The 60,948-nt window shown below is 37.9% G+C and overlaps 1 protein-coding gene across 4 annotated transcripts; it reads right to left on the bottom strand.

Annotated features, from left to right (window-relative positions):
• Positions 1-241: 241 nt before the first annotated feature.
• On the bottom strand, positions 242-54,715 carry PPP2R3B (protein phosphatase 2 regulatory subunit B''beta). 4 transcript variants are annotated; one of them, XM_074155912.1, is made up of 14 exons: positions 54,661-54,715; positions 52,621-53,072; positions 22,298-22,483; positions 20,440-20,543; positions 19,781-19,883; positions 18,978-19,052; positions 15,423-15,509; positions 14,850-15,006; positions 12,857-12,905; positions 11,459-11,548; positions 10,573-10,748; positions 7,062-7,180; positions 6,871-6,977; positions 242-1,478 (listed from the first exon to the last, which is right to left on the bottom strand). In XM_074155912.1, exons 2-14 carry the CDS (start codon positions 52,966-52,968, stop codon positions 1,334-1,336), a joined length of 1,746 nt encoding a protein of 581 aa, XP_074012013.1. In that variant the 5' UTR covers positions 52,969-53,072; positions 54,661-54,715; the 3' UTR covers positions 242-1,333. The 4 variants fall into 4 exon arrangements, with proteins under 4 accessions (XP_074012013.1, XP_074012022.1, XP_074012040.1 ...); XM_074155921.1 differs by lacking the exon at positions 54,661-54,715 and having other exon boundaries at positions 52,621-52,751; positions 52,806-52,968; XM_074155939.1 differs by lacking the exons at positions 52,621-53,072; positions 54,661-54,715 and adding exons at positions 1,733-1,856; positions 37,549-37,704.
• Between the last annotated feature and the right edge of the window lie 6,233 nt (positions 54,716-60,948).

The following is a 60,948-nucleotide window of genomic DNA, read 5'->3' as shown; positions in this document are numbered from 1 at the left end:
AACCTGCTTGAGCTCAGTTGCTTTCAATGTGCAGCTTGGTGTAATTGTCCAACCGGACTGCGCGCACGTGTAACCCATCATATCTTACATGATGGCTTTTGTCAGTGTTAGGTTAATGGTTGGACTAGATGATCTGCAAGGTCCCTTCCAGCCTAGACAGTTCTATGATTCTAAATGGTTCTTTAATAGCAGGAAGTTAATTGTATGCTGTACATAACATAATAATTAGAACTGTCAAATTACATGTATGAAAGTCTTTATTTGAAAATACAAACATGATTTTAAAACTTTTTAACAGATCTACACTGCAACCAAAAATAACTTACACCTTTTTGTACATCTTTTTTTTTTTTTCCCCAACAAAATCTGTTTAACAGTGAGGCAACAATTTCAAGCTGCTGTGACACTGATGAATATCCATGGAATGTGTCAATAGCAAACAACTGAAGGGGGGGAACACACAAAAGCACTGAATGCCCACAACAAGTTAGTGCACATCACTGATCAAGTAACATTTATACAAAGGATTTAAAAAAAATTGGTTCCTTCTACATGAATTAACACACTCATTTTGGATCAAGTATGAACAACTCAACCAGACTTCATTATTAAATAATCTTTTTGTAATGAACATGAATGAAAAGGCTGAAGTTTAAAAGGGCAAGCAAAATTAAAGTTGGGGCAAACGAGGACTACACAGAGAAGAGAAGCAACTTGTCTCAGGCGTTTGCTTTTCCTCGTGCACTAACACGCTCAGCTTGGCAAATGAAACTCTACTTCTAAATCGGAGCTGAATCACGCACTCGGTGCCATGTCTCTTCCTTGCCAAGGCATAAAAACCCCAGGGCTGTCTATGAGCATATAAGCATCGCGGACCAGCTATAAATTGTCTCCGTACCTCCCATACCAGGCTGGGAACACCTGGTCATGTATGGGATGGAGATGGTCAGTGCACCACACGTCAACTTAGAGAGAATGATACAGTTCTCTTAAAAAACAAAACAAACAAACAAAAAAAACACCACAACCCACCAGTATATTACTTTTCTCTAAAGTCAAATATGGTTATTCTTCCAAAAAGGAATTATGCAACATCTGTAAATAAATATTTTAATCTATTTTACAAACTATAGGCTATTGAATAAATACAAAAAGTTTCATCATTCCATACAAATGCGCTTCTTTTACTTAAAAGGTAGTGTAGTGATTAAATATTTTTAGCACAATACTAAGCTGACTTCCTGGAAACAAACCCCGCTGAAACGTATAGGTGTGTAGCAGACCTGCTGCAGACTGTCCCTTCTCTTCCGCAAGTGGTGACCAGAAGTCGCCACTACTCAAAGTCCTCTTCGTAGTCGTATTCATCCAAGTCTACGTCAGCCAGATGGGAAGGCATTTCAAAAAATGGTCTTTTTTCCATTTGATACTTTAGGACGTTGGCCTTCTGATGGTCTATGGGATTCAGTTCTGCTTCATACCTAGGAGCAGGCAAAAAGAGAAAATAGAGAGTCTTGCTCTGTTGGGAAGTGCCCAAATGTTAGAAAACTAACAAGGCACCTGCAGGAAGAGCATAATTTCCAGTATTTTCTATTTACAGTAAAGAAACCCGTAAGCAGAAGCAGCACTAGGTTTCTGTCACAATTACTTAAATTTAAGCCGGCTTCCTCTCCCGTCACGCGCACAAGTTGTTAGTGAGATACGCAGCTTTACTGAAAGGACTGAAAGCACGTACTGCTCTAGCGGGCTACTCCTAAGTTAGACACGGTCAAATGCAAGACTTCAGCGCTTGACAGAAACCCTTCCAGTTCTTTTCAAGAAAGCCGAAATTATGCTGAATTAGGTAGAACAAACTACACCTGTGGTAGATACAACAAAGGAGAAAGAACACTGAAAGTGTTATTCAAATGCACATGAGCGCAAGGAAGTGGTAGCAACCACCTGTGTATTTAAAGCAGATGTAGAAAGCAAAAGCCAATATTTTGATGAGAAATTACCGATAACCTCCTGCTGCCGATGAAAATGAACAGATGGATAACGAAATGTAATGTTTAACTAACTCAAGGCAGTGAAGGCTGATATTTAAAAAGGATGTGCTTCAGTCTGTTTAGGTGGGATCAATGTGTAATCGATAGCCATTTAAAAAAGAAATCAAACATCAAAAATCTCTGTAGAGATTTCTCTGTAGCACCTCTGGCATCATAAATCTCTACAGAGATTTCTGATGTCAGATTAAAGAACTGACCATTTCCTGGGCTGGGCTGGCTCAGGTTCATGCACATCTTCCCAAGTGCTACTGAATCTCATCTCAGCACGGGATCGTTTCCATCTACTTAACAAGACTTGGATTAGAATTATTCTTTCAGAGAAAGACGGGGGGCAAAGAAGAGTTAAATACTAAGAAACCACCATGACCACTAAAATAGAGTAGCATTAAGAGCAGAGGTAGGAGGAAGGGCATTTTCAATTGCAAATGCAATTCTTTTGAAACACTTCACAGATAAACTGTTAAGCATATTAAGCCAGCTTCACCACCATTTTGAGTAAAAAAAAAAAAAAAATCTAGCAAAATAAATATGCTTTGGTAACATCAGGCAAAGATTAAATGGTGATTTTCTTTTCTTCTTTTTGTTATTTCATCCTTCCCAGGGGTGTTAAAGCCTCAATTATGTGAGCCTCAATCAGTGCTGAGGCAGTGAACAGAACACCTTGGGTTTCTCCCACAAGTTCACCACTGATTTGAACAGGAAACAAAAGTCATTCTCAGAGTTACTCGTTTGAAAACAAGAATTTGGAAGAAAGATGCATATTCTACTGCAACAACAGTTTTGGCTCACAAATCTGTTATTAGTAGTCTTCTGCTCCATTATTCCTATCTTTTTGAGAAGGATTTTTTTTTTCCCCCCATTTCTTAAACAGAAACATCTTGAAGGCACCTTTGGGATTTACTGATTGCATAGTGATACAGGGAGGTGACAGCAGCTTTTCCAGTCATTACAATGGCAGCACGAGGATCTCAGACACTATTTGAAGGTTCCAGCTATCCTATACTCAGAAGATTGTTATTTAAACATTATTGAACCAAACAAAAATTCCAGTCTCTTCCAAAGCGTTGATGGCCTCATGGAATATCACTTTTACTCCTTTCCAAGCTATTTAAGTTAAGGAAATTTAGAAACACTACCCCCATTTTACACCTCTGGGCACTGAAATTATTTGAGTTACCTCTCACAGTATTAGAAAGACTATCACTATTCCCAGCACAGAGATTTTTAGCTACAACATCTCTAGAGTCCCTTTTGCCCCCCCATCCTCACATTTCTAAAGCTCATGTAAATGTAAAGAAGTCAGCCTATTTTTAGATTTCTGTATGCCACTCCCAAGTTTCAGATCAACTGTTTTAATAGGAATGTCAGGAATATATTTACCATAAAGGTAATCAAATAAAAAATTCACAGGGGATTGTCAAACAGTCACTTCAGTTTCGGCAGGTGTTACAACTCTTTAAATGCAGTAAGTGATTTTAAGGTTTTTGTACAGAGTCACTTAAAATGTTCATAATAAATTTTTGTTAATGTTTTTGTTCATTAAACTGTCCTAACAGGAGCAAGGAAATTTTTACTAGTCTTGTGTTTCTCTCAGCTTCAGCAATAGAAAATAAGCTTCATTTTTCAAGACAATTGTAGGGGGGAAAAAAAATAATAAAAAAAAAAATCAGACAGTCCTACTTTGGTATTAAGTTTTGAAGACACATTTGCTGACCTTCACTTTTAGAAAGCACTAAAATTTTAACTCAGATTTGACAATGGCTCCCTGAGCCAGATCAGAATACTTTTCAGATTTTCATCTATTTGCTCACAACTTATGATTCAGTTGCTTATTTGATAAACTGTTTGGAAGGTATCCTAACCTTGCTCTTTATTAAAAAAAAAAAAAATAGTATCTCAATTCGGCAGTTCAAATGCAAGTCTTCACAAGCTTCTAATAAAAGGGTAGGCAGAAATCGGTTAGATGAAGCATAATACTTGTTTCTATTTAGTCAATCCAAATACATCTCATATATGGTTGTGCATATGATACTTGAAAGACTTTGACAAATTTTGAACCGGTAATTAATGGAGACAACGAGCATTACAATCTATATTCCAAAGAAATAGACTCCAAGGAAACAAAGCAGCAAAACTTCAGGAACACTTGATTAAAAGCTTTTATCCATCTGTGTGGAAGGCCAACACTTAAGTTACAGCTTATGCATCAAACCCAACTAGGGAAACAAAGTAATTAAATAAAAAGGCATGAGGTTTTGGGCTGTGTTTCCATAGGATACAATATTTTTCTTTAATTGTCAGGGTTTTTTTCCTGCAAGATCTGTGATAAATCTGCTAATGCCAGAAGCAGAGGCAACCTACAACCAAAGAGTCGCTTGAGTTTACAAGCGCCAGGCTCAAAAGAAATGAGAAACTGGATATTTTGGCATCATACGTATTTACCATATCCCAGCATACTCTACTACGTTATTCTTACAATAACACACTGGTATTACTTAAGGAGTGTGTTTACATAAATACATTTAAAAAACCCCAATTTAGTCTAAACAATAACCATGGAGATGGTCCTTGCTCAGAACTGCAGTCAACGAGCTCATAACTGAATCAGAATTAAAGCACCTTGAGGCTCTTACTTTATATCCTGCTTGCACTTGTGAGTGGAATTGTGCCTAAACATTGTCTTAGAACTTTAGAAAACTACACTTGTTTACAACAGCCCAGCAATTTCAAACCCTTAACCAGGGGTACAGAGTAACCTGACTACCCAACACGCAGGTCCCTTACTACTAATGTCAAAACGATATTTTGCCTCCAATGAGTTCCAGACCCCCATGGCACCTCCACACGGAACACTGGAGGACCAGCGGAAATCTTTCCTTGGCAGTCTAGCTTAAGGATTAGCTTGTACAGACCATGCAGTGTATCTCAACCCTCAGTATATCTCAACTGAGAAAAGAGCTAGTTCCTCAGGGTATACCAGCACAAAGCTCTAAGAGGCTTTACAAGCTGTAAGACACAATAATAGGATCTTAATGAAATTCAGGAAATCTGCATTTAACTATCAACTTTCAGGTGACTTTGAGACAAATTTAGTCAAAGAAATATCTGAGTTTCACAACTTTGTATCTGAAAATGGGCAAAATGGGCTTACCACTCAAACTCTAGAAAGTCACAACAGCAGCAGAATTTTAAAACAGGAAGGTGGAGACACACAACTACTGCGATAGAAGTAAACAAACGGACCAGCAGAGGAGAGAGAGAAAACAAGGCTAAAACAACAAAGGTGTAAAGCATTTGAGAGAGTGATTCTAGTTAAGATTTAACAGTACCTCAAAGCTCCTAAATGCTATTCATTTCTGTCTCAAGCCTGGGCTCTTGGGTTGACCTGCTGATACACTGATTTACTGTGTTATATTAAGGGGGGACCCTCTGACAGACACTGAGATGATGGCAGTAGGGGCCTGCCTGATCCTGTCAGGAGCAGCCTAAGTTCGCCAGGAACTTCTTAAAATTTTAACTCCTGATGGTTTAAACATGGTATTTTTAGAAGGGCTTTCTAAAACAGAGTGCCAAAAGTCTGAATACTTCACTGGTTTATAAGAATCCCACTAGTTTTTTTCAGCTGAGTTATAAATAAATAACATTTCACAGCCAGACTGTAGAAACTATTCTTTCCTCCAATCCATCAAATCAAGAGGTGTCCCTGCCCATGGCAGGGGGGTTGGAACTTGATGATCTTTAAGGTCCCTTCCAACTCTAACCATTCTATGATTCTATGAAATTTACGCTATTATACTCAGCATTGCAGTGTCTTAAATAAGTGTCAAAATGCACACACCTATTTTGTACCTTCCCCAAACTTAGCCCATGACCTTAAGAGGTTAAACGAGATAAAAAACACTGAAGGTTTAATATTGCCTAACTCACAATAATAAAGTTTCAGTTATTTTTTTGGCTTGTTAATTCTGCAATATTAATTAATTCTAGGGGAGGATTCCATGAAGAGTTGAGAGTATGATACCCCTTAATGCTTAAGAGGCTGGGGAATGATAACAATTCTTCCCCTCCCCTCTTTCTTCCCTCATAAGCTTTCTTCCATGAAGTTTCTTGAAATCAATGTGTTAAGAAGATTTTGCTTTCTTGGGTTTTAAAGCAGTCTCTTAAATATCGAGGTAGTCATCCTTGAAATGCCTGGCAAGAATTAGAGACCTTTGAAAATGGAAAGGAAATGCAGGAAAAATGTGTTTTCTGTAGACAAGTCCATCAACTTAAGGCCTAAAACAACTTAAACTTGTACTTGTTTTCCTTTTTAAATAACGAAAACAATGAATGGCAAACTTGGGACTTCAGATTCCAAGAGGTTCTGGAAGCTACAAAGCAAAAGTGAAGGAGTGATTTTGAAACAAGATTTATTATCGTATTTACTCTTAGTGAACTGTGAGAAAATACTTCTAGGCTGGTATAATTGAGTTCAGAAGTGAGAATTTTTTGCCTCCAAAGCTCTTATCTTAATAAAGCTCTTCATTCATTTAACAATGAGCTACAAAAATTAATATTGTATTTTGTTTGGAGCTGAAGCTTTTTCAAATCTTATTTCCTCCCAAAATTTGAAGTAGGACCTTGTCTTTGACAAAACCAATGTGATCACAGACTGTCAAGGAATATTTAATTCTAGATACAAGCAAGGTTCTTCCTCCCTCACTGAGCACACGGTAAAACACAACAAACAGCAGCGTTCTATAAAAATAGCATCAAGGATGACAGCAATGGTGAGGCTCTACATAAGTAGAAAGGATTTATACCAACCCTCCTGCTACATTCTTACCCATCATTCCACTGGTCACTTGCTGCCTCTTCTGCTACCAAGATATCATACTCCTCAGCAGCATACCTCTCCCAGTCAGAGATCTCTTGGCTTTCACCATCACCATCCTAAACAACCACATTGCAAGTTATACAAAAACATATTAATTGTCAAACACAGAGCTAAAAAGAATTTTAAAGCTTCATACTCACCCGCAACATAGAAAACTGATCCTTCTGCTCATGGTCAAGGTATTTCTCAATGTTGAAAAAAGTATCAAAAAACACATTTGTCAACTTACATCGCTTTAAATCATGCAGAGTAATTTTTCCTGTAAAGAAGATTAGGAGATAAGACATTTAGAGCTGAAGTTATCCTTTCTCTAAGAGGAGGATTGTTATTCAAAAGTCATTATGCTCAAGACCATTTGTCACTGGTGTTCAATGCAATGGGAGAGAAGTGAACAGATGAAATACACCCCTAGAGAAGTGACCTTCAAAGCGGACAAAACTTTTAAATGTTTCAGATTTGTTACTTGCTTTAGCTGTCATCCTGCTGTCCTTCAATATGTTGGAGTGAGATGCAGTCTACCTCACTTCACTATTAAAAATAATTTAAACTAATTGCCTAAGCTTCCTCAGGAGACAGAAGTCTCCAGTGAGCTAGCCATTCCTTCCCAAGAAGTGTTTGGGTAGCAGATAGGAATGTCCTCTGGCAGCAGCTCTTTCTCTTCCCTGGCTCGAAAAGAAAAACGTACGACAGAGATGACAGTGTGTGACTACGCTTCATACAAATGAATTTTTCGTAGAGACTACTTTGCCACATTTGTCTAGCCTGATCGATATTTACTGCTTGAGAGGAAAGCAAAATGCTCAGAGGTGGTTTGTTTGTTGTTTTTTTATAAAGTGGTACTTTAAAGACTCAAATCAATGGATCTTCTAGGTGTTAGAAGTATTTGTCAGATTGCTAAGAAACGTTACCTTATTTCAAAGTTGAATATTAAGCTTCCACAAAAAGACTGAAAAATACCAAACATAAAAGGAAAGACAGATGGCTATCCTTAAAACTCCCTTTTATTGATTCACTTTAAATATGGCCAGTCTTCTGTTGTCAAAGAGGGGCTAAATGCAGATGTTATGGAAGAGTTCAGTAAAAGCCAGGCTCAGAACAGTATTTCCCCAGCACTGTCCCAGACTCTAAAAGTGTAACTCAAGGACATCAGAGGGAAGCAAGATCTGAATCCCATTTGGAAATGGGTTGCCACGCTTGTGTTTGTCGCCATCTGAAGTGCCTTCATGTGTTCTGCTGGGCTTATAGCTGATGCTTCAGAGCGACACAAATCCCTCATGGCACCTGTGTCTTATCTGTCACACCCACACAGATGGCTGATGTATTGGGCCATCTCAAGTGGCAGCAACTCTCCACAACCAAGCAACTGGTTTGAATCCGAGTTATATAAGGTCTCAGTTTAAGTTAGACACCTATATTTGGCTGGTTGATTTGCTCTCCAGTTTCCATTTATTGCAACGGGAGCTTAGACACTTAACACTCATGCAGATGCCTACCATTGTCTCTCAAAGACCAACAGAAAAAGAATGAAATTGAGATAATTAATTCAGGTCTCCACAAATTAAAGAATTTGCTTTTTGGTACACAGAGCATCCTGTACCAAACTGTATCACAATTTAGCGATAACTGTATGAAAGTACCTTCTTTTGTTTCAAATCTATCCAGTGAAATGTCATTTTATGCCGCTAGTTTTTGTATTAGGAAAACAGAAGAATTTTTTCTTAATCCACCTTTAAATGTCACTCAGTTTTCATAAAACAACCATCAACCCTTCACAATTGACTTTCATTATTGTTGCCCTAAACAACTCTCATCTTGGTTGTGTTTCACAGCCTCCTTTTATCATCTTTATGATATAGAACAGATATATCAATCTTGTTTCATTTGAAATGCAGAACAGAAACATTGAAAATTTCTGCCCTTCAGAAACATAATGTACAAGACCGGAAGGGAACCCCTAAGCTTGGGAAGCTATTGTGGGCAACCATATAACATAAACGTGTTCCTCAGAGCTTGCTTCACTGCATTTTGGAAAAACCCCATGCCCCATGCATTATACAATGTTGGTCTGAAACTTCATTCCACTGATATCTAGGACTGAGGTTACAGCTGAAACATACTTAATACTGCTTTTCCATTTACAATTTTATCTGCTTTTAGAAATGTGTTTACACCTAGCAAATCCGTTTTAACTTGGTTTCAATAAGAATATGAAGCTTTAAATTCTAGTTTTGAGCTATTTCAATTCCCTTAGCATACAGAAAATCACGTGTCACTAAAAGACAACTGCTTTTTTAAAACAAGTTTCTTGTAATTTAAATATTCTTAATACTAGAAAGAAGGTGGGCAATAAGCAAGACTATTATTAATTGATTGTCTAACCATAATTGTATAGACAGTAAAAAGAACCACCCTCTTAAACAGTCAACGAAAGTGACACTTGAAATTCAAGTAGGAGAAAGTCAGTGCTTCATCTAGAAGTGTCTAAATGTGAAACACTAGCACAACATTACATTTGCTAAACAAAAACATTAAATAAGATGGTCAACAATTTTCTTTTACCATAAAAAAATAGCAAATATTAGTATATGCGATAGAGGCTGCTAGTCCTATCAAACACTTCAAGAGCAAATAGGCAAGCTCTAAATTCATTGCAATGCAGAGTCTGTACAATAGCAGCAACCAGACTGTACGCCAAGTCCTTTTACGCCGAAATTCACATTAAAAAGTATAGGCATAGTAAGGGTTATAAGTGCTAACTGTGGTCAAGTGTTGAGACATTAAGTTTAGATACAGGTTGACCTCAGTTGTTCCGAGTTCAACAAATCCCCAAAGACTAACCCATCATGGTTACAACAGTTTTATCAACTTGTGAGACAAGTATCAGAAACAGCACAGAGGTAGAGGCCATGAACATGCAAGGTATCACTCTTCAACACCACAGTAATATGTTTACCAGGACATGCTAAAAATATTTTTAGTATTGAGCAGCACAGAAAGGCAAAAATGAAGTGAGCATCATGCTCACTTCATAAGTTTTTTTTCAGGTGTAAAAAGTAAACTGAAGTTTCATCCGTTAAAAATTATATACATCAAATGCAGGAGGGTAGGATGTAGGTCTATGAAGGTTTAAATGAACATAGAAAATAAACAAAAACTAAGAACAGTTTAGTATTCAGTTATTTTTAAGCCCATTGACATGCATTTCCTAAGGGCACCTTAGGCTTCTAACCTAAAATAAGTTATTACTCATCTACAGAGACCAATGCTGTTCCCTCTGAAGAAACCTCAATTAAATGAGTACTAGAACAGGTAAGAGGCAAGTGAGCAGAACAGTCAAGAGCTTTTCTTGAGAGCATCACCTCAGCCAGATAGTGACAAGATTTCATTTAAGACTAAACATAGCTACAAGCCCAAAATAAAAGCCCACGAGGAATTTTAAAGCGGCTTATTAAGTTTTAGTACGAAAATGAATGCCTGCTTGCTGTTGGAAGGCCACTCAATCAATAAGCTCTAACAGACTTTAGAGAAAAGACAACTTAAAGGCATATTCTTTGTATGACCAACTGAGCGCTCTTAAGGGTGCACTAGCTCCTAATCCACTAATCCTAATCCAGAGAACCAAAAGTTAGACATGAAAAAGGATTTTATTACCTTCATATTGTGGCTTCACGAGATCCAGCATCTGGCACAAACAGTCTTCAAATGGCAAGGGTTCTATGGCCATGTTATCTAATTTTTGGCACTGTTCTTCATAAAAATACTCCAATTCATACATAGACAAAGCACCATCCCCATCAAGATCCATGCAGCGAAACCAATATTCAATACTGAAATTCAGTAATTAATAGCAAAGAACTGTTTACACAAACTTATCACAGAATTTTAAGAATTTATATTGCTTGTTTTAAAAGCTACGCTACTTACATAAGTAAAACTAGACTTAAGACTATATTCCATAATGCCATAGGAAGTCATTAAGCAGCATCTACTGTGGTAAGAGTTTCTGGTATTTGACTTGCCATATATTACAGCATTTGAAAACACACTTCTTGGTTGCGGGGGCAGGGAGGTGGGATATGAGTAAAGCATGTGGCTTTACATAAAAAAAAAAACCATAGGGAGCCAATGAAAAATTGAATTGTGCATCAAAACCCAAGTTCTTTTTTCATATTGAACAAGCCAGTGACACATCTCGCAACAGGTTTCTTATCAATATCCTACAGCTAATGTTAGCTGTTGTATAGCTTCCCAAAGTCACTGGCATCATGAAACAACGGCAATTTCCTTTATCTGTGACCCTGTCTGCAAGTAGGCCAATCAGCCTCTTAAAAGTCATTAAAATAGACTTTTACAGCAGCAACAACAGGAGACACTGATAAATAAGAATGATGCAAACTGGGCCAGTTTTCCACTCATGTTTTTATCATTTAGCTTCTTCCTTTACAATTCCAGCTGAGTATCACTGGTCCCAATTTAAAGACTGGAAAAATCAATAAAGTCAATCTTTATTTCTGTTAAAACATAACTTTGTTCTTACCTAGTTGGTGTCTTCTTGTCCTCTTCAGATATCAAAAACCAGACAAAATCAGCATAGCTAATTTTTCCATCTTTTTGTGCTTTCCTACCTCTTGAAGGTAAATGAGGGAAAACAGTGACAATTTATTTTAAAACACCTAGCTTTTACTAACCAAAATTAAGGATTATGTTCCTTGGTGCTATTAACTGCTTATTTATCTCCTACAAGATGCATTGTTCCTAAGGTGACTTGTCACAGACTACTTTGATCATTCAGGATAAGGAGCTTGTGTGCTCTGTTCTGTTTCTACTGCAGTGAGTATTTAAAGAGGAAGGTAGCAGCTGGAAGAGGAAGGTAACACTTCGTTCAGAAGGACTTACAGCTTTCCTTCCTGGGCAGCAATACTGCTGCTTCATTGTTAACAGAAGAGATACCCAAATTAATTTTGAAAAATATATTATATAAAAGGACACATGCTTTTTAGAATTTCTATTCAGGTAAAAGTGATGAAAACTTAAAGCTGTACAGAACTCCACTAGCCAAAAGTGTTGGAATGGAAATATGAAGATAAAAATTAAATAAAAACATTCAGGAAGTAAGTGTTTGTGGCAAGAAGGTAGTTTCTACTCTTGCACCACAGAACACAGCATACAAATACTTTCTGAAGACATTATGGTCAACCTTTCCAGTACGAAGTCAGGTAGGCAGCTCCTAGACATATTACAATTCATTCCTAAAATCCCTTTTTTGTGGTTTTATCCTCAATATGACTAGAAAAACATGATGTATGTTTTGTCTCACCCAAAAAGCTTGGATAAAGGAGTAAGCTCTAGACGTATGCCTGCCAAATGTCATTTCACTCATTTCAGTTTTTATGTCTTTTCTGTTTTTCAGTCACTTTTAGCTGCAGAAATTGTGCTAGCAAAATGTTTCAAAAGTGAGTTAAATGCCATAACTACACGAGAGTAAGTCAATCCAAGTGGGAACAATGAAGAATGACTGTCAAAAATGTGAATTAACTCCACTGGAGGCATTTTTGTTAAATTTGTTGATGCAATAAGCATTGATTTTACAAGCAGTACTGAAAAGCCTGGTTCCCTTTGATGATTTTACAGGTTTGAGGGATGGAAAACTAAAAATACCAGTATTTCTTTCCTTCCTCATTCCCATCCCTGCTCAACTATGCAATATCCTATGGTCAGCATTCATACAGGTAAAGAAAGAAGAGTTAAGAACTTGGACTGGGCCAAAGGTTCCAAGAGCACTCCAGTTCTACTAGAGTTTAAATTACAATACTAGATCTTGAAATTCACTGTTCCATTTCAAGGGGAAAGCATTTCCCTGACAATGTCGCACTTAATTTAACAAGCAAATATATAAATATTAAATTTGATTTAGTTCAGCATATGGAATACGTACCTTGTTACTGCTCCTGAGAAGATCCTCTCTATCATCCTATTTGATATTGCTGTGAAAAAAGGTTTAAAATAGTGTCAATTTTATGCAAGTTATTTTTGCTCTGTATTGTCTAGTTGAAGAGTTTATTGGAAACCTCTTATGTATACACATCTGTGAGAAAGATCAAGTGTAGCGCTCATTAATCCCTTTGAGTTCTCTTGGAGAAGATCACTTAACACAGTCTCCAAAACAAAGCTAGAACCAACCAGCTTTGAAATCAGGCTTGATGCAGAAATAGTAGCATAATGAAAGTAATGAAACTGTCTGATTAGTAAAGTAGCATTTACCAGTTCTTTGACAACTAAATCATGTTTTCAAGTGCCAGAATAGTTTATATGACCTTGGTTTTGGCAAAGAGCCAAAATAGAATTGGCACATTAATACATAATGATCATACCTAACTGATTCTGACATGGGTCTATTTCTGACATGGTTCTGAGCCATGCTTCTAATTTTGAAACCATTTCAGGGATTTTAGAGACATGTCTTAACTGAGCACTAGCTCTGTAAAGGATATTCAATTTATCCTGAAGAATTTGTGGATGATACCCAAAGCAGCACATGACACTATTCTCACAGAAGAATCACTTCTCATTATTCTAGCTCTGAAATATTTTGCCAGCATAGTAGAAATACTGATAATTAAAGCAGGGAGTTAACCATTGGAACAGTTCATCTGTTATGTACTTACGGGGATGCTATCACCGTAGGGACACTGATCCCTGCTTAGTATTTATCCCCAGAGCTGCAGGATAGTCAATTTGTTCCAGATATACGTGCTGCTGCTTATCTACTTTTGAAATACTGAAGCTGTTCAATTTTCTCAACAACAGCTACATACTTTAATATTTTGGTCACTACGTTAAGTGTTTGACCTAGCCTAATTTTAGACCAGTGACAGTATGGAAGGAAGGGTTTTATGAAACCCGATTATCTTATTTTGACATGCAAAAAGATAGAAGTTTAAGACTAAAGTTATCATATCCATTTTATGCTCTTATTTAGTCTAGCTCTTATTAAGCAGCAGCTGTTAAGTTCTAAGCAATATTTCACAGTTTAAAGGATGCAAAACTATATTGCAAGTGGCATGGTATCACTTCTGCTTCCTTTCTATACTGTACTAACTCAGTAGAGCAACCTCTCAAACGAAAGAAGCTTTCCTCCCTCAGAGTCCTAAATTTAGTTCCTCATTGTCCTAAAGTGTAGTCAAACTTCAGTGGGCAAGTTTTCAGAAGCAACCAGAATTGTGTTTATTCCTTTTAGTGTGGGACAATATTCCATAATCACTTTGTGCTTAAGTAAGCTTTCCAGTCCTGAAGGGAATACTTTTAAGATGACAATGGACACAAAGCATCCAAAAAACCTCAAGTTCCACACAAGCTACAAGAATATTTAAAATAGGTACAAGTGTGCAAGATTACAGATTCACAGTCATTGTATGTTGTGAATGCAGAAAATGTAAAGCTCTTAAATAGTATTAAAACAAGATGTGCTGCAGCTGAGTTAGCAAAACTTTAAAATAAGCAAAGTACCTGAATGTATGTTTATCTTTTTCTACTCTTTCCATACTTTGCCATAAGAGGCATGCTACTTGAATTATATAAGTCAAACGGACTGTTTCCAAGATAACAACCCAAACCCGCCAAATGGAGCCATTTATAATATACCAAGACATAAATGACTTTTTTTAGATCAAGCCTACACACTTAAAAATTTATTTCCTCTTCTACTACTTTGCCAAGATCAGAATTCAAATTCAGAATTTTCTGCAAATTTGGTATTGCCAGACACAAAGCAATGTCACAGATGACTTGTCCTGATTTATTTCACTAGTCAGCAGGATCAGCTATACCAACAGACTCATGAACCCTGGCCTTGGCAGTTAACCACTTCCTCAATCGAAAGTTTACAGGTCATTTAATACATGTAAACAAAGGTGCTTTATTTGTCATACCATGATCATTATGTCGAGCTAAATCCTTCCGATCAATATAGAGGTCATGGTCTGTATCCAGCTCCCAAAATTTGCAATAGATAACATAAAAATGTTCATATGAGAAGTACTCTGTCAGCTGGTTAATATCAGCTTCCTCTTCCAATAATGCCACATTCTATTATCAGAAGGATAAATAGAACACATTAAAGAATTTGTAAGACACTTGTTGTCAGAATGATCCGAGTTCTCAAAACCAGGTTAATATCTAATACTGTTTCAGTGGAACAACTTTTGTCTTCAGAGTCAGTGCATACCATGCAGCATGACACCAAAGACTGATCACATAAGGCAGAAAACCTAATGTGTCCATAGAAGAATGAGATCAGCCAGGTTACTGCTAACGACATACGCATTTAAAAAGTTCTAGATAAAACAATGACATCTTAGCATATACTGGTGTATGAGAATTAATGCAATTAAGCCTTCACCAGTTTTTGGAAAAGGAAGAAATACTACTTATGTTAGTCCCTTAAGCATTTTATTTAATGCAGTTTTTAAACTTGTAGAAACAAAATGTTAGATATTATGTACCTGCAAAAAGTTGCTTTTCCTTAGCTCGTTACAAGTTATTTTCCCAGACCAGGACCTATTTACTGTATAAAATATTCTCTGTATAACCTGCAAAAGAACCAGAAAAGGGAAAGGTGATCTTAGGTATGCTAACTAAAAACCCTCCGAAATATTTGTCAAACATAAATCTTAGCTCAGCTGTATTACAGAATCCCATCTTTCTGCTATTTCTATTCTTCTTGTTACTTAGCAGGTTGATGCTTCTCTTATGTCATATTACCAAACCATTTCTAAATCCATCTCTAAACTCATCTTGACAACTGTTATTTCAATGCCACAGAACCTGTACCTCACACAGTAAAGCTGCAGAATACTTGTATGCCATCCAGAATACGTCTATTGGCAATTTCACTACCTCCCAGTCTTCAAGGTCTACAGGGTATCATCTAATAAACCTATTAAATCTGAAGTAATGAGATACATTAATGATGTATATTTACTACAAGAATATTTTACTTCATAAATGAAGTTACAGAAACAGAATTGGTACTGTTTAAGGATCAGAGTGCAGGGGATGTTGCTTCTTCTGAAGTTTCCAAATACAACAACTCAACATCTGACAGAAATACTTCCTGCAGGTGCAGAGAGAATACGTTTTTCCCCATTTAATTTTACTCTAAAATTACTTGGAAAAAAACCCCTGTTAATAGTATTAAAAGAAGTACATAAATGTTTTCTAACTCAAGAACAAAAAAATCTATGCAAGAAAGATTACTAGCTCTTATGCCATGACTGATACCAGACCAGAAACAAATCCATTCAGTTGAGTATCCAACACTTCTGTTTAAATCAGTTTTACATGTCTATTATTTTGGTAAACTCATCCATTCAGCAGAATTTACTTAGTTTTAGTTTACAAATATAAGACTTTAAAATACGGGTTTTGTTCCTGAAATTTTGTTAGCTGAATTCCGTATTCACCGCGATTTGACTCAAGTCAACCAGATATACATTTCAAGTAAGTCATTAACCACTAACAAAAGCTGACAAAAAAATCTAAACATATTACAAGCTATAACTGTTTAACTTGGAGATTGATTATGCCTGCTAATTAGCAAGACCAAATATTGCATATGTAGCATTCCATTTGCTACACATGCAATAGTAGTTACGAGCTAAAGAACCATCTCTTTAGAAATCCTTTTCCCCCAAATAAAACCTATTCCAAACTAAAGACTTCATTATTTAAGTTTTTATCACTTCAGACTTTAATTGCAGTAAATCAATAGTTTAAACAAACCAATCATTTCTAAATTGCAAGTAGAAGAGTAATTTATTTATAAAGTTTTAAAGTAAAGCTTAAACCATAGCATGCAGCCAGCTCTGCAGCTCTTACTTTGAACAAGAACAGCTGGTTCAATAAATCCAGAAAGGAGAATAGACTAGCCTACTTCTGAAACTTAATTAGCTCAATTCTAATTGTGAGTTTAGGAAAGGCCCATTTTTGGCTTATACTACAAAGCAATTTTTTCTAAAAAGGTTTTGTCTTAGCTTCGCAACTTAATCCATCTGCATGTCATTATCTCATCTGTTATACATTTAGCTGGTCTAAAAATAAAAACAAAATTGAATGTTTGCTAAAGACAACTGGGAACAGACTTAAAAAAATGGTTTTCTAAAGCGAATCAAAGCAGAATATAAGCAAATTGTCAGAGAATAGCTTTTACTACGCTGCACAGTGTTTTTGTCAGAAGGGAGAGGAAATACAGAGATTACAATTTCAAGAATTTATAGTTCAGATATATACATAACGTACTTTCTGATTATATGTAGTATCTCCCTTGTCCAGGCAAATGTTTTTAATGCATTTTAGCTTTATCTTGAACATGTGTACCTAACCTTACCACTAGACTGACCAACCACCCTATGCCATAGCCTAACAGAGAGAACTGATTGCTTCTATGGTTGAACACCACTTACAAGACACCCGCTACTCTAAAGAGATGTGTGTAACGTATGTATGCATACTCATATATACACCTATGTATACACAAACAAATACAGCAGAAAAATGGATCATTTAACTCTTAACTGGAAGTTAGCATGAACAGACATTAAATCTTCAACTTCAATGCTTGCAAAATCCTTTAGATTAAGTAGTTTCACGTAGCAAGGTAAAGCTACTTTGAATACACGTATGAAACGCATTACTTCATCTTATAGAAAAATGATCTGTAATTCTAACTTGCAGGACAAAATTTTAGAAGACTGTATCGAGCAACAGTAACTCCATCTTAAAACTGGACAAGAAAGGGCAGATAGTCCTGCCATTTCTTGATCTGCAAAGTAGTATTCCAAATATTTTTGCTATATTCATAACAATACTAGTTTGCTTTTGGGATTTTTGATTAAACATGGATTTCTGTTGAAGACCACACTAAATGTTATTAGGAAAAGTACTGACAGCACTAATTTATTCAATATTGCTAGACTCAGGCCTACTTGAATAAGCTGCCCCTCCAAAGAAAAGTAACTGGAAATGGCAGGACCTTTTCACTCCTACGGTCCAGGAACCAAGCTTTCATAATTCTAAGCAGAGCAGGCTCTGATACAGCCCAGAATCCATTAAGAAAGCAAGCTACTCACAGGCAGAACATTTCCTTCAGTCACATATGACAAGAAAGTTCTGGGAGCTCATGTAATCATTATAACAAGAAGGAAAACCTAATGCAGCCGGGGTTTTCCCATACTTGGTGGGCCAGCAGTCTCTGTAAGAAGGATACGAGGAACCAGAACCAAAAGCTCTCAAAAAAAGCTTTTACAGTTTTAGTCTGGGTTGAACTATAAGCTGGATAAAAGATGATCAACTCTGCATGATTTTTGTTGCAGAATATTCATTAAGCTATTTTTCACATGCACAAAGAAAGTGAACTGAATGTCATTTTGAAGAATTTTAATCTTTTGAGACTTCAGTGGAATTGTCTGTCTAGTCTACAGTTGAGAAAATTTAATGTCACTGATTTTTCCCTTGGGTAGAGAAAGAATACTTCACTCACATAACCCTAAGAAGAGAGAAATGGAACTTTTCATGTACAAAACCTGCTTAGAAAGAAAAATCCCCAGAGAAGAAAGTGGCAAGCAGCTTCAATATTACCATTATTTTACTTAATACTGAACATAATCATGTCCATATAGACTTTTCATTCAAAATTCTATTTAATTAAACCCAGAGTAAGGTCAAGATTCTAATGAGTACAGTCTATAGCCACAATCAAGTGTTTAAGATAACAGTCTGCTCGTCTTTTAATGTTCATTAACTTATCCTACACTACTACAATTCAGTGTTTCTTTTACTAGTATTAAGTTCATCAATTTCTTATAAACATTAAGAAAAACTATGATGCTTAAGAAATAGAGTCTGTCTTCGTAAGATTTGTGGTCATGCAGAAGTGAAAACTGACAGCATACTCAACTCTTCTCAAGGGACAAACAGGGTTATATATGTTGACTAATCTTATTTTTTTATTTTCCTACTTGATTCACAAAAAATAGCTTTTCCAAATAAAAATCACTCACTGTGGTAATGTACCGAGAATGAAATTCAGATGCTTCTTTTAAAAATGATAGGCCAGGATGACTATTCACCACATCCTACAAAATAAAAGGAATAACAATATCCCAAACAGTATTAATTAGCGACTATATAAGACAATTAGCACAGAATAGCACATCTGCTTCCTTAACCAAAATGGTTCAAATTAACTGCAACAATCATTAATGAAAACTTAATTTAGAACATGCTTCACGTCAATAACACTGCTGACTTTTTTTTTTTTAAACTATCTTTTAAAGAAACCAGATAAACAAAAGCTTTCCTGTATTTTAGATGGGATGAAGATATTTAACACTGCTGACCATTTTGGCTTGAATTTTTGTGGCTGACTGATTCAGTAAAAGCAATTTCGGTTTTATTCACCTGTTAGTAAAGGTGTTGGTTGCCACTCTGAGAGAAACTGTATCAGGCCTTGAATTCATACACCACTTTTCCCTTGCTCACTAAAGGGCCTCCTTGACTTAAATAACTTCAACTGCTTTTCTAAACCGTAAGGATCCTGATACACGTGCTATTCCTGCAAGCAATTTTAAATCCATGCATCTTACTGTAACTTTTAAAAACACCTCACCTTATTTTACAGTTATTCATTTTATATAAGTCACTCACTATCATTGCAGTGGACCATAGGAAGTGAGTTACACTAAATATTATCAACAAACTTTAATGAAGACCATGCAAAAGTATGTTTAGCTCCAAAAATGTCAGGGCTTTGCCAGCTCAACATTTTGTTGTGTTTCCAGAATTAGTTTCAGTTGCAATTTACTTGTAAAAAAGGAATGAAGTCTTCTTGCACCAAGTAGTTGCATCCAGGGTTCATTAGAAGATGAACAAACTTTGCAGCATCATCATAGCAGGTCTGAAGTATTCTGAAATGTAAATATTTCTATTTAATACCCTACAGAGAAAATTGTTCATAATACCTTGTATGGGCATCCTAGAGCAAGGCCTATGAAACTGCAACCACAACATTTAATTCAAAAGCTAATGACAAATGTCAAAGTACACTCCAAGTGAACTTATCAAAGCAGTACTGTCTCTTACGTTAAAGGAGGTGGATACTCCATGTTATTGATTACATGGAAGGACATTTTTCAGTTAGAACTGAAGGAGAGCTAGAAAGAAGAAAAAGCATTTTGTCCAGAACTGGCATCTACAAGTTAGGGCCATGGTTTTCACTTTTCCAATGAACAGCCAGTCATTTACTAAACACTTTAAAAATCTAAGAACACTGCAAATAAAGATTTGATTGTTTGTGCTAGAGTGGTGATTTACTTACATTTTCCCAGGTACAAGTTTGCTGTCAATGTTGGATTATAGGAAACTGTTTTATTCCCCTTTACAGATTGAAACTCATTCAGAGCTTAAAATATCACATTTCAATTAAAAAAATGCAGTACTTCTAAAAGAAAGTAATCTACTTACTTCCGCCACATTGCAACAAATTTATGAACTGACACATATCCTGTTCGTTCACCTCCAGCACAATAAAACAAAGGGCCTTTCCAATAAAGAGGGCATTCACAAGCCTAGAATTAAAGTATACATCGAGTTAGTTCATTGATTGCTTATCTGAGGGTTACTCCCTCATTGAGAAGTCTTTCAAAAATCAAATTTTACAAGTGTTAGGAAAACATTAAAGCGCAGATATTTTAAACTGTTTCTGAAACCAACTGCACCTTCCAAAATAATTAATTTCAAGCAACTGCTTTAGGCTGAAATCCAAAAGTGGAAAGCAAAACACAGAACAACTTGCAGCATTCCTAACAGATGAATGCAGTCACATGTCTGCTCTGTCCAGACTCCAAGCAGCTGAACAGAATCCCTGCTAATAAGCTCCGCTAAAGGGCTGGATATCTTTAAGCTGAGCTCAAGACAGTACAGTTACACAGCTTCTGAATGCAGCAAGGTTACATATGTTTGTCTCACAGGATGGCTCAACATGTTTGTCTCACAGGATGGCTCAACTCGCCTGCACCTTGCATATGTATGCAAGTCTTCTATCCAATTTTATGCAGTAGGTCAGCCTGCCCTAAACAGCAGTATCTTGCTTCAGGATACCCAAGTTGCACCTTCACAACTTCAACGCTTCCATATACCTACAGGGCTGTTTGTGTGTCTGCTCCAAGCTTCCTCAGTTGTAACAGCTAAGTACGTAACAGTACGTAACAGCTCTTGCCTAAAGCTGACTGCAACTTGCAGTAGTCAGTCATGCTGCCATCTCTGAGAATCTCATGTGGATCTCAAATAAGGCTGTGACTACTGCAAGGCATATAAGGTCACTGAAACAAGAGGACAGTTACTTCTCATGCAGTAGCTTAACCAGTACTTTAAAAAATAAGGAAAAGTGAGTTTGATGAACACTGTCCTCAGTCTGAGAGACTTTTCCCTATGCTTCAGGAAGGTGCCTTTCATCACCGAGTTGTAGGCAACTGGACCTTTCCACCTTTCTTGCTCAGAGGGAAGGGTCTTGTCCACCTCTCCTCACTTCTGCATGGAAAGGACCCGTGGAAGGCAAGAATCCTATCATTCAGCTTTGCAGTTAAACATTTCTGGGGAGGCAAACAAGGAGTTTCTGAACCCTCAGTCCTGCTCTTGTGAAAAGTCTTCATTCCTATTTTCTAGACCTTGGACTTTAAATGCAAAGTGACAGGAACAAGGAATGAGAACCTGAGACTCATTGCCAAGACCATGACTTGCAGTGATCAATATAACAAATTGGAAATTTAAGTTAAATTAAACTAGCTTATTGTCTGCTACACAGAAGTTAAATATTTGCTGCTTTCTATTTTTCACTCTGCCATAACTCTAAATTAGCTCTTCAGTAATAACTAGAGGGCTATAATCTCAAGTTACCAAGCCATTCTGTCTTTCAAGGTCTTTATAATGGAGGTTCTTGACACAGCTGAATGAGAAAAAACAGTGTAGACGCCTGAAAACAAAACGCATATTAGCGGTGCTTTTGCCATAAGTCTGTTGGTCAATACAGAACACAGAACAACATACAGTGTGCTCTTTAATATTTCATTGTTTACGCAACTGAAAAAATAGTTCAAGTTCTGTTTCAATGTTTGTTTCTTTTTCTAAGTAAAATGTAGGGCTATTTGAGACAAAGTTAATGCAAAGATTTCCACATGCTATCAACAATGTTGAGTATGATGTCTTACTGGTACTACCTTGCAGGAGATGAAAACACATAATGCAAGAAAACAAAGCACACAGAACTCGTGTTTCCTTCCCACAGATGTACAGTACTGAAAGCAACCAGCGAGCAAGTTCTCACCTTTGCAACCTTCCCCATGTCTTCTAATGTTGCCCTCTCGTTTGGAAACTCAGAGAAAGTTCTCTCAATTTTGGCAATCACAGCATCTATATTCACTTTTTCCTTAGGACATCCTCGAGGAAAATAGAAAGTTGGAATGTTTTGACTAAGTGATGGTGGCAAAGTTTCTTCCTTCTTTGTCTGAACCTAAATAGATAAATACACATTTGACAGTCAGGTACAATGAAATCACATATAATAGTCATCCTCAGATGACTTGACTCTCTTGGTAGTATATGTTACAACACACCTTCAAAAAGATTTTTGACGATAGGCTGAACAAGCTATTTAAGAAAAAGCACACTGGAAAAAATTAATGAGTATTTCCCAAACCTGTCATTTAGAAAGATTTCTAGGATGTTAAAATTTAATAAAAACAACTTCAGTCTTCAACATATCAAGTTTCAAGACTAGTACGCTAGACAGCTTCTTGGAGACATCTGAAACAATGCAGGTATATGATCAGTTTCAGAAGGAAAGAACCTTCAATTTCTAACTTAACAGACAGGTCATGAAATAATTTGCTTTTGAAATATTTCTAGTTTTACAGCTTAAAACTTTTGAAATAAGCACAACAATTTTGTTACAAACCACCAACCTTTTTAACTTAGCTACAGTGAAGACTGTTTGGGTTTGTTTTTTTTTTTTTTTTTTTTGTCCTAAAAAATGCTTGGCTTTATAAAGATAGTAAGTGATTCCTGAAGAGGGATTTTCTTGATTAACTATAAACAATTATGGCATGAGAATCTAGAAATCTGTTTCTCAAGAACTTGTGATATACTGTACTACAAAAAAAAAAAAAAAAGACGAAAAAGACCAGTAACAAGAGAAATTATTTATTTAAATGCATTTAGCCTCAGTACAGAAGAATTTACCTTGTACTTAGTTTCCAAATCAAAGTCCAATAAGGCAGAGAAACAAAGACACCAAGCAAAGTAACAATAGTTATGTGGCAGCTCAAAATTAGCAATTAAACATGAAGTCTTTCATCCCAAGGCCACTGTTCAAATGTAAAAGCAATGGTTAATGCTATAAGGTGGCTCATCCTAGTGTTAAATATGTTCAAGATCCTGAATTCCAGCTCTTATTTCCAACCAGAACTGAGGGATGTGGGGTAGCGACAAAAATCCCCCAAGCCCCCAACCCTTGCTTTACTCCTTATCACCTTTGTCAAAATGCCTGTAAAGATACACAGCTTTCTACCACAATCAAAATCCTTCCTTAAGTCATTGAAAGAACCAAGTGCTTACAGGCAGCAGATTTTAATTTGCAGGGTTTCAACCCAGTAGCCTTCACTGGAGTGCTACACATGCTAAAAAAAAAAAATAAAAAAAAAATCCTGAATTAACCTTTCTTTCCCCTCCTCTGCATTTGAGCCAGCATTCTTGTTTACAGCTGCAGAATTACACGAGTTACAAGTTCTATTTCATAGAGGAAAAATTTAACTTGAATCTGTAATACCTAGAGTCAATGTCTTGTCATTTTCTAAGAATCCTGTAAGTTATAAGTTTTGGTACTCTGTCATTAGTATAGTGGGTCCAGTTAATGAGACATCAGCAGAAGTGCCACAGGGCACCAAAAATCCCTTCCAACCCTAGACTTCCCAACTTTTGGGAAGAATGAGGATAGCAACATTTTATTCTCTATGTAACATTACCAACAGCATTACAAATAGTGGATACAATTGGATTAACACCTTGTTTCATTTCAGAAACCCAGCATCAGCGCTTTAGTAGAGCCCTACCAGTTATCCTACGCAAAACCAGACTGAAGACCTGTTCCTTGGACTGGTACCACACTGTCAGGTAGCTTAGCATGCTTTTGAGCACTGGCAATCAAACCATCTTTTACTTAACAAAATCAAACTCTTACATTTGTTCCAAGCAGTAAGTTTATTTTATTTCCCCTTTTCCCCATTTACAAGATCTGCCTGGATAGCCGCTCCTACACAAGCTGCTCAAAATACCATCGAAGCGCAGGTTTTCCAGTTCTTCAGAGATGCCTGATGAGGTGTGCCTCACTTGAGAAAAGGGTGTCAATTACGGACTACTAGCGTCCCCTGAACACTTCACGTAACATGATGCAAATCAGTATTTCAAGAAAACCTAGTACAGGCAGACAAGGCACTTTTAAAATCCATAGGAAAATTTAGACCCTCAGATTAAAAAAAAGTTTCTTTTAAAAGGAAAGGTAGGGGCAGAGGGAAGACTACATTGGAAAAGGTCCCAAGAAAAGAAGAAAGGCTAACAACAGACTTATTTTCTCAGAAACTACTAATTTACTTCAGATACCTCAGAGTACACAACACATGATTTCCATTAGCCCAGGTTAAAAACTTCTTAAATGCATGTGGAGATCCGAGTTCAAGATTTGTAGTAAGACCTATCCTAGCACATGTAACTTTCTTGGGTGTTATTTAAGAGTTATATAATTGACGGTTTGTATTTGTTTATTTTTCACCTTTTTATCTGTTGTAAACACATTCCAGACCATGACTATGAGCAAGAAGTTAAGAAACAGATTCAGAACTGAATATAGACATAAGGTTAAAAAAAATTTGATTCTTCTAAAATAAAAACATTGTTTCATAAGCATGACTGAATTTAGCATGCTTAGTGTAAAAATATATACAATTTAATCCGTAAAACAGTATATTTATTCAACTCTAAACCCAAATACAGAACACAAACCTCTCACTGCAAGACAAAATAACTCTCCCCATATTGAGAGATGTTGCCTATTTCTACATGCTGGTTTCTCAAAGTTGGTGAAAGAAGAAACTATAAAAATGCTTCATTTGCATTAGGAAGTGTGTGATCACTTCACAATCATTTCTGATAGATTTATTTGGTGCCTACATATAGGCATCTAGTGAGAATACCATCTAGGGCACAACCCAAAATGCCCTTGAATATTCCACGTGGTATCGAGCAGCCAGCTCAGAGCACAGCTCTCACTCTGCATCTGCCATGCAATGTTCTGAGCACATTAATGCTTCTTAAATGCCACTAGCAACTTGCAATTGGACAACTGAATTGTACTGCTAATGTCAGTCAACAGAGGGATAAGAGCCTGTATCAAGAAAGAAACAGGTCATCCAAAACTATCAGCTCCAACTAATGCATTATAAAGTTAGCATTACACCTCCTCTCTCTATCCTCTCCTTCTCAAGAAAGGCCAGGGATTCTGCTCTTCTCTCAGCCTGAATCCCATCTGACAACCCAAAGGCTCCTTGTACAACTGCAGCTGCTTTGCTGTATGTACTCTAATGAAGGAACACGTAATACTAAATGGGCTCAGAAAGCTCCACTGCTTTTATCATTTCAGCTATTTGCTTCTGTAGATGCACATGTTGTATAGCTGATGAAAAGAGTCAATTCTGTTATTCCAGTGCAATTAAGATGCACTAATTGTATGAGATTAAGCTGTTCCAAAATTAATTATAATTTTAACCGGGGAATTTTTTCATTAACAAGAACTGCTAGAAGTCTGCTAGCAATGAATCTTTGAATTGAAAATCTGCATCAATAGTTAGTTTTTCTTTTTACACAACTATTTCATTTTAGTGGTCAATTTAACATTTAGAAAGTGAACTACATTTTCTTATGCCTTTAACTTAAAGACCTTTAATACTAGTACCAGTAAGCTAAACTGACAAGAGAGACTGGTTTGGCAAGTGAAGACTTTCACTGTAACTTGCCCAGAAATAGCACAAAAAATATGCTTGGAGGTAAGGATAACAGCTGTATAAGCTTGTAAATAACTCATACAAGTAGATGTGAGCTGCAGTGTTAGGACCAAATGGTGCATTAACCTTTGTAATGAGCATATGTAAAGTCCAGAATCTGTAATTAAACTGCAGTGGCAACATAACAATAGAAGTTCTATGTAAAAAAGATGCAAAGTGAGGATTCCTTGAAAGTTCCTTCTTTGTAATAACGTAAACAAACTTACATAAGATTTGTCTATAAGAGACTTCAAGAAAACCCTTAATACATAACCAGTTTTAATTCCCAACATATACAATCATACAGTTATCCAACACTTATTTGCCTTGACTTTTATAAAAGAGGAAGTGGAAGTTTATATCCCAATGGGGTTACTGTTCAAAGGGAAAATTTCCCATTTTATTTTGCATCTCCTCAGATAATACTTTTCCAGTTGTTGCTGGTGAATGGGAAATAAACCCATTATTAATACAATATAGTAATATGTTAGTAAATACCAGAGAACATGGATATGCCTCATTCCAAAGAGAAATTTGGTCTTCTTGCCAGATAGTCTTTTTATATCTACGAACAAAGGAGTCACACTTGGCAGCTAACTTGGTTCTAAGCAAAAATGAAGACAGTGGGGATTTTAAAATGAGGTGCCCTTTTCCCTCTCTCTCAGTTGAAAGCAAGAGCTGACACTATGATGAAGTTGTTCAATGACAGGATGTATTTCTGAAATAAAAATGAAGGGGGTGCTTGTTCCCAGATGTTTTAGACTGTATACTTAGTCAAGTCTAGATCTACATCTGCACATAGAGACTACCACCCAGAAGTACTGAACCCCATAAAGTGGTCGATTATGTGGAATCAAATGCAAGCAAGTGAAACCTCACTTAAAATGGACCTGCTGGAAAAGGAAACAAGGTAAATATGCTTATGAATGTAACATTTTTTTAGACAGCTTACTGATTAAGACAAACTCATTGAACTGATTTGATATTTGCATTGTTTTGACATGACTACAGGAAAAGATAACTTCATTCAGAAACACTGATGCTTTCTAATATCCGACAGACACTGACATTTGTTATGCCTGTGCCTGTTTCTGAAAAAAAACCAGTGAAAACATATTTAGAGAGTTAGCATTCAGCTGTTGCTGTATTATTTGATGTGAATTTCAACAGGGATGTCCACATTAGAAAAAAGGCAATGGAATACAAACAGCAGGGTCAAGACAATAGGCCCTTAAAAATTTTACCTTACATTTACAGCCAACATCACATTAAGTTTCATATAAGTTTGGTTCAAATCCTTAGTATTTTTAACTAGGGAATTAAGAAAAAAAAAGGAATGTTGCAATACTTTTCAAGTGTGCAATGCATAAATTAATCTAGTTCTTCAATAGACTAGGTTTTCTATTCTTATATATTACAGGTTACGCTAATGAACTGTGTTACCTGGATAAGACAAAGTGCATAATAAGCTAAGAGGATTTTCTGCAGAGGTATGCTATTCAGCCTTTTAAATCCTAATGTCCCTGCAACCACCCACATAATGCTTATAAATCACCCAACAACAAAAAAATACTGCACAAAGTTCCTTGATATACAACAGAAAACAGAAGTCAACATAGAGACTCAAAGGGCAATAGGATGGTAGTGACAAGACCCAAATGCTGCTTAGCATATCAATCTGAAAATTCTAAGCTTATGCTACATTATTTTTTAAAAAAATGAAAAGTATCTCCTTTATTAACTTAGCAATTTCTTGCAGAATACAAGGTGTCCTACAGTCTATCAAGTTAATTGCTAATTGTGAATGTAAGAACATTAGCAGTAAGTAGGCTCAAAAGGAGTACCTAACCAGCCTTCCCATCTCTCTGTTCTTTTTATAGCCATTAGTCCAAGTCTGACCAATAAAGTCTTTGGAATATTTCAGCTTTAACTATCTATTTGATTGTGCTGTGAAACACAACACTTGCCTCTAGATAAGCAAGTGAATTGATCAGTGGTTTTATGGAATTTAAGTCTAGAAAACACTAGGTAAGAGATTTATGCTACTATTGTCTAGAAAAGGGTTCAGTCTCATTTGGAAGGAAAAGACATTAATTTAGAAAAATATGTTCCAACACCTCAAATATTTTCATAGATTCATAGATTTGTCCAGGCTGGAAGGGACCTCCAAAGGTCACCTAGTCCGACCTCCCCGCAGTCAGCAGGGACACCCCCAACTAGACCAGGTTGCCCAGGGCCTCATCGAGCTTCACCTTGAATATCTCAAGGGAAGGGGCCTCAACCACCTCCCTGGGCAACCTGTTCCAGTGTTCCACCACCCTCACGGTAAAGAACTTTTTCCTAATATCCAATCTAAATCTCCCCTTCTCCAACTTAAAACCATTGCCCCTCGTCCTGTCACTGCAGGCCTTTGTAAACAGACCCTCCCCAGCCTTCCTATAGGCCCCCCTCAGGTATTTTGGCATGTTCAATGCCAAATATTGGCAATGCCAAATATTGGCACTTTCAAAAATACGCTTCAGGATAGGTAAAGTAAGCTTACTACCAGAACTTCCCTCAGGACAAGCCAAGAGAAACATCTCTTCTGTAACGCCAGCTCTCTTAACTGGAAATCTGAATGTCTACCAACAAGGTCATCTAAGTTAAAGAAGTGATGCTTTCTCCTTGTACTCTGTATGCTCTTCGTTAGCCTCTTTCAAGCCAAACTAAAGAGACAGAATTATTACTGCAAGAGTTCACTGACTGTATCACTTCCCATTCAGCCTGATAAGAGTATTTTTTCCTCTGTGAAAGACGACCCTTTGACAACTTAAAGCTTTCAAAGTTTGTTTTTTTCCAAGCTAGATTTCTCTAAAATCTAGCAATTGCCCTGAAAAATAGCTTGGAAATGGTAATTTAATCTGAAAGCTTAATAATGAAGTTTCACAGCGTGGCATAAGGCAAGTTACACCACAGTCGACCTGCATCTTCCCCCACTCCTGCGTATAGAGTTTACTCACCTGTGTGTCAGTACTAGTGATAGTGAAGTAGTATTGTGAATTGCCTCAGGCCACCAAGACAGCGAAAAAGCAAAGTTAAAAAATAACTATTTTTCCTCATCCAATCTCACATGGATTCCACTTAGAAGCAAAATGGTTCTGGTGCTAACATAAGGAAGATTAGAGGAATGCTGTGGCAGTATTGTTTGAAATAAGCTTACATCAGGCTTAAAACCATGCTAAGATTGTGATTCATCTTGCCTAATTTAGTCAGAAAGTTAAGACGTGTGAATGATCAAGCTCAGAGAGACATCTACCTAACAAAAAACAGGTGTCAGGGTATATATGCATAAGTCTTTGCTCTGGCAACAAACATTTTAGTCCCAGTTGCTTCTTCCCATCCTGGACTTCAGTTTGCTATCCTTCAGTCACTGCCTGGCAGCTGGTTTTGGCTGTACTATAGAGACTAATTTTATCATACATGCTCTTCTTTCCACAGTAAGAGATAAACATCTATTAATTTTAACTCTGATGCAGTTTTTGACTAGCTTACTGTTGTTGTTAGCCTTAACTCAGTTCTCTGATCCAGTTTGGTCTGTAGTCACTTAAAATTTGTGCTACAATGAGGGGAAGGAAATAGAAAAATTAATACACTTTTCTACAAAGTTCTAACCAAAGACCATTAGAAGAAAAAGAAGTACTTCAAACTACACTATTTCTGATTTTATACATATTGGTCAACTGAATTAACATAAGTGAGCAGGGTTCAGCAACCCTCCCAATGCAGTTTGTGTTCCAGTTAGCAATTCAGTGTTCACCTCCAAATTCTGACCAAACACGTTGGGAGTCTCCTGCCTGCACTCCAGGTTGTGCACTCATCTCAGTTTTACACAGCTTGACTGCTATCATTCTCATCTCATTTATGCACGTTCTTGGCAGTTTACTCTTAAGCCTATTTCTGTACAAAAGTCTATGGTCATTTGGTTTTGTGATTCAGTGCAAACTATAATCCTCAATGCTAAACCAACTTTACTCTAAAGACTGAGCCATACACTGCTTTGTTCCATTTCGCAGAATTAAAGTGCCCTGAGTTTATGGGATTGATATGTTCCAGCAAGTAGCAATTCCATAAGCAAATCAAAAGAGATTCAGTGAGATTTAGAGAAGTCAGGAGTCCGGGATCCTTTTTCATGTTATATCAGTAAAAATGAAGTCTAAGACCCTAAACTTGCACAAATAAGGAGGAATACAACACAGTTAGAACTAGAGTTCCACGTCCTAAAAATACATTTAATTTCTTATTTCCTATAAGCATATGAACACAGCTCTAAGGATGAAAGCCCTTTGTATATTTGGTTTAACTATATGTCAAGCTGCTTGTGTTTAGAAAGTTCATAGTGCAGACGCTGTTACTCTAAATTGAGATAAAACAAATGGTGACTCTAACTTCCCTCTTTTGTCCACTGACAACTTGAGTCAGTGCAAAACCCTTCCTGGTTTGGCAACTGGCAGACAAACTACAAATAGAAAGCTCAGAAGAGTTAGTTTATTTGTGTGAAGTTTTTTTTTTTTTTTTTAAATCAGTCAGTATCAAATTCTACTGTTCCTTTAGTGCAGTAACTCACCACTAATGTGGTCTATATTGAGAGCAAATATCAACTTCAAGAACAAAATATCAATCCCTGGCTATCAAGTAGCAGGGATAAGAATCTACATTAATTTTACAATTCAATGTTGGAAATTTCAGCTTATTAGCAAACTAGATTTCACATTTGTTTTGTCACTAAAATACTGTTTGTATGGTAAGCTCTGATTTTGAGGTAAAAATAAAGATTTTGCTAGTTGTTTGCTACCTGAGGCTAATTTCTCCCCTTATTTTAAGTCTCAAGACAGCAGAGTAAGATGTAGTTCAGCTACTTACTCTTAATTGCATGATAGCTAGGGAAAGAAACACCCCACCCAGTTTGAGTGAAATTGCTGTGGTCCATCACTAGGTAATCTTGAAAGTCTTACTAAAGTTTAAAGAATTCTTTCAAAAACTTTTGATAGTGGCACAACTACCAGTAACTCTTTACCCCTTTAATTTAACCAAGCCATATTTAAACAGCCAAAATGAGCCTCAAGAGAAGGTCACTGCATGGAATTCTATGTTCAAGCCTCAGTATTTCAGCAGGGCATGCAAACTTTGCACCATCTACATAAACCCATTTGGGATAGTGTGTTGTTTCTCATGTAGGAGACGACAGTAGGTAGTGGCATTCAGGAAGTTCCCACCCAAAACTATGAAATCCATTCCATACACACCATCTTGCACATTAAAGTTAAGAACACATTCAACTAAAAGCATGTGTAAATGGTCACCACAGAGAAGTCATATTACAAGTGCACATACAGATTAGCACGTAATAAAAAAGCAAACACAGGAAAACTCTCAAATGGTCAAAAACTTAATGTTCAGCACCATTTATCTGTACCTAAACATTATAGCACGCACTTGCCCATCTCCTCGCTTTCAGTAACATATGCTGCATTAACAGATCTCTTACCTAAGTTCCACAACTCTGATTTTGGAAATACCAGGATTCTCCTGATGTGCTGTTTGGTACAGCTGACCTACAGACAAATTATGCAGCCCTGCTAGGAACTGGAGAACGCTATTGCAAATGCATTATTGCTGTAGAAACACCTCCAAACATGGCTGCATGTTTGGTTTTTTGTACAGTCACATAGAGCTTCAGCACCAAAAAAGTTCCAGTTACGCAGTTAGAAAGAGTTTAATGATTTATTCAGAAATACCCTGGAGTGAGTGTGGAATGGAAGAAGGAAGAGGTAGTTACCCCCCCAGCGAAGCCATGAGCACAAGAGACCTTTGCATATTACATGCATGCCCATCCATAAGCTTGCTTTATTTGCCTACAAAACTTTTACCAAAGGCTTTAGAGGTAAGATCTTCTAACAGTTTCCTGTGGCTGACCAGTGAAAATACTTTTTTGCCTCCTCCACTTGTCCTGCTAATTCACAAAAGGAAAAAAGTACAGATTATAAAATGGAAAAAAAGCAAGATTCTTCAGAAGAATTTACCCCATGAGAGGCAACTTCTACGTTTTGTGGTGCAAAAATATTAGCCATTGGCTGCAAGTTGTTGTCAAACAGTCTCCATTTTATGAATTATGTCAAATCAAGTACCCCAGTCACTAATATATCCAGTTTGTCACATAGTTGCAGCTTTCTCAGAAAATACTCCAATTGTGGGTTAAATCAGTACTCCTTTACCAGTATATTCTGTTGTTCCAACTGTTTTCAGGAGACAAGCTGGTAATACCCTCCTAGTGCATAAGCATTTTGATTGTACACAGCCAATGGACCACACTTGGGACTCACTACCTGCAAAGAAGTCACAACTGCCTAAAGATCATTTTAATGGGGAAAAACTGACAGTCGGTTACACCTGAGGCAATTCTAACATTTGTCTACAGAAAAGAGCCCTTGTCAGGACAGGCCATCAGTTCAACACCAGAAGCAACAAATAGGGCTAAGACAAACATCCACTTAATTCTTAAATTCTGCAGTAGCTTCTTATCCTTCCATGTTTACAACAAAACAAGTTTCAGTCACTCAATGCAACTGAGCTTAGGAAAAATCCAAACCTGAAAAATATCAGCAAGCCTTGTTACTGAGCTGCAGAGTGGTCAGCCTTGTTACTGAGCTGCAGTTATATCAGCCTTGTTACTGAGCTGCAGAGTCAACAATTGGAGCAAGTATTCTGTCAGCTTCTTGTCTGGCAATACCCCAACAAATTGCAATTTGGACAATCGCAAAAACGATTTCATATCCCTCTGATCCTGTAAAAGTTGAAGGGTATTTTATATGAAAATGTGCCAAATTGTTTCAGGCTTTCTAGCATACAAAGTATTATCATCAACAGTCATAGAACATCTACTATTAGTAGCATTAGTGATTATAAAGCTATGGGAAGTATGTTAAAATGGAGCAAAGACTAGTGAAACTTCTATTCCAAGGGAAAAATAAATCAATCAGAACTCTTCAATGTCTGAATTGTTGGGTCAAAAAACTTAGCTGCAGAGAGAACTGGCATCTAGACTTTAAAAATCACACATGCAACTGAAGTAAGCTTTAACATAAACTTGCACCATATTGGCTTTTCTACAGAAACAGTACATATTTGCATAAATTTATTACTAGCCATGAGCAGGTAAAGAAGCTGCTACCACAGGGCAGCAAATACATTTTAAGCTTGAACCTGGAATCTCCATTGCAGAAGTGGCAAAAAGCCTACCAGTTTGTTTACAGCTTCCTTTAAAAGGCTAGAGCTTAAGACCTAGCAATCCATTAGCAGTGGACCATTTATGGAAAACCTCTCATCTTAACTAGCTGGTCTCAGCAAGTAGCTTAGATACTTTCATTCTATCTTAAACATTGGCATCTGCTCCAGAAATTGGCATTATATCAGCAAACTAGCATCAAGTGTAATTATTAGCTACAGTCAGAATGAGATTTCTATTCCCCCCTCAGGAAACACTTGGGTTTTGTTCTTTTTAAAAAAAAAAAAAAAAAAAGCAGCATTTGTGTGGCTGATATGAAACTATTACGTAAAAACAGATACCAGGTCCTCCCTCTGTGGTGTTAAAAGGCCTCCAAATGATGTTAAATTAGAAAATCAATGCTAATCGGAAAGCTGGCCTGCCAAAGACCTCTAATTGTTACACAACCTACTTCTGTGACTATAGTTATAAAACCAACTGCCTTGCTTAAACTTTTTAAAATTCATTTTACCTCGGAAATGGGAATGTTATCTTCATGACTGGAAGAATCAGTGCACTACAGCACAACCACACACCAGCCCAGCACACATGAGCACCTACAGGCTCTGTATTGATTGCTGTCTTAAACATGCCACAAGCATTTATGAAGAATTTTGGTAACAGAGGAGTGCAAAAGTGATCAAGAGGCACTAATGTCTAAGCTTACTTCACTCAGAAGGAAAGCCAAGCTTGTGAAGCACCGCAGAAGTTGAAGAAATATTTCTCATACAGCTGACATAAATAGCATGTGTAAGCAGCATTTAGTATCACTAACAGGTGGTCATGGAACTAGCAGTTCTCCATTTCCACACCGAGGTGTGACGCATGCAAGTACAGGAATCACCAACTAGTAACAGCAGATAAAGGCATGATGCATTAAAAGTACCAGAAAATATGCCAGTTCTGGCACTGACATTAGAGGATTAATTCAAGATTTCGGGCAGCCCCCTCCCCACTTTTTTTTTTTTTTTAAATCATCACATTCAGCAGAAATTTGTTTGACTTCAAAAAAGTCTAGTTCTAAAGTTAGAATTCAACTGTTCTACAAAGTGATGTGGTCTCCAAGTAGCAAAAGATAACTATTGTCCTAGTTTAGCTAACACTGAGTTACATGGGTATAAGCGTGTCACTGCACACAAATGTATTTTACTCTGTTATCATTCTGTTTCACACTTCAGACATGTTTTCCTCACTCAGCCTGGGTAACGATGCTGCTTATATTCAGCTCTGACAGGTAGGGATGTCACCAGCTGTTGGCTAAAACACTCTGCTCAGCTATCAGCAGGTAATAAGCCTTTCAGTTCACATCTTTAAGTTGCCAGTACGTTTGACACGGTGATAGTTTCTTCTCCCTCCAAAGTTTCAGAGAAATTGATGAGCAAGAGGGACATGGTGCCTCTTCAAGTGCTGCATGTTCTGTTCACTGCATTCTGTAGGTGATAAATTACCTAAGAAAGGTAGTCTTTCTTACAAGTAACATCAGGAGCAAGACTGAAGTTCTACTGAGTTTTATGCAGTTATCCATTAAAAAAATCCAGTTCCCCAAAGTAATAGAGAACATTTCAACAGTTGTATTGTTTTGTCTTCCTTTTGATTAAACCAGTATTCCCAGGAAGCCCTATTTTGCTCAGCTTCATAAATTTTCACTAATAAATGCAACCTCTGAGAAACAGCCTGCTCCACCACTTTCCAGAGCCACCCACTTCACTACTGGTTATCTATTTAAAGATTTTCATGAAACTTGATTTGCTATGCTCCAATGACCACCCCTTCCAAAATACAGGGGATTACCTACACAGATTACTTACACGGCTCTGTGCAAAACACCACTGCCTTAGAATTCGTAGAACCTGTGGAAGATCCAGTCACTCCAACCCACCTCAGAGCAGTTATTGAGCCACATTTTATCTCACCATCCACCACCATTACTCATTTTTTAAGAAGCTAGCTTTAATAGCACTAAATCTGTTAAGGAGAAATCTGACATTTGAAATTTTAAGAGTGTAGTAAACGTACAGAAAACCAGATTGGCTTCCATTTCTGCTTTATTTTAGCATTCTAATTTTACATCATTTTACATGAACTGTTCTGTCTGAAAGCCAATATTACAGCTGTATAGGAGGTTGTAAACTCCAATGGCAATGAAGCTGAGCAACTGAAATGACAAAATTTTTTCAAGTTATTCTACGAAAGCTCTAAGATGTCTAATTTCAACATGAAATTTCATCAATGATTATGCAGATAAATGGCTATTCTTCAAAATGCACCTAACCCACAAGGACAACTTGAAATTATCATTAACATGAAGCATTAGGTAAAGAATGTCAATCTTCTTCTATACCAATAGTTATCAGCACTTTTTTTTGTTTTTAAGGTATTTTCAAAAATGGTCTCCTTAAAATCATGAAGTTGAAGTACCCTTTAAAAAGGACTCTTGGATAAAATACTTTATATCAAATCGAGCAAAGACAGACATTAGATTTTATTTTTATACTCCTATTAAGTCTGTTTTGCCCACAGAATATTGTCTTTAATATAACGCATGGCTTAAGATACATTATTCTACAATTGCTATTCATTCAAGAAGCGCAAGTCTGGTTAAAAATGAAAAATTTTTGTTCATTGTCTGCATTGTAAGTTCATAGCGAGCAGCATGCTAAACCAGAAAAAAACCCTACAGAGTAGGCAAGCTGTTTTCTAAAGTACTTATTTGCTTATAAACATGCATCACCATACTACATTGAGATATTTTCTAGCTCAACATAAAAAAAGCCCTGTAAAAGTGCAAGGGATCCAACTATCATTCGATGAAAGACAGATCAAGTTAAGGGGCACCACACAAGGCAATAGTGTGTTTGTTTACAACAGGATGCCATGACTAGACTAAACTTGCCTCATGCTCTGAGGTGCCTAAATATTAACTGATACTGCTACTTTTAGGATAGTATTTTCTTTTCCTGTTGTCTCTAGTCAACAAGTTTCCTTCTGTCTCCAATTCAGCACAACAGATTCAAGTCGTAAAATCCTTTCATTCACAAGATTATGCTGAATGGCATAAAACAGCAGGGTCAGCACTTGCATTCTGCTTTGTACAAAGGAATAAACATTGCTTATATAGCTCAGCTGAAACAAAATTGAGATAATAATATAGAAGACAGAAGGCTAACACATTTTTAGGGTCGTGGGGCTCTATGGCCCTCTCTTGAAGGTCACCTGAAAGGGACACTAGTGCACTGAATTCAAAATTAAGTAGCAGGCTATATTTAGAATGACTTTAAAAGCCAGAAATCCTAAGATAATGTAATTTTTATTCAACTGCTAAACTTTACTTAAATAAAAAAGGATAAAAAAAAAAAAAGGTCACACATGCCATCACTGATATACCTTTAGTACATGCATTAGAAGTGAGGGTGAGGTAAGGACAAAGTGAATGCTTTCACATACTACCAAAAGCCTTAAACTTAAGTGTGATTGAGGAAATGCCAACTTTCAGTTTCTCCAGTAAAAGTTATACACTTTTCCCCCTTCCCAAAAGATATTATCTTTGGACATTTGGTCTATAAGTAATTTTCCTACAAATTATATGTTTCGAATGCTTCTATTCTCAATTACGAACTCACTTTAAAATGGTGGATTTAACTCCCTGCTGCAAAGCAGCAGAGGGACATGTGCGGACCATGTAGCAACAACTGATCTCATCCAAATACTAAATCCAAAATAAACATAATCTAAAGGAACTCAGGATCATCGCATACATATGAAAGCACCTTTTAACATATTAGTTGGTAAAGTTACAGCCTATTTCACTGTATTTTATATGTCCAGTTTCAGTAAAAGATAAATTAAAGCCCCTGGGGAAATGCATGCAATTATGATTATGCAGATTAAGGCAAACAATCTTTAAAAGTCTAATAGCATTAAGTGCACCAACTTTCCACTGCGTATGCCTCTGTGCAAACATTGTACTTTATCTATGCTACATTTTTCAGTAAACTCTCCTAATTTTTGGTTTGCAGAAACCTACCTGTACAGTTTTCTAAAACACAGAAAAATCATCATATATGGAACAGACTATCGAAATCCTACTAGCTGAGGAAGAACTTGCATGTATTTCCTGGAAGTTGCATGGTTCTGAAGGTACAACTGACAACAATAACTTAATTGTATAAGAACTGAAAGACAAACCTGGACCTGCTGAAAAGCTTTCAGTCTCTTCTTGAATCTAGAAGGTAAAACAAAATCACATCCTCGAGCTAGCAATGCCAACTCCTTTCTTAGATCAGGATCTTGCCGCAAAGAAATTTCCTTTATCCTCATGCTTTCGGATTTCATATAATGTCTCCGTGTGCCAGTCCAGGCACTTGAGTCCCAGTAAATAGCAGAGCTGTTGTATTATCACACAGTGCCACTTAAAGCAGCAGCTGCGCCCGAGTTCTGTGATATTATAAGAGAGTCAGCTCAACTTCGCCTGCTCCATACATTAAAGGGAACTTGGCTGGAATCACAAAAACAGATTGGAAAGTCACTTTGGGGGCCTGCCCTTTCGTACACGCATTCCAAAGTCTAAATGGGACAGTATGGAAAAAAACAAACCTGTTTGGAGGAGCATCTATAAAAGCAGCTTCCAATTTTAAAAAAGCAAGCCTTAAAGGAATGCAGAGGCCAGCCATGATCATTTTGTAGCTTCCTCCTCCTCCCATCCCCCTCAGCTTTTTCTTCTGTCACAAAACACTCACTGTCTAGCTTCAATGAAGTACCTCACCGAAGGATAAGGCTTATTACACAGCAATTAAATTCCTTTTAAACTCTTCAGTCCTTTAGAAGGAACGCTATTACACCGGGAACATGAAGGCAACAACAGAAAAAGCTGCAGACAGACTTTCAGAGTAGCTTATGTAGCTTCATGAAATAGATTCTTTTACGTTTATCTAGAATTAAATTACTGTATCGCAAGAATCTAATCATTCAAATGAAGGTGGAAAGCAGTAGCAGAAATGAGGCAAATGTTACCCCAATGAAATGCTGCTTTAAATCATGTCTTACAGAAAGCTACACTTGAAATATGAACCATGTAACAAAATCTGAAAAACTTGTCAGGATATTTTTTTTTTTTCATAAATAAGAGTTTTATAAAGTTTAACATCCACATACTAGATTGCATATCGATCACATTTCTATTTTTCTTTTTTCAGTTTATTGAATCTCAAATACATTTTTTTTTGGGGGGGGGGGGGGGGTGGGGGTGGGGGTGGAAGAGAATGGGGGGAAGGCCATGTTTAAGCCCACAGCAATCTTCCTCCCAGTAACAGAAATCTGATAAGCTTTTGGGAAAATTAAAGTGACCTTCTGTCCTTCCTCCTTTGCAGCTTTAGGTACATTAATTGATAACTGGTAAAGTGTCATGGTTTGAGCTGATTGTTTTCATCCCTCATGCTTTAAATAAGGCCACTTTCTTGATTGCACAAAGATGTACACAGTCCAAGAAATGCTAAAACAACTCTTTCACAACTAAGTTTGAGATGTCTCTTACTGGGCTGCATTATTTTACCCCCACGCTGTGTTATCTATAATCTTTAGCCCAATTCATCCATTCATAGCCATGCTGTCATGTAACAATATATTAAAACCCCACAGTAAATATCCTTGTAAGATTAAGAAGGAAACTATGAAAAAGTATGAGTGAAACATGATTTGTCTTAATTGGATCCTTTTTAGTTTATCACACACTGTTAGAAAGTAAACAATGACAAAAAGCTTGTTTCCTTAGTTTGAATGTAGTGTCCCGTTTTCCCCACCTGTTTCTTTATGCAACTCGTTATGAAGATATTTATTTCTTTCGGAAGTGGGAGAACAAGAAAGGAATTGACGAGGCAAGAGTCAGACATGTTGTGGTTGGCATGACCAGACTATCAAACTGCATCGAGCAAAACTGGCTGTCACTCACTGTCTTTTAGGAAGATCAGATCAACTAACCTGTGATAACCCTTGGGCCACAGGGAAAGCCAGCAGGGAGCTGGGTGCGCAGCACACAACAGCAGCATGCCTGGAACTTGAGACGAAGGACTGAGGTGTTAGAGTAGGGGAAGAAACCTACTCTGGCACTAGATACCCGTTCCAGACCAAGATGTTTGTGGAAGGTCAGGAAGGTTGTATTGCAAGGCAGATTGCATTTCAGGTTAGGCAAAATAGGTTTTCCTTGAAGTAAGAAAAGGTATCCTCTCACCTAAATTGCTTTCTCTTTTCACCCCTTTTCACCAGGTGATGTGCTCCTATTCACTGTTACATTCATGGTCTTGTTTGAGGTGGCTGTAGTATGTCATTAAGATAACTGACTGCCACATGGAAAGCTAACTAAAATACTGGCAGTCCAGTTCACCTAAACCTGCTGAAGGAGCCTCAGTAAGAAATCAGTGTTCTTAACTGAGTTGCAGATTTCCCTCCTTTTTCCAAACAGAGCTCAAAGTCCATCACCACATAACCAGCATATTATGTTCAATATTTTGATTATTCTGTATTTCATTGTCATAATATTACTGCACTGCTTCATGTAGATGTTAACTCAATCCTGTTGTTAGCCTAATATTGTTTTAGCCCTATTGTCACTAGTCTTGTTTCAAACTTAGTGGTCACGTACATGCCTGTATGCAGTATAGTTGTCAAAATTTCACAGGTTGCAATATATGAAGAATCTACATGCAATTGAGCATTTAGTTGCAATAAATTGTGAGAGGTAAGTACACTGGCAGCTATTAATCACCCCCTTCTCACCATCTGAACAGAAAAGGGTTTTGTATTGCCACACTTAAGGAGATATAAGCATTTGTAAAGCAATGTGGTCAAGAATCCCCTAAGATCTGTTTTAATCTTTTCAGTCGTGAATTAGCCATAGGGGAAGAGGGAAAGTCAGCTTCCATCCAGATGGAACTAGGAGTGTTCAGGTATAGTGTTAAATTTATTGTAAATCTGAATTCCCTCCAGTGAAAGCTATGGCAAAATCCTTTCCTGGGTGAAGGGCTGGATGCCAGCCATGAAGCTGTTCAAGTATACTGGCAGCTTATTATTAGATAGATAAACAGAGGAGAAGATGCATGCTCAGAGCTTCCTTCCAAAACTAAAGATACACACTATGAATGGATCTGACTCAAGGGACTGTGGCTAAAGAGCTTACTGCTTTAACAGAGGTCTGAATATACACAACAACAGTATAATATTTGTTCTGGTTTTAACACAAAAGTATTCAAGTGAGACAAAGATGAGGATCACTAATATTTTGGGTAATGTGGAGGAAATAGAAACCTGAAGAATACCTCAAAAAACTTTAAGCATTTGTCTACAAAAATGCATTTTCTTGTCAGAAGCATATACTGACAAGATTTAAAGTCTTAAGAGATTATGGTTAATGGACCTCAAGTCTTTGAAAAAAAGCATCCAAGCATTAAATTAAATATGTAATAAGATGTATTTAGCCGTACAAAACCTTTAGTTGCTGGGGTCCAGTCTTCAACCCAGTAACACGTGAACCAAGATGACAGAAAGCCTGTTTGGCCTTGGAGACAGTTTAAATGAGGCTGAATGAGCAAGCCTAATGGCAACAGTGTACAACATAACAGAATCTCTCAGCCTGTGATGCTGCAGGAATTATAGAGTGGCTCCTGGGTTAACTGTGGAAAGAGAACTGGCAGATCTCCACAGCAGTCAACTAAAGGGTTATGCAACTAGAGTAACCATTTCCAAATGAAACTGATTAGCAAGGGGCAGAAAAGAGCAGTTAGGAGAAGATAACTAAGGCAAGTTAGCATCTTTATCAATATAGAAAAAAGATGAAACAATGACTAACTTAGTACTAAAGATATATTTCAGAAGTTTAAAGTGGAAAAAAGGCACTATTAGTACAAGCAAATAGTTCAGGAAGAGAGAGATATATATAAAAACAAACAACTCAAGCAGCTAACAATGCTAAGTAAAACACAGGCACTATGAAGCAGGAAAGACAAAGAAGAAATTACATAAATATACCAGAAGAGAGACAAATGAGAGCAGCAATTCTTTGCTAGACTAGAAAAACAAGCAAACAGTACAAAAGGCCCTGAAATGCTGGGTTCATTTCCCCCCCCTCAGTCTTCACAAAAGATTGTGACTAGACTATCACCATTATTTAATATTATCAAGAGTTATTTCTAGATCAGATAGTCCGTATCCAGCCTTTGATCTACTGAAAGATGCTGGAACTAGATATGCCCCATTATTTGCAAAATAATTAGACATTTGATTGATAATAATTATTTAGTTTCCAACTCAGACCAAAGCTCTACAGTCAGACTGAGCTTCTAACAAATCTAACACAATTTCTGCAAAATGTATTGCGTAATAGTAGATGCAAACAACATCACACTTCAGTAAATGCATTGCTCATTGACTAGATGCATTATTTAGAGTAGCCTAGAGATCCTTAATCCCGCAGACCAGTGGTAGCCTGTGGATCATTGTTGTAACAGCAGTTCTCAAGGTGTTGAGTAAAAAACATTGGGAAAGATTAGAAGGCAATGTCCATCTCAGTCCTATTTGATTTTATGACCTACAAAGTGAGAAAACGCAGCTTAGGCAGGCTTGGTAGCATCTGCAGTACCTTTCTGCTTAACATTATATAGAGCAACGTCCAGTGTTGACATAGTCTAAATAAATGAATGAAGAATGCTAGTGCTTCTCTTTGAAAAGAATTCCAAAACTTCCGCTCAAGTCTTCAAAGAGGCCCTTGCAGGGGAAAAACTCTTTATAGCAATGGACTAAAGTCTCAGTTGTTCAAGTGTGTTATTTTACATTATTCCAAGCAATAAACAAAAACATTCCCTTCTCAGGGGACTAGTACTTGCTATGTACTCAGGAGTACACAGCAAAATTTACTGACCTTGACTTTTAGTAGAGTAGGTACTGTAAACCATGAAATGTCTAGAGAATTGGATAATACAAGAATAAATTGGAAGTAGCAAAGAAAATTCTGCTTTTTATCCACGTAACTGCCTAAGCAATCAAGGATATTAACATCTATTGACAAGGTGACCCACTTGTGGGTGGGGAGGAAACCCTCCGACACTGATTTTTCAATACCGAATTCACAAATATTGATTTTTATTTTCATTTCCCAAAACCCCTGACTCTGTCCTGAAATAAGGATGCACAATGTTGAAACTTATCCATCCTTATACTGATGGATAAGGAAAAGTATTTAATGGAATCCAAATAATCAGCTTTCCCAGTTCTTCAGACGCTTGTCTAACTTGCTTCTTGTTAGTAACTTCACATTTCTAACTGCTCTATGGGAAGAGAGTAAGAGGACAATGCACTTGTGAGCTAACAGAGTAACAAAGTACTACTGTCCATCCCTAACTCTCCTTTGGATGAGTCATCCCTTTTCAGCAGTACACTGACAAAACAAGGGAGACAAAGTCTACAATGTCTGGATCACAGAAGGAATGAAGTTATTACACTCACACCCAGCTATCAGCTACCCAAACTGATTGCTTTAAAGTTACTGATAGTGTTTTGAGTATGATGTGCTACACTGATGAACTGCTAGATGATGTCACTGTGTAGTTAAGAATATGTACCTTCACAGAGAGAAAACGATCCTTTGGCCTTGGAATGAAGTTTGTGCAAATCTCGGTCTATGTGCTTTTTTTTTTTTTTTTTTTTTTGAGGATGCAATGCCTCCCCCATAGAACACGCAGATAATTAAAAAAAAACATGGAAGTCTTGCATGAGCATGCCTTCTCTAATGATTTTTTTCCAGTACTCTTGAATTAGACAGAGCAATGCCTGGAGGTTCTTTCCACAGTTGCTGAGAGAATCCAGAATCTTTAGGAGGCAAGACAGTGAATAAAAAGACACCAGTTAGATGTGAGATATATGGTCATGTTGGTAGCCCAGGAAGGATGGGCTGATCAGATTCTCTGCGCATTACCAAAAGAATGCCATGTATGTACACCACGCCATGGGCTGTTATCAGATTATAAGCAAGCTAAGATACATATCACCTTGCTATGATTACACTGCCTGGACTGCAAAGACATAGCATGGGCCTTTTTAGATTGCTAACTGTATCTGGCAGACTACCTTCAGCAAGCGTCAACACTGGATATGATAAAACAGAAGCCTGACGGTTAATGGATGGTTTATATTCCTTTCAGAGCAATCCTCATGTTCCCTGCCATTTTAGGAAATCAGCAGTATACATTTTATTTACCTGTATATAGCATAAACAGAGTTTTAAAGGAAAAGGGTTGTTGGAATGGTGATCTACAGCTGATACCTATTTACTATTCATGATCTTCAGATGACTCTATTCATCAGATCATGAGAACCAGGTACACCGAAACTGATGCTGCTGAGGTGGCTATCAAACAGAAAAAGACATAAGCAAAATACCTAGTATGGATTATAGAAATAAAAGTCACACTTGCTCTAAAAGGTGCTGTTTTTTTACATTTTAGATGAACCAGAGGCTATCCACAGAGGAAGCTACAGTCTACAACATACACATTTGTAATTTTACAAATAAGCCTCTGAACAGGAGAATAGGTTGAAAGGAAGAATCAGTTCAGGCTGATGCAGAATGCCACTGAGATTTTCCTACAGGAGACAGCTTTCATAATAGAGTCTAATGTTATGTGTTATGCAACTTCTCAAAGTCACACAGACCATTCTAGATATTTAGCCATTTCTAGATTGGTATTATTTACCTTGTGTCACCTTAATTTAGAAGTTGACAGACTAATCTGGTATAAAAAATATGAATGACAATGTTTTATAACTGTCCAGCAACTTATTTAAACATTGAACCAGCTGTTCAGTACTTCATCCTTTTGACATGAACTGAATTTTCAATTAATCCTTTCAAAAACACATTTATATTTTGAAATTTCATAATTAATTTCCAAAGCCACAATGATTGGTGTATGAAAGTGCAACCACCATAATTCCAGCATCACAGGCTAACATGACATGTAATTTAGTCCCTGAAATCACAAGACAATAATTTTGAGTCAGTGACAGCTGCAAGACAGCTTCTTGCTTATGCTTTCGCTTGAGATTTCCCTCCCTGAAGATCTTAAAGCAAAACCAACAAATTGGGAAGCTTAAGATACAGATCTTGTTCTACAAGTCGGTCAGTAAGATCGCAAATTGTAATTTACCAGCCAACAATGGGATTTCTGGTAGAACTCCTATAGAGGCTTACTCGTGAACCAACACTACTGTGTGGATCATGAATCAGTATGAAATCATTGCTGATATAGGAAATGGAGAGGCAACAGAAACTCTACTGGTTTCTACAGAGCTAAATGAAACGTCATGCACATCCAAAGGTACAGTGGTAAAGGAAAAAGCAAAGAAAGAAGGCAGGACTTTAGCTTCCAGTATGATAACTAAAGGGGCAACCATTACACATGAAGAAATAAGACTGAAGTAGTAAGATACCTTACAGAGGTATAGCAACACAAAAAACTTTGCCAGAACAGCAACAGTACTCTTGACTAGCAATTTCCTCAATTTTCCATTATTGGAAGTCCTGATATGAAATCTAAATATTTTAAGCATTCTATAAGATCTTTCTAAAATACTAAGCTTAAATTTGTTACTTGATAAAAATTTAGAAAATATTCTTTAGCATGTTAACAGCAAGTAAGACAACTAAACTGGTGATCTTTTGTTTAAAATCTTAAATTACAACAGAAGACTTTTAAAAAGTATTTGTTGTAAATTATGACTATTCTTGAATACTAGTAGTAGTAGACAGAAGACAGATCTAGCCCATTAAGTGCTTTCAACATTACTTAGTTTCAAAGTTTGCTTTATTTCTTAGTTAATGAAGTGTGCCACATTGATGAAGTTTATTTACAATATATCAGTGATGATCATATCTAGTAGAAATGTTTACAAAATCTAAAATATTAACTGTTTATCAATACAAATCTAGCTTCTAAAGGAATAAAAATGTTTAGAAACTGCACTCCTGGTTCTGCTGAATTCTAAAACCAGATCAACTCAAGCCACAGGCTCTACAAACCTTGTTTCGTCAAGATAATGTCAAGAAGGTCAAACTAAAACTTGTTTATGGTGGGCACATTTACAACTCCATATTATAGGTATTTTGCAGTGCTTCCCTTGTCTTCTTGTATATAGATTTCTACAAAAGTTGTGTCTCCTTGTAGTCTTCCAACTAATCTCATTTGTTGCCTGAAATCTGCCAATGTATGATTTGCATAGAACATATATGTAAGGCTAATTCCATGTTAAATGAAACTAAGCAGTATGCACAAGGTTAGTTAAGCACATATCCCACCACCCATAAGAGCCCATTACCCCTGCAAGTACCTGTGGTCAAGAAATGGTTAATGGGTGGCTGAACAGTTTCTAGCTATTTTTCATATAAAATAGTGATTGCTATGCAAAAGGGACACATCTAACATGAAGTACCAGAACATACTTTTAAAAACATCTCTTGATCACCGGTGAGCTTTCTAGGGACCCATTTTAAGTTGTATCTGTCGTTCGCAGAATACAAACTAATCTTATCTACCAAGGCATTAGTACCATCTGGTTAACTTGAAGATGAGAACACCACACTAATCCAACCCAAGACAAAGGAGTTACTTGGATATTATGCCACAGTTAGAACATTAAATTTAGTAACCAGTTGTTGTGGACTGTAAAAAAGTGAGAGTGCTTAACTGGTATCTTTTCGAATCAATGCAATTACTTAAGTTACCTAACTGTCATTGAATTTTTCACGACTGCTGTGCGTGCAAAGCCTCTAAATTTGCAAGACTCAGCCATATGGTATTATCATTGGTATTTTGTAGATTTTTCTCATAACATTGCTTGCTGAAAAATTCTGTGCAGTCATTGACTAGGTCTATCAGTGGACAAACTAGTTCACTGGATGAGCTGCATTAATTGTTTTGTGCTGAAGTAAGCCCATACATGCCTTTGGCCTCAAGCTTATTTCTTGCTGACAGAGTAAGTGTAAGGCATAAGAAGAGGTTCTCAAAAATATAAGACAGGTTGTCAAACATCATTGAAGGAAAAAAAGAAAGCTATCTCCTCTATATCAATATCTAATTTCCTCCCAGGCTGACCACCTGTTAGAAGAATGACCTGTTTAAATGACTGATGTAAAGCTATAATTAAGCTTAAATGTTTTTAAAGACTGGTCAGAGAGAAGCAACTAGAAGTAAGTAATGATCTCATACAGCTATGAACTTTTTTGTTTGTTTGCTTTTAAGTGACAGTTTTACCTATACAGGAGAGAGTGTCTGTGATTAATAAATTTAATCCAAATACTTGAATTTGTCTTGTGTCAGGATTCAGGTGAATTTTAAGTTTGAAGAAAGTCACATATAATTCTGAATTCAATTTTTCAGCACTAGAAACGCCAAAGCTTCTTAAGACTGGATGCAGCATACAAGAAATATTTATGAGTTTCCAGTAGGACAGAAATATCTTCAAGTGCAACTGCCACTTTGCAAGAGGACAAAAGATCACTATTTCTTCTAACAAAGCACAATGTGTAAATAGAATTAATACTACTGCTAAGAAAAGCGTAACACTTATGTCCCAGGGTACAAGATGCAGTTGAAATAAAAGCCCTCTACCAAAAAGCTACAACAGTGAATAACTTTCAGTTTCTCATTTATACATAAATTGAATAGCTGGTTCTCTAATCAGGATAACAATTCTTCTATTCCAAGCTATTCACTACAGCAAAGCTTAAGAAGAATAACACAACATACTATCAGTGCTGCTTACGCTGACTACTGTTATTTCACCACACTTGAAACTAATAAAGATTTTCTAGGAACACCCATAGCTGCACCCTTCCAGACCTTAATATGAACTTCTGGCTGTCCTTCCTTTGTTGGCACCATAGAAGGACCTTTATTGTGAACACTTTAGTGCTGACATCTGTCATAGTACCCTGTTATCATCATAAAAGTACATCAGTTTGATACCAGGTTATTTACAGTCTGTCTTTAAGTCACGGGCTTGAGCTGGAAGCCAAGTCCACCATCCTCCCCACTTAGTGATGGATGCAGCACTACTAGCACAAGGCTTTGCATAATACAGAGTCAGGGAGCGTATGTGCTAGACCACACTCAGTCCGCACAGTGTAATCTGGTGTGCTGTGCAATGCTAATACAGTTTACATAACCTAGACTTAGTAGTTAACATTGTTTTAGGATTGAGGTATACTAGGTAGCAACTCAGATGCAGACAACATATAAGACTAGATACTTGAAATTTCAAGGCCAACATCAAAGCTTAATAACTACTTAAATGAAAAGCTGGCAGGATTCAAACACTGTCTTTCCTCTTACTTTTCTGACATTTTATGAACATAGTTTCTCTCCTTGCTAGTAGGGGGTGGTCCCCCAAAAAACTTACAGCACACCTGCAGAACATGGAGATAGTCCACCACTGATCTAAAGGATGCAGGTCTAAGCCTAGCTACCCTTTAACTCAAGTCCTCAGAAGAATTAATTTGTTCCAGTAATCAACTGCTAAGTGTTATTATACTCAAACTTCTGACAGTGTTAAAAGGTTTCATTCTAGTTCCCTTTAAACTAAAATGGATTCTAGTAGTACCACTCCATTGGAATCAAGTAACTAGTAACAAAAATATGGCAAGAACGGTAGTGATGAAAAAAAGTTATGCAGCAATATAGGAAAGTAGTAAAAAAAATTACAGAAATATGGGACAATGAGCTTTAATAATTGTCAAGGGATAACAAGCAGGAACAGTATGCTTATCAAGCAAAGAATATACAGAAACCAATCCAAGAAGTACCTTTATACCACAGGTTGACCCTGCAGAGAAACGGAAAATAACTTTGAAGTACTTCAGATCATATCACATTCTCTCTGCACCACCACCCCCCAAAATGCCCAAAGGGAATTCTGTGAATTGTTTCCCCAGATGCCTTGCACACCAGCTGGTTAGGATTAAACATCTTGCCTGCGGCATCTTTTAGGCCTTGAGGCCTGGCATTTTTGACAATGTGATGAACAGCGTGCAATTGTGTATGTCCCATATGTTTAAGATAATCTGGAGTGCCAGAAACACTGTTAAATCCATGTACAGTAGTGATAAAGGTTAGGAGAAAGCTACGACAGCTATTCTTCAAGTATAAAAGTTACAGCTCTATAATCTTTTTTTTTTTTTTTACAAAAATATACTCATAAAATATTGAAGACTTAAATGCTGAGATTTTTCTATGCCTCTGATTTTCTGTTATTGTAATACATTTAGCACATACAAATCACAAGCCTACTTGCAGAATACTAAGTGTTACCAAGCACTTCACATCACAAAGATGACCAGAACTTTGTGCAAACACTGTAATTGCAATGGATGCAGTCCAACACTGACCTCACTCTGAATGATGCTATGCAAGTGAAGGAAAATACCTCCCCTAAAGGAAAAAAAACCCACAAAGCCCTAAACAAACCCTGTTTTGTTTACACTTGCACCAAAACACACTATAAGATGAATTTTCATGGTAGAGTTCTATCTTGATTTTAAAATATGCATGTGAATTAAGCCAACAGTTTACTCTGAATTAGTGGTTTTCCAGAACCTGGGCTTAAGTGCCCTGTCCAAATGAACAAATTCCTGTTTGAAGCACCTCAGTTTTTTGTTCATGTTTAACATAAGGACCATGTAGGTTCTTTCATTATCTGAGAAAGTACTTCGGACTTGCTAATCAGTGGACGGCTTCAACTATTTTGAAAGACAGCAAATTCTCCTCTGACAAGACTTTAGCAGTTCAGCAAAAACACATGGCAACTTCTGAATTTTGGATAAAAATATAACCCTCAAACTTCAGTTACAAGCTAACCTCCAAAAAAGAGAAAAGATCTCCTTGCATACAATAGCTGTCAGCTACACCGCTTTTAATGCTGTTTAACAGTTGCCATGAGAACACCAACTTGTTTTGCTCATATGCTACTGTTAAGGTGTTAAATATTTAATTAGCTTGAAGACCTGTCTTCCAAGAATGCTTCCCATTCTGCAAAACATGTTTTTCTAACAGGTACAGAAACCTGCAGCATGAAAGTGTAGTTTCCTACACATTCATACTTACTACCTGGTAACCCAAAGATCAGTTTTCTGTTATAAGCTTTACTGTTTGGTGTCCATCAAAAAAGTCGTAGGAACATTTAAAAAACTGGAAAAGGTGTACAGCAACCTTACCCATAATCAAATCAAAATTCAGCTCAGTGATACTGAAAATGTATCCTGCCAAAATGAGTTTACTGCTTGTACCCTGCTATACAGTAAGAAAAAGTTTAATAAGATGCAGGCTGCCCAGAGAGGTCGTGGAGTCTCCATCTCTTGGAGACACTCAAAACCCGCCTGGACTTGCTCCTGCGCAACCTGCTCTAGGCGGACCTGCTTTGGCGGGGGGGTGGGGGGTGGACTAGATGATCTCCAGAGGTCCCTTCCAACCCCATATCATTCTGTGATTCTATATGCCTAAGTTGACTTATATAGTCCTAAAAGAAATAAGTTTCCAGCTCTTTATGGCCGATGTAAAAACCCTTTCCTAATATCACTCTCAGACACACAGAGTCAAGCCCATTAGTTCTTACCATTTTCTAGGACTGCTTTTTAGAATTTAAATCTGCATTACTGGACCTACAGTACAAGCTTTCTTATTTAAAAAGCTGAAACATTTTCTTCCATTTATAGAACCGAGACGAGGATCTCAAACTTACTTAAGTAAACTCAAATGAGTTTACTTTTGACAGAGCAACGGGTAGTTTATGGACATACAAGAAGGAAAAGGGGTATATATTGCTTTCTATGAGAAAATACACTGTCATGGCAGAACATGTAGTTATGCAACTCTTGGTGGCATTTTAAGAGCTGATGCTTGCTCCAAATGTAATTTACACTTCTTAAAGATTAGGCAACTTTTGGATGAGGCTTCAGTTCAGCTGAAAATAAAGCCATAAATAAATTTGTTATTGCTTGGCAACTTTCCCCTACCCAACTCCTTGAAAAACCCAACAACCTAACCCTTTAAGTTCTCTCTCAGCACGATACAAACAATTCCAATTAAGTAAAGAAAGTTACTCTTCGTTAATCTCTTCTAGTTCTTCTTTATGCATTCTACTATAAAGCAATCAACCAAGAGACAAGTATAGTAGGAGCTAGCAATCAAGTATTTCAGGCAACAGTTGCTTTTAATGGAAGGTCTCCCTTTACCTGCCTTTATCCAATACAATAAGAAAATAAGCATCTGCTAACTTTCTACGTTCACTAGAATAGGAAACATAATGGTGTGAACATAAAGAAAAACAAATATTTGTAAATCAATTGTCATGTCTTGCTGTCTGGTTAGTGGTTATGCATAAAATACAAGTCGCTATTATTATAAAGTTAATCTAGACAAACTCTAAACTGAGAGTGTGATGTCTTGAAACTAAGAAGTGGGGACTCCAAGTTATCAACCTAGATTTGAAAGTATTTATGAAATCAAGACAACACTTCATATTAACTGTTTTAGAACAAAACAGTAGTCACATTGTTACTCCTGTGGGTCACAAGGCAAGTGTATACATTCAAAGCACACCAGTAACAGCCAAGAAGTAACCTACGCTCTTAAACATCCTCAGCCCTAATCCCTCTACCCTTACCAACCTGACAAAGCTTCCCTGGGACACCAGGAGGTTTGGCCAATGTAATGAGTCAGATACCAAAGTCTGTAGAGTGATTGGGAGTGATGACCACTTAAAACTTACCAGTATTATTATATGATATGAATTTATAGTCCTAAAGCAGAAGCAGCATGCCTCTTAACAACTCCTTTGGTATAAGGCAGATCATATATGCAATGCTTAGTTTTGTCAGTCATCACATCATTTTCTTTCCAGTTTTGTTTTTACAATTTAGGAGAAGGGCTAGAAATTAGATTTAACTGAACTGCAAATTTAAAAAAGAATCTCAAGTTGGAGGCAGGGGTGTCATTCTTGCATGAAGGGCATTGTCTATTATAAATCAAGACCTCCTTAGAAAGGAAGCATTGAGTGTACCATGCAGTACCAAAACAATTTGTTAATACGCAGATTCAGTGGAGCCAAATTTGAGTCTTGTACTAACAATAGTGTCTGGTATCATTAGACAAAGGAATATTTGCAGTCAAGGCAGTCTGTTATAAAAATATCACTGCAAACAAGTGCAAGAACTACATTTGTCCAAAATTAGATTGCATTTAACAGTGGAAGGGTCTGTTTTTGAAAGTATGGCATTGGAAGCATCAATGCCTGGTTCGGGATACCTCTATCAAAAGTTAAACAAGAGGTATCCAGCAACTGTGATCTATTTAGTAAGCTAAATACTCTTTGTAAACTACCACATCTGATAGAATCCTAGATTTTTCTTTTAATATGAAGTGTAAGATTCACTAATGACACCTGGTTAGTCATGGCTATCTGGCCTATCTATCCAAGTTTTGGCTTCTACAATTATTTCTCTTTCATTCTCCTACTCTAAAGACGGGTCCTCCCTGACACTGGACACTGCTCAGTGGACACAAGGACATTACTGAAAACTACTTTTTTGTTATAAAGCTATTTCTAGCTTTTCCACTACCTCTAGTTTGTTTATGGCTGTTAAGAAATGCAAGAATACAGATACTAGCCCTAGCCTTATTGACATAGGAGAGGCAATACTTCAGAAAGCATGAATAATTTGTTTTGACTTTTCCTTATCTATGCGGCACCCACTGAAGCAAACATAACATGTAAATTAGTTGCAGCAAGATGAGTATTACATGATGTTCGACATCATAGCTCAAAACCAAGGTAGCTATACCAAATCTAATCAGCTGTACTGGATATGGAATTTTAAGATGCCTTCCACTCTGCAGTTTTAAAGAACAAAGGCAATATTGCTCTTGACAGAAAAGTTATTGGAAATAGAAAACAATTAATTTTTCATTTTGTGTCAGACATGCATGACCTGTAAAAAGCAACAGAGCTGCAAGGAGTCAAGACAGTCTTCTGGAAATTTAGGCCACCTACCCATTGTGGTAATGACAAAGAAACATTGACATTTTATGTTCAGTACTGCTGCTTCACTCCACTCCCGGTACCTCCTGTGGGGCAACTAATTACTTGCGTAATTTGCCAACACCACAAACACAAAAGTTACTTCCATTTAAAAAAGTAGGTCTAATAAGTAAGAAACAAACTTACTACTCTGGTTCCTGAGGATCGACGTGTTGCTCTAACATTAGAGATGTTCCTTGCACTCGCTGGAGTTGCCAATGGAAGAGTAGTAGAAAGTTGAGGGGGGCTGAAAGACATCAAAGGCAATCTGGTATCTCCTAATATGCATTGTTTGGAATTGGAATTTTTACTAGTGAACCTCTCATTTTTACCATTTCCTGAATCTCCATTACCAATTTCTGTTTTCTCCTCATTCTTGATTCTTCTCAAGCAGTCCTTTAGTATCAGCTGAGTTGCAGGCTGACTCAACCAGCACAAAAACAGTTCATCCACCTTCATTTTCAGTACGGGTTGCAGAACTTTCCCAGATGACATTTTCTACCAATTTCCCTTTTTGTTGGGCCAAATTCAAAATAAAGGTTTGACAGTCATCTACTTTATTCCACTTGACTTTCAGCGTTTCACAGACTCCAGGGTTCCTGTTATGAAAAATACTATTATTTAATCTTATGGTTTTAACAAAGTGTTGATATTTATTCCCTCAAGATACCAACAGATGTTGTGTGATACATGATAACATATGACTACAACATTTTGAAAGTGTAAGCCATTAATTAGAGTCAAATCCAGAGGATGTCTTTTTAAGAGTATACTGTGTAAATGATGGAGACTGAGAAAGTAGAGAGAAAGAAACTGCACTCACAAAGAGAACTATCTAACACATGTTCCCCCAGAACATGTATTAAAATATGCATTTCTTATGAAAATAGCCTTGGAAAGACTTATAATTGAACCTGCTAAGAATCAAGAACTAAATGTCTAAGCAGTTTTCACAAAGCCTTGGTGATAGTACAATTAAGAAGAGCAAGCCTTTCAGTCAAGAGGTTTAGTGCCAAGACTGAAGGCTCAATTTTCCTTCTGAAGTCTGTGCTGCTGATTGAAAATCTTGCATTGCATGTTGCAGCGCAAGATGCATTTCCCTATGAGTGGTGCCCAGCTGAATTCCTGAAGATCCTTCCACAGGATTTCATTTGCCTGCCCATTTGGTAACATGCAATCATTTGATATTTAAAAACTGATCTATTTGACATTCACTATTACAGTTTTTAAAGCCAAAGTGAAGCCCAGAACAACTCAAGAACTGGGACAGCAGGATTTCAGGTTCAGTCACTCACCTGAAACAAAGAGAATACGTATTTATTTTTTTTGAGAGAGGCAGAGGACTGGAGCTAAATACTGAGAACAGAACCCAAGATACTATTGTCATCTCTGCAATCAAATTACTTAGTGATCTGGTACAGTTTAACTGAATTCCATGCTTCTGCCTGATTTGTTTTTTTAAAGCCTTTATCAACATTTGATCTGTGTGTAGCAGGTGGCAGAGATATGCAAATACTTTGATGAAGAAGCCTTGAAATGAGCACTTGAACACCTAGCAACCGAATATACTACTAAAATCAAAGCTCAGCCTTCATCCCACAACAGAACTATAAACCTTATGATACTACGCCAGTTAAACTTTTTAAACCTTTACGCTTAACAACTTCACAGCTAAGTTATCCCGTTGTTGATACTGCAGCTCACGTTGTTTCAACTGGTTTATCGGACCAACGCTTTCACAGGGCCGGTGGCGGTGCCCACACTCCTCAAAGCAGCCCCAAGCCGGGCCCAGCGGTGCCGGCCAGCACAGGCGGGCAGCCCCTCGACTGCCCAGGAGAGGGGAACGGCCTCCCGCCGACCGCTTACATGCGGCGGGTACGTAGCCGGACACAAAGTGGGGGTGGCAGCGACCGTCACAGCGCCGGGGCCGCCTCCACCCCCCGGGAGGGGAACCGCCCGACCACCATCGTCACCACACACCTGCTTGTCCTAGCGACAGCGAGCGAGCGAGCGAGCGAGCGAGCGAGCGGGCCGGGGGGACACCCCCCCCGCCCCTTCCGCCGGCAGCAGCTCTGAGGCGACGTGGCTTGGCGCCGCGCCACCGACCCCACGGGGGACGCGAGGGGACACGGGTGGGGGGCGCGCGCCGCCACCAGCCAACGAGTACAACGGCCACCAGCCACTCACCTGCCGCGCGCCGCGCCGCCGTCCCCCCTCCTCCCGCCGCTGCCTTCAAATCCGCGCCTCCTTCCGGCCCGCCCACATCTCGTGAGAGCTCACCTCACCCGCTCTCCCACGTCTCCGCCGGCGATGCGGCGGGCGGTCACTATGGTAACAGGGGGGGAGGGGGGAAGGAGGCCGTGCGCGGGAGGGGCGTTTTTGCGTGCGTCGTGATGTCACAATGCAGGCTGCGGGTGGGTCTTTCTCCTCCAGCTCCCTGCCTTCCCAGCAGCCCTTGCGGTGGCGGCGGGCGGAGTGGCCACAGTGGTTATGGCGCTATGGAGGTGATCGTGGAGCCTCCCGGCTGGGCCCAGCTTGGCCTCTGCCCCAGTGTCGGAACCCTCCCGCGGCCGAGGCAGCCGGTCCGCGCCTAAGGGGCAGGGTAGGGGCACTGAGGTGCGCGGGCGGGCATCCCTGCCCCGAAAGCCGCTAGTTCCGCCCTTAGCCCGGTGCGGCGGGTAGGGACGCGTGCGGTTGCCGAGCGGTCTTAGCGCGGCCTGCCCGGCCCCCAGGGCCTCCCCGGTGCTGCCGCCTGCGCCGGATTAAGAGAGCAGCTGTGACAAGGCCTCGGCTTCTGACCTGTGGGTCGCAGCGAGCTCCACGCTGACTGGTTTTGTGAGGAGCTAGCAAAGTACTTGGGCTTACCTTTGCTTGTTCCAGCTGCTAAATCCTGTTAAAGGAGAACACAAAGTAATATTTTTACACGAATAATTGGTGCGCTTGCTGTTATAAATAAGAGGATGGAAGGGGAAGTGGAGGCAGTAGCAAATAAAAAGATAATCCCCTTATTAAGACAACAGTGCATGTCAGTCTGCAGCTCCTTTTTGCGCTGGGTAACACACGGGAAACTTGAGGTTGCCAGCCTTCACGGGCACTCTTGCAAGGCTCACTAGGTAGACATCTAAGAGCCTTACCCCCACATTATTTCTTTCCTTGGTATTACATACATCAGCAAGTCATCTGCAATTTTTACATCAGGTCCCTATTTCCACTACTCTATTTTCCTTAAGTGGCAGTACTTCCCTTTGGTTTATTCCACTTACATTCTTCCACTTCCTTAACTAGGACAGATGCTCCAAAGATTTGTGATGGGTTATTATCACAAATCCTTGAAATGTTACTACTGTGGAAGGGAGGTTGTACTAGACATGATACCATTTATATCTTTCAGTAGTTTGAAGAAAAGGCCTAAAAACGTAGACAAGATTAAAATAGGGTAAGTGCAGGAATGGACTTTCTTATTTCTGGGCTCTTGGAGAGAGAACACAGAGATAAGAAAGGCTAGACACTGTGAGAGAGATCTAGTACCGATCAATATGGTTATATTTTTGTAATACTCTTCCAGCAAAACCAGTGGTCCTGTTGTAAGTATATCACAGGGCTTTGACGTACTGCTGTAGACACTGAAATATATTTTCACAAGTCTTAAAATGAGATTCTGCATTCAAGAAAAGCTGTAGAGTGTTAAAGGTTTTTGAGGGGATCTCCGCTTTTCAAAGCAGAGTACTGCTCTCTTTCCTGCCCATTGGTTGGTGAAGTTTAGAATGTATGTTTTTAGAAAACCAAAGTGGACAAAATGGCATTATTTTAAACGAGTAAAGCATTCAACATAACACAGAGGAAGCAGATGTCAAACTATGGCTAAATCTGTAAATATTATTAAAGTAGCTTTAAAGCAGGGGAAAAGAACATGAAAACCCTGTGTTATGGATAGCAGCAAGATTTTTGGCCGAGAACTGAAGGGCTGAATTAAGAAGACTGATAACAGAGCTACAGACATGGAACAAAGAGGACTTTTAAAACATTTTGAATGCCTTTGAAGCATTCCTTAGTGATGGTGTAGCCATCTGTTGATTGACATGTTGAAGACAGGTGGCAAGAAGGGGATCAGAGAGTGAGCTGACAGAGTTGTAGAGTTGGATATCATCTGCATAGAGATGATGCCCTTTGTTGAAACTGGCAATGAGATCTCCCAGAGGAATGGGAGAAATAAGAAAAAAGGAATGAAAAACACCACCTCTGAGAAATGCACACAGTCGCATTATTCTCTCATGCATGCTAGTGTATATTCAAAGCAATTCTAATTCTGACTTTATATTAGAGTTTGTCATGATTAACATTGGTATGAGAGAGGAATCAATTCCGCATGTCTTCTGTTAAACAGAAAGTGCTTTGGGCATCATCCCCAGGTCGTACCAATACTTGCAATTGACAGGGATACTTTGAACATGCCTCTGGATGGATCAGGCCGCCTCAGCAGTGTATCTACTGAAGGATGTGTAAACTTGGCCAAAAGTGGAAAAATACCTAAATTGAACCTCTCTGTTCAGATCATCCACCAAGAACTGAAACTTGAAATTCCTTTTTGACTGCTATTTCCATGTTCTTGCTGGCATAGTAAGTACAGAAGCTGTACTTTGTCTACGTTGCTTTCAATATATGGAAAATGGAAATCTGTTCTAGTGTATTGCGATTTACGTGAAATGTATGTATCTGTTTTAGGGATGAGGTCCTTTAAAAGTCCATTGAATAATTATTAGATATAAAAGTACTGAGTGTGCAATATGCTACTGATACCTGAAAGTTAAAGTGATCAGGTCACACTTAGCCTTGTTCTAAAAGATGCAGACTACACTTTGGATAAGGCTGGGGTCTGATTAAGAAGTGCAAGAGTGGTGTATTGGTATAACTCCTATCAATTAATAATAGGAGTGCTTGTGCCTAATTACACAGTGCAGTGGAGTTAGTACATCCACACTAGTATGTCCACATATCACAGAACCTCCCTCCATGTAGTGTGTGGAGGTACTAACTCCAGTACAGAAACCGAAGAGCCACGTTAGCTTCCAGTTCTTGTTGGCTCCGTTGCATACAGCTCGTTTCTGACCTTGTTCTACCAGTCTTGACACACAACGTGATATTGGCAGTACTGCCAATATACACTAATGGCTAAATAGCAAAGTCCTTCCTTGACTTTATTTGTCACTGTTATGGTGACACAGGGCAGCGGTGTTCATTGGGAATGTTCCCATTCCCACTCAGCAATTCACAACAAGGGCTGGGCTTCTTCTCTGATAACCTTGGATGTGTACAACTTAGATGTGTGGGTATGAAAGAGTTGTCTCTACTCCCTCTGTACTTGGTGGGCATAAAGCGGCATTTCTAAGACCTAATTAATGTTATCCTGAGGTAGATGTCTAACCTAGGTCAGATGTTCATGACTTAAAAGGACCTAATTAATAGGAATCTCAATTAGTATCTGAGGTATACGCAACCACATTTTAGAAGTCTAAAGTTAGATAGGATAAATGTGGTCGCAGTATTACATTTGCTTGAGCATAGCACAAGGCTGTGTTAGCTGTAGTCTCATCCAGTCTCATAAGTAGAGTTGTCATCGTTCCACGGAGAGTGAGGTTGAGGTGAAACACATGCTCGAGATCAAAATGCGGTTCACTGCAGGATCTTTATGAGTCCTTACTCTAGAGCTTTTCATATGCCTGTCGTATTGGGAGGAGAACTACAGTACCTCCTTAGGATGTTGCTTTAAGGAGAATATTGCATTTTGATCAGGCTTCTTACAATGCTTTTGCTGACACATTTCACAAATTTCAAATTTAGGCATCTGAAGTTTGGTTCTAACCTATATATAAGCACTAAAATAACTGTGTCCTGATTTCCTAATGTGCTACCTTAGTTGGAGGCAAGTGTGCTGAATATCTCTGACAAGCCGGTCACTTTTGGTTAACTTGCTGTAATTGAAAATTTTGGCCGGAAGGGCTCATTGAGGTTGTGCTGCCAAGGCGATGTTCTTTGTAAACCTGCTTATGCTATGCAGTCAGAGAGAGTTCAGGAGAGTATAAATGTTGCTTTCCACTTAGTGAAAGATAAAGTCTAGCATTCTGTCACTCAAACAAAAATTGCTAGTCTTAGTACTGTTTTGGGGGAGCAATGGAGACGATTTTCAGTGCCTTATGCAGCCTCACTTAAACTGAAAGGAAAAGCTAAGAAAATGGTAATAATGGGGAATCCCTTAAACTATGCACCCATACCAGCTAACCGTGCCACTTCATCCTTCCTTGCAGCCGCTTACCGAAAATAGAGCTAGGAGGGTGAACTACAGATCATATGGCCTCCAGAAGTAGCATCATATGCAGACAAAAAAATGTCAGCAATGCTGACTCGGTGCACATATTACGCAGCCAGCAACGTTCTGGGAAGAGCCTCATATTGAGACTTGAGGCTTAAATTTTTTGTCTCATGCCACTTTGAGGTGGAATACTACAGTGGTACAGGATCTGGTTCATAGCTTGCTGATGCACAACTCCTTAAAAACAAGTCAGAGGTATAATTACAAATTTGCTTAGTAACTTGCCAGTTTGCATCATGAGTACAGGCATTTAAATATTCTGTACTTGAAGATACATTTAACTTCCTCATCACACCATGTAGTTAAGACTAAGGACTTGTCACTGGCTATCTCTTTACACAAGCATTTGGTTCAATATGGGAATATTTGCATTTCTGCAAGGAAAAAAGAGATACAAAAGGTAGATGCTGTAAGAGCAGGTGCCCTACAAGCCAAAGAAGAAAATTGGTTCAGCAGTTGTCTGCCATCATAGTTTTAGATTAATTTGTACTGCATATCACTGCAGGGCTAGCAACGAACACTTCTTGTACTTTTTACTGAATTACTATTGGTGTGATGGTTTTTTTCCACGGGGGCCTTGAATTGAGCAATGTTTACAGCAGCCCAGATGTGAAGGCTGGTTTCTCATTAAGTCACGCTGATCTTCTAATCCCAGGTTCACATACTTCTAGAGCTGTATTTTATCCGATGGTTTTATCTAGCATTGTATCCAGGTCACGTGGAATTTATGGAAAACTGCTTGAAACACAGTCTCTAGGGTGGTGTTTAACAAGGTGTGCATGAGGATGTTTATGGGGTGTGAGAATGGGAGTCAATTCATTCTCCACGTTGAGTGTTACCAAGCCCAGTTCTCTTCTAACCTTGTCCTGGTGCAACCGTTCAGAGGGAAGAGGAGACTCGGAGCTATTGTATTCAGCAGCCTGCAAAGTCTGCCAGCTACTTGTCTGCTACCATACCATAAACCAGGCCTGGGTGCTTGGCTCTTGCATCTCCACCACCTGGCTGGGACCCAGCCAGGATTCTCTCTCCGGAGAACTGAGATCTAAACTTGTTGTTTTGGGATAGAATACGCAGTTCTCTGTGTTGCATCAGAGCAGTCTTCATCAAGATTTCATCAAGGGGGCAGTGTAAAACAGATAGTACCTCTACTCATTTTCTACTTTGACAGTTCTAAGGAAATGTAAATTGTGTGATGGGTAAGTATATTTTTATCACTTGGCACCCAGAACTGTTTCTGAAAGAACATATATATTTCTAGGGCATGGTCTTTGAACATCTATGTACCTACATGTATACATTAAATGGAAGCTGCAGTAAAATACAGGATTATGCTAGCTACCAGTGCTCTAATTAGCTCACTGAACTAAAAATAATTAACATAGTTAATCGTTGGATTACAACACAATGAGAAGCACGCACCTAATAAATCACATTTTTTAATTATTATCTGTTAAGTGTCTGGCTGCTTGAGTAATATTTTACAACTTTGGTTAAATTCACTTTGTGCTCTTCAAAGCCAGTAGCAAAATTTCCAGTTTTCATAATGCTGTGCGATCAGACACCTATGCTCAGGGGGTTTTAATTCACCACTGCATTACTCCAGTTCCAAGATCTGATCTGTGATTTGACCGCTATTTTTGTTCAGCAAAACTAAAAGATTAACTATTTCTAAATTTATGAGCTAATTAGTACACTAATACAAACCACATTTATCATTTCCCTGAGTTTGCTTAATCCTTCTTCATTACAAAAGTCAGTTCAGATGTCCATAAAAGCTTACAGGAAAAAAAAAAAAAGTATTTGTTTTCATTTTCATTAGGGAAAAGTGAAAATTCCAAAAGATTCTGGGCAGACAGAGCCACATTCTTTTGCTCTCATTAAAGTCCTTTTAGTTACAGTAGTTAGAGGAGGAAAATACTGTGCAGCTCTAGGCATATGCCTGCAAGGTTGCCAACACCAATAATTTTATCACAAGTTTAATAAGATTTAGTGTTTTTCTTATAAAGCTCCAGCTCCAGAGTCCCATGATTATGAAATAATATTATCTTCTATTAAATGTGTATGTTAAAAAGAGCCCTTGTGGTTGTAAAGAAAGTCTTGGAAATATA

This window comes from Numenius arquata, chromosome 1, assembly GCF_964106895.1.
Source record: "Numenius arquata chromosome 1, bNumArq3.hap1.1, whole genome shotgun sequence".
NCBI classification, from domain to species: domain Eukaryota; kingdom Metazoa; phylum Chordata; class Aves; order Charadriiformes; family Scolopacidae; genus Numenius; species Numenius arquata.
The sequence above is the reverse complement of the archived record's forward strand: the minus strand, read 5'-3'. Positions and strand labels throughout refer to the sequence as shown.

Bases quoted from the DNA above. Each gene is read 5' to 3' on its own strand.
- PPP2R3B (XM_074155912.1), bottom strand. From the start codon at position 52,968: ATGTCATCTGGGAAAGTTCTGCAACCCGTACTGAAAATGAAGGTGGAT. The intron at 12,906-14,849 runs GTATGACAAATA...CTTTTTTCACAG, and splicing joins AGCTCGACATAATGATCATG to CAATATCAAATAGGATGATA. The intron at 7,181-10,572 runs GTAATAAAATCC...TCTTCTTTACAG, and splicing joins CGTGAAGCCACAATATGAAG to GAAAAATTACTCTGCATGAT.